The 72,089-nt window shown below is 38.7% G+C and overlaps 2 protein-coding genes across 6 annotated transcripts in view; both read right to left on the bottom strand.

The window, feature by feature from the left end:
- LOC133248771 (C-type lectin domain family 2 member D11-like) overlaps positions 1-600 on the bottom strand; it is a 10,036-nt gene extending 9,436 nt beyond the window's left edge. Inside the window, exons 1-2 of the mRNA XM_061419079.1 lie at positions 571-600; positions 319-430 (exon numbers count right to left, since the gene is read on the bottom strand). Of these exons, the coding sequence (XP_061275063.1) occupies positions 319-430; positions 571-600 (142 nt within the window). The remainder of the gene's footprint in view (positions 1-318; positions 431-570) is intronic.
- Positions 601-50,551: 49,951 nt separating this feature from the next.
- LOC133248147 (C-type lectin domain family 2 member B-like) lies at positions 50,552-71,793 on the bottom strand. 5 transcript variants are annotated; one of them, XM_061417928.1, is made up of 6 exons: positions 71,768-71,793; positions 68,592-68,662; positions 62,688-62,789; positions 56,744-56,907; positions 52,614-52,717; positions 50,552-50,691 (listed from the first exon to the last, which is right to left on the bottom strand). In XM_061417928.1, the coding sequence occupies exons 2-6, from the start codon at positions 68,644-68,646 to the stop codon at positions 50,583-50,585; spliced, it is 534 nt and encodes a 177-aa protein (XP_061273912.1). In that variant the 5' UTR covers positions 68,647-68,662; positions 71,768-71,793; the 3' UTR covers positions 50,552-50,582. The 5 variants fall into 5 exon arrangements, with proteins under 5 accessions (XP_061273912.1, XP_061273910.1, XP_061273911.1 ...); XM_061417926.1 differs by lacking the exon at positions 71,768-71,793 and adding an exon at positions 69,566-69,827; XM_061417927.1 differs by lacking the exon at positions 71,768-71,793 and adding an exon at positions 68,940-69,461.
- Between the last annotated feature and the right edge of the window lie 296 nt (positions 71,794-72,089).

Below are 72,089 nucleotides of genomic sequence, written 5' to 3'. Positions count from 1 at the left end.
CTTGTTCCTGCCATCTGGAGTGCTTTCTCCACATAGCCACATGGCTCCTTCATCTCCTTCAAGTGTGCTGAAAAGTCATCTTGTCAAGGAGGCTTACCCTGGACACTTATATTCATGTCAATCTGTTACCTTATATTAGAATATCTGCATCTTCCTGCTATTAATAGAATAGGAGTTCCCTGGGAATATTTTATGTTTTCTTTACTGATATACCTCAAACATATCACACACCCTGGCACATAATGGAGCTCAGTAAATACTTATTGACAATGTGAATATGCAAAGAATATGGTACAGTTTGGAGAACAGGGAACTCACCTGCCAGAAGAGCAGAAAGTGTCACCAAATATAGAGCTACAAGTATAAAAATAATCAGGATGCAGCAGCAAAACTTGGCAGGTGTAACAGGAGATATAATTGCTAGGCATTTCTTTCAGAGATCTTTATCTATAAATAGAAATGTCACAATCTCAATTTTATGGAAGCATTAAAAGAAAAACTTAAATTTATCACAGAATCAACATGTAAAATCCACTGTACCTCACCTCCCCTATTGCCAAAATCTCTCACCAAAGGTCCAAGTCCAGGAGAGATGGCCATGGCCTAAAAACGACCCAGAGATAAGAGAAACAGTATTTTTCCCCTGGAGAGTCTTCCAGTTATTCTAAGAAGAGCTAATAAGAGAGTAAGAGACAGACAGACTAGAAATCAGAATGAAAATGAAACATGCACACAATCCAGATTTACCTCCACAAATAACAAATTTGGTTAGAAGTTCTAAGAGGAACATTAAAAAACTAATCAATATAATTCATCACATTAACAGAACAAGAGAAGAGCAAGGATAAGACCATCGATATAGACATAAAAGGAGAAGGAAATGGCAACCCACTCTAGTATTCTTGCCTAGAGAATGCAGCGGACAGAGGAGCCTGGTGGGCTGCTGTCCGTAAGGTCGCCCAGAGTCAAACATGACTGAAGCAACTTAGCATGCACGCATGCATGCAGGCATAGACATAAAATGTGGAGAAACATGAGTCATCCCAAATAACAAAGCCCAGCAAATTATGAACTGAACTTTCACTTTTCATAGTAATAGTATAGCTAACATGATACTTAATGGTGAAAAAGTGAATGCCTTCCTCTAAAGGTCAGGAACAAGGCAAGGATGCCTGTTCTCACCAATCCAATTGAACATTTCCCTAGAGGTTCTATCAGTGCCAATAAAGGCAATAAAAGTAAATAAAAGACATATACAGATTAGGAAGAAGTGAAAGTGTTTCTAGACATGGTATTCACTCACCTCCCACTAGAAATAATTTGAAAATTATCTGCACATGAAAATACCTTCCCAAGAGACAAGTATTCCAGGCACACCCACTCCCTGCCTCATCCGAGCTCCTTGCACTCCAGCAATTCTGGCACATAATGCAGTCACAGACAGCTTCCACCCTGGGTTTCCTGTGGGCTCCTAGGAGCCAAGCTCCTGTCTCCCACTGCACCTTCCAATTCCAGCAGCTCCAGGTGGGGCTCCTGTGACACTTGCCTCCTGGTGAACTCCTGGGGACCAGGCCCCCCAAACCCTTCCCTCAGGACTCTGCAGTCCAGCACAGAGAGAGACCCTCTCCCTGTGGGAAAAGGAGAGTAAAACGGTGCTTGACTTCACTACAGATTCCAGGTCTACCTGCTCTAGCATCACATCAGTCTGACTCCTTCAGCCCTGGGTGACACCCTGCAGACTCACTAACCAAGGTCCCCTCTCCCCAGTGTCTGCCAGCTCCAGTGAGCCAAGTGACTACTGTGAAATTAGACTCCTGGCAGGCTCCTGGTAACCCAGGCCACCTTTCACCCTAGGGACTGTGGACTTGCGTGGCCATAGGCAGCTCCTATCACTCCTGCTGGCTCCCATGGATCAAGAAACCAACACAACCAGTCATTGTTGTTGTTTAGTTTCTAAACCTTGTCTGACTGTTTTGCGACCCCATGGACTGTAGCCTGCCAGGCTCCTCTGTCTGTAGGATTTGGTGCCTATGTCCACGGGATTTCCCAAGCAAGAATTCTGGAATGGTTTGCCATTTCCTTCTCCAGGGCATCTTCCCAACCCAGGGATCAAACCTATTTCTCCTGCTTGGCAGGGGGATTCTCTATACCACTGAGCCACCTGGAAAGCTCCAACTAGTCACTAGGGAAACATAAAATCCAGTGAGCTGCCACAAGATGTGTATCAGAGTGGCAAATACAATAACAAAACTGAATGATGGTGAAGAAATGATACAAATGGAATTCTCATAAACTGTTGAAAATGCAACAGTACAGCCACTTTGGAAAACAGCTTGGCAGTGAGGTGTGGCAAACATAACCTCATCACATGCCCTAGCAATGCCATCCCTAGGTATCTATGCAAGAGGAATGGAAATTTCCATTTACACAAAAACCTATACTTGAACATTTATGATAATTTATTTATTGTCACCAAAAACTGGCAACAATTCAAATATCCTTCAGCTGGGAAAAAGGTAAATAAAGACCACTTTGTACTAAGAAAAAGAAAAGCTTCACCCCATGCTTACAATTGCTCATTTATTATTTTGCTTTGACTCAGTAAATTTTACTGAGACTTTCTCTTCCCCAAAGACCTCAAAAACTCTGGATTACTTGAAAATGTAAAAAGGCACTAAAGAAAGCAGTGAGATGCTTCCCAACTCATGTGTGATCACTACCTCATGTTCCTAGAACACAAGGGAGAAGTGTGACTTTGGAAATGCCACCTGCTCTTCCACCTCACTCTCCCTTCCAAACAGTGTTCTGTTCCCCTCCTTGCCTTACTTAAAAATGAGAATCTTTTTCACAGAGTGTTTCCTATGGTGATAGTCCTTGTGAATAATGTCTCTCTTTATTAAGTCTACACTATTGATATACGGTATAATATAAATGAATTTCAAATGCATTATGCTGGTGAGAAAAGCCTGACTCTGTAGGCATTCTTATAATGCAAGAGTTTCAAAACAGAAAACAAATCATTGGTTGCCAAATGATGAGGAGAGAGGAAAGAAATATATACAGAGAGCATGTGTGTGTGTGTTAAGGGGTGTGGGGGGTACTCTTATTGTGCGGTAGCCACATGATTATATGTATTTGTCAAAACTCATAGAAATGTACACCAAAAGGTGAATTTTACTGAATGTTAATTATACTTTTAAGAAGTTCCTGCTAACTTTCTTTTAACTGCCACATTTCACTCATTGCACCTATATCTCCTAGAATGTTCAGGAGCCTCAGTTTAAATGCTAGGTGGGGGCGGGGGGAATATAGGAATGACTTCTTTAAATGCTATACAATGGCATTTGGATTTTGGCTCCATATGAAACTTTCCATCTTCATTCTTTCCGGTTCTGCATTAAAGCAAAATTGTCTTGAAATTCCGTATGTTATGACTTCTGAGAAATGGAAGATTTCCGGCCATAACAGTAAGCAAAGGATGCCACCGTAATCAGCAATCGCAGTCATCATAGAATGGTGAGCTGGTGAGCCCTGAGGGAACTCAGGAAGAGGAGAAATCCCTCCTTCTAGTAACCCTCAGACTGCAGCCACTCTCTATGCTGAGCCCTGAAGGAACTCAGGATATGAAAACACAGGATACTGACCCCAGATAGTTGAGGTGCATATCAAAGGAATGATTTCAGTGAGACCAGACTTCTGCATCTTCCCATACATAGAAAAGTGCTAAATTCCTTAACCTGGGATATCTGGTTTTTTACAAAAAAATCTTTTGATATTCAAAGGCTACATGCTGTTTGTTGCAACCTTTCTATACCACCTGGCTCCTCTCTTGCCTCCTTGGAGCAGTTCTCTCAGGGTTATTTGAGATGCTCTCTCCCTGGCTTAAGTTCTAAAAGTTCCCACTGAATAAAACATAACTCTCGTAACCAGGAAGGGTTAATTTTGACTCCATACAGGATCTGTTTCTTCGACTTTAACTCTCATTTCACTGCTTTTGTTATTACAGGCATACACACTGGCCTGCCTCAGGGAGCCCTGCCTGCCCCACTTCTGCCTGCCTCTTGGGCGAGGGTGCCTTAGTTTGGCTCACAGGGAGAGAGTCTGACTCCTCTCATCTGTGAAGGGCTATGACATTCCTGTTCTTTGTGTGGGAAATGGCACCCCTCCCCTTTTGATTACCAGCGTGACTGAGAAATTCATATTTGGCGGCCAGAACTGCAGAGAGCTGTTTCATCTTTGTTTATTGATATCACAGCAAATATTTCATGTCACACCACCCATGATTGATGTAAAGAAGTGAAACTAACACATCCCTCTGCATGAGGCTTGCTATTCTATGAGATACGGACAAAAATCAATTATTTTCTTTTTACTTTGATTCACCTCTCTCCACCTGATCCATAAAATAACCTGGAATCCAGACCCCAACATGATGGTTACTTCGAGATGTTAGTCAGCCATCTTCTTGGTCAGCCAGTTTTCTGAATAAAGTCATATTCCTTGCCTTAACACCTTGTCTCTCAGATTCATTAGCCTATTGTCAGGGGTGAGCAGAGTGAACTTGGGCTCGGTAATACTCTCAACTTTTAGGTTGTGAATACTTTTTTAAGTTTGCTGGTGCTGCCGCTAAGTTGCTTCAGTCGTGTCTGACTCTGTGCGACCCCGTAGACAGCAGCCCAACCAGGCTTCTCTGTCCCTGGGATTCTCAAGGCAAGAACACTGGAGTGGGTTGCCATTTCCTTCTCCAATGCATGACAGCAAAGAGTGAAAGTGAAGTCGTTCAGTTGTGTCCGACTCTTAGCATCCCCATGGACTGTAGCCCACCAGGCTCCTCCATCCATGGGATTTTCCAGGCAAGAGTACTGGAGTGGGGTGCCATTGCTTTCTCCATTTCCACAATTTTTTTCATTGTTAGAAGAGTAAGATGTGAATCTCCCCTTACCTCTCTCCAATGAATCTCCTATTTGCCCCTTACTTATATTTTAAAAGGGGCTTCTCTGGTAGCTCAGCTGGTAAAGAATTTGCCTGCAATGTAGGAGACCTGGGTTTGATCCCTGGGTTGGGAAGATCCCCTGGAGGAGGTCGTGGTATTCTTGCCTGGTGGGCTACAGTCCATGGGGTCACAAAGAGGCAGACGTGACTGAGTGACTAAGTACGGTATTCTAAAAGTCCTCCCTTTTTCTTCTTCTTTATTTCTCTATATCTTTCTCCTAACACCCTCCATTGTTCCATGTTTCATTTCTCTTTCTTGCTTACTTACTTCTGTTCTGTTTTTTTGTATGGAAATAAAATTTGCCACCCCAAAAATGTCTCTTCAGCATGTTGATTATTTCAACCTGGAAATCAGCAAAGCACCCAAAATCCAGGAATAATCTTTGATCTTCTCCCTATCTGTCTAAAAAAAATTAGAGGGGCTGTTTAAAAGAGAGCTATCACCAGAAATACCTGCAAAGAATATGGGCCTGAGTGTGGTGGGGGAGACTGGGCAGGGCCTAGAGATCAGAGTCCATCATGGCCCTAAAGATCTTTGTCTCTGCACAGCCGTGCAAACATTTATTCATCAAACTTTTGCTTTTCCATTTCTATTTCCTTTTCTCTGAAGTCCCAAATCACTACCCCCAACATCTTTTGTCTTTAGCTGAAGATGCTATTTAAGGTGAAGCTGTTGGCCATTTTGGTGAGTTACTCAGTTTTCCTGGGTCTGTCTCATGTATACATATGATTCAACTTGAGATGTGGAATTTCTTGCCGTATCAATAAACAAGGATGTCACAGCCGTCAGCAGTTTTGACCCTCCAAATGTGAAATTCTGAGCCTGGAGTGTGCTTAGGAAGGAGAATGATGGTTCCTACCTGGCAGTCATTAAGTGCAGTCACTCCCTGCCATAAGCACTAAGGACAAGTGCAGGAGACCAGCCCCAGACAGCTGAGGTGCATATCAAGGGAATGATTTCAGTGAGCCCAGACTCTTGCATCTTCTAGTACAAAGAAATCACTACATTCCTTAGCTTGGGATATCTGGTTTTCTTTAAATCACAATAATCTTTGGATGTTCAGATTACCTGTCCCTTGTTCCAAACTTCTACATAACCTGACTCCTCCCCCCTCTCCTCATAGCAGTTTTTATGGGGTTACATGAGACATTGTCTTTCAGGCTTGAAGCCCTAAAAATTCCCATAAATAAAAGTTAACTCTCAACACTAAGTTGCATGTATGTTTCAGTCTGTAAGCTGTTGTTTGATTTTTAATTGTTATCTGTCTCATGTCAACTTAATTCTTAAATCAGAAGAGCAGAGGAAAATGTCTTCCTCCTGTACACTCTCCTGTGGTGTGTCCTCTTCCTGTCTCTCTCTAAATTCATATGGCTTTTATATTACACTCTGAACACAATAACCTTCAAATTTCTAGTTTGAAAAAGTGGTATTAGAAATTATGTCACAGAAAAACAGAGAAGTGAATCATATTACAGGTCTACTGGTTTTAACTTTAATTTCAGGTACTAGAAAACTTAGTTAGTTTTCAGAAAGTTTAAATTAAAAAAAAAAGATTTCACATTTGCATTGGTCAAATAGCTTCAGCTACATAAGCACTTGGCTTAACTAGAAAAATATTAATGTTCCTTAAAAACTTTCTTTTTCATTAAACATGAACCCTGTGTCTCAATAACTTCAATATCCTGTTGTCCCAGATAAAAAATAAAATGCAGTGAGAGGTGATAAGGAAAGAAAAAGAAGAAAATGCATATTTTAGCAGAAATTAGATGTTCAGTAAAAGGAATTCTTTTTCTTGGACTAAAGTACAAACATGTATGAACTACGTTCTTTTTCTCATTAAACTTGCTATAAAATAAAAATGCTAAAGGATTGCTGATAGATGGATTTAGTCCTGCCCTGAACCTCCACATCTGTTTTTCAGTTACAAAAGAAAAGCAAAAAGCAATATATGGGAAACCACTGTAATTTAATGATTATTCAAGAAAGCAGATTTGCTTAACCACAAAACCAAGCAGACTTGTCTAGAACAGAATCATGTGATAGAAGCATGAGACACATCCCAAAACAATAAAACAGTGGCACAGTGAGACCCTAATCCTGTGCAGTGAGCTCAGTAAGTTAACGATTCTTGTGATATGCTCTCTGCACACATTAAAAAAAAAAAAAAAAAATGTGTGGACTTAGCTTGACCATCTAGGCAAAGGAAACTCTTGATCAACCTGGATTAGCTGATGATAGAAGCATGACATGTACTCAGCAAAGACAGAGGTCTTCTCCCCCACCTACTTTTCCTTTGATTATAAAGCTGTAGCCCAGTAAGTTCTGCAGTGCAGGAGGACACTGCCCACCCACTTGAAAGCCTCACAAGTGTTCTATTCTAATAAATCACTTCTTATCTATCACCAGGGCTTCCCTAGTGACTCAGATGGTAAAGAATCTGCCTGCAGTATGGAAAATCTGGGTTTGATCCCTGGGTTGGGAAGATACCCTGGAGAAGGAAATGGCTACCTACTCCAGTATTCTGGTCTGGAGAATTCCATGGACAGAGGAGCCTGGCAGACTACTGTCCACGGGTTCGCAAAGAGTCAGACACGACTGTGACTTTCACGTTTACTTATGGATCACTTTGCCTCTCACTGAATTCTTTCTGGGATCAAAGATAAAGAACTGTGGTACCGGAGCTCTTTGGAGCCCCTCTAATGACACCAAACAGTTTCACCAATAGTCCTAGTTTTTGCAGTTAACCTTTTTATTTTGTCAATAATTATTCATGGCTTTATTAAATAAAAGTCTCTTTAGAGAACAGTAAGAAATTAATTCTTGGCTAACATCAGGGGAGAATGACAGGAGGTTACAATTTTTTTTTTAATGCAGTGATATTGATAATAACATTAACCAGATAGGTACTATATTTCAACAAATACTTTTAATAATCAATCACTATGTTACATTAATACTCTGATGCTCTCATTAAATCAAAACTGTTTAACTAAAATGATTATATTTAAAAGATGTTCATATTTTTATATCACTACTGACAATATCTGGTAAGATATTATATAAACTACTTTGGTAATGTACTCTGAAAAGGATGATATAAAGCTTAGCCATTTAAGATCCACTATGATCAAAGGATCAGAGAATGAAAATAAGAGAGAGATATAATAACAGAAGTACACTATATATACTATATATACATAAATAACTATATATAAATAACAGAAGTACACTAGACTCCATGAGAAAGAGAAAGGGACATAAAGAGGGAAATAGAGGGAAAGACAAAGAAAATTATTTGGACACATAAATGAGCCTCAATAGATTTCAGCTGAAACACTTAATGATATTACTGAAAATCACATTTACCCTTAATTCAAAAAGGAAACTTTGCAGGGAAATTTGTGCCCAATGGAAAGAAAACATACTTTTGTATTTACTTAAAATTTTATTTTATCTTATTTTATTTTACCTTATTCAAATTCTTTTCCAATTTAGTTTGTTACATAATATTGAGCAGAGTACCCTGTGCTATACAGTAGGTATGGGCAACTTTTATTAGTATATGTATTACAAAATTATTAGTGTCTGTTTGCCATCACCTCTGAAATACAGTAATCTATTACTTAACATCATAATGTGAGTTTCCAGGATGCAAGTGGCCAGCAACCTGGAGAAAATACAAAGACTAATTAAAAACAAAAGCCAAAGACCATTTTTCTCTTAACCTCCTATAACATAATTCACTGTGCAGTAATATTTAAGTAACATACTAGTAGCAGAATAACTAATATAACAATTACACACCTTCCCTCTCACCCACCTCTAGTCCCTCAAAATATCTCTCCTTCTATGAAAGTTAACTGTGAAGTACTGATACTTCTGAAGCACAATTTCTCCTCTGTTGTCAGTGGTCAGTAGTATAAGAACTCCCTTCCACAACTACCATTTTGTTATGTCAAAGTTTATCAATTTTACCTTACCAGATCTCCACTGCTCCATGTTCACTCTATAGGTAGAGTCTGTCTCTAAGATTTTTAAAGACACCTCTGTCATTGTCATGTTTCAAAAAAGCATTTGGTGGTACCTTTTCTCAGTAGTTGCAAAGCAGGAAATGTGAATTGAAAGGAAATTCTGTTAACATTTCCTTCCAGTTCAGACTCTACCTGAACTGGATGGAGTTAGCACCCTCCAAGTTCAGACTCCGCCTCTCATTGCGAAAGAGGCTCTTGATGAAAGTGAAAGTGAACTTCCAACTCTGGAAGATAATGGAGAACAGAGGATCCTGGTATGCTACAGTCCTCGAGGTTACAAAGAGTTGGACGTGACTTAGCAACTGAATGGCATCATGTCACTATGTCACTGGGTGCAGATCTTCCAAAAATGTACATGTTTTTGTTGTTCAGTCACTCAGTCATGTCCAACTCTTTATGACCCCATGGACTGCAACACACCAGGGTTCCCTGTCCTTCACCATCTCCTGGAGCTTGCTCAAACTCATGTCTACTGAGTCAGTGATGTCATCCAACCATCTCATCCTCTGTCATCCCCTTCTCCTCCTGCCTTCAGTCTTTCCTAGCATCAAGGTCTTTTCCAATGACTCGACTCTTCACATCAGGTGGCCATGTTTAGAGTCATCTCTTGTGCTGTTGGAAATGTACATGAGGCAGGAGCTAAATGGACTTGGGGCTGTATAGCTGGATTTTGTCCCCTGTGGACAGGTATCCCAAGATAAAGAGGAGGAGGAGCTAAGCCCTGCCCAGAAATGAGATAGTACTTTTCTCATTCTCAAGGTCCAGAGGACCTTTCCAAGAACACACCTGCAGCAAGACTCTTTGTAGATCATAAAGGGAATAATGTCAACCTGTCCACAGGCCTCTTCACTAGAAGCCATCTTGGCTAGGAAATGTGGGCACACACCTGGGAGGACACTGATAATCACCAAATATGGACTCAGAACCAGCCAAAGCAAGACGTTTGGCCAAAGGAAACCCAGAAGAAAATCGCATAAAAGTGATTCGAACTACCACAAGGACCCGACGCTCTGGGCTTGCCAGTGTGTGCCTATGCACATGTACTCTTTTCCCTCCTAATAAATGTCTCACTTGTTTCACTAGTTTTGGTTTCTCTGTGGAAATTCATTTTCTGGAAATGAATCCTAATGGCCAGGACTCAGCACTTGGCCTGACTTCAATCTCTGGCCAGAAGCCAAAGTCCTGTTTCAAGTCCCTGCAGGTTGAGGCCACCTAAGTTCAGACATGTCTTCACAAAAACCTTTACCTTTCTCTGTTCATGAAAAGACAATAACAACAAGGAGACCTGAGAGGTAGCACAGCCTCAAGATAAAAGAAACTTATGTCCCTGAATTTCCACGTGGAAGAAAGCTGCATTCTAACTAGAACCTCCTATATTTCACAGCTACATGAGTGATAAGTAAACATACACTGTGCTATCAATGAAATTCAGGAGGTTATCTATTGTAGCAGCTGTGTAATGTATCTAGTAAGAGTGGCAGCCTCATTTTTTCCATATTTTTTGCATTACTAATCACTTCTTATCCAGTCACCAAATATCTGCAGATTGTTTACTACTATGGTAGGTGCTGAGAAACAAAAGCTCTGCAAATTCTGATGAAGAGGATGAAGCAGGTACCTGGGTCTTGTGTGGGAGAGGTCTGGATGGATTTTCCAGAATGGCTGAGGCAAGGTTAGTGTCCTCTCTGGTGCCTAGTCAAGACAGGGACATTTTAAAAGATTACGGTTTATAGTACCACTGAAAACCTGACAGAGCTAAGAGCAATGACAAATTGAAATTATAATAGAGTGATCATTATAATTAGAGTAATAGAGTAATTATAATAATCATTATAATGAAGTGTTCAGCATACAAAAATGGAGTTGGAAGGCGAGGGTCTGATTTCAGAATTTAAGAACTAGAACTTCTTTGTATCTTGGTATTGTACCACAAAAGGACAGAGCAACATCTGCCAATTCCTGTGACCTCAAGGTACCCTGAGAAATCTTATAGTCACCCTCAAGATCTCCCTCCCTCCCTTTCCTGTGTTCGTGCAACCAATCCTTAACACACTTCACTTCTCATCAACTGAAGTTTTAATGCTTGAGAAACAAGCTCTGTAATGAACCCATGGCTTCTCGCATTTAAAAAAATAAATAAACTTCCTCCTTTTTTTTTAAGTCTGTCAGTCACAACTCAGAGCTACATCTGTATCATCTGTATCTCCAAGCTGGGGCTCTAACAATCCAGCCAAAAAACGCCTCTTCTCAATCAGGTCTTTGTTTCTGAAATTTCAGTTAATAAAAGCAATACATTATGAAAAAGGTGACACACTCAACCTGCATGACACCAGGAAGAGAACCTTTTTTTTTTTTTTTTAAACACACTCTTATTCTGCCAGAGGGAGTTTTAGGCTCTTCAGACAAAGCTGAAAGACAAGTCTCCCCAAGAACCTGGGACCTTTGTGTTTCTGGAAATGAGCGGAGTTCAGGCAGTTCCAAAGGGATCTCAACTTTTCAATAATAACACAATCCTGGGAGTGAGGCAGACAGAGAAATAAAAAGGGGAAAGACCCTGGACCAGGTCACTAAGAACGCCTCCACCCTCTCTCAGCCTTTCAAAGCCCTTAATCCCTAGACCACCGAGCTTACCCTAAGGAATCTCCTCGTCACCCACTAAAGTTCTGCAAACTCCTATGAAGAGGGCGGCTTAGGCGCACCGTCATCTGGGGAGAAATCAAGTCAAATTTTTTCAAATCACCCAACCAGGCCAGATGTTCACCCCTTATTGGAACAGGCCTGGAGAGTTTGCAACCTGTTTGAGACCAAGAAGGCAGTTTCTTCATTCTCTTCTCCTCTGGGTGGTAGCGGTTCTTCTTTCACTATGAATTTGCTCTGGACCAGAGGTGGCCAATGGAGAAGGAAATGGCAACCCACTCCATTTTCTTGTCTGGAGACTCCTGTGGACAGAGGAGCCTGGTGGGCTGCTGTCCATAGCTCACACAGAGTCAGACACGACTGAAGCGACTTAGCAGGCGTGCATGCATTGGAGAAGGAAATGGTAACCCACTCCAGTATTCTCGCCTGGAGAATCCCAGGGATGGAGGAGCCTGGTGGGCTTCCGTCTATGGGGTCGCACAGAGTCTAACACAACTGAAGCGATTTAGCAGCAGCAGCAGAGGTGGCCAAACAGGGGGATGCGGCGTCTCAGGGCTGCTACCACTGCCCTCTCCCGGCAGCTTCAGCTTCTCTGTGGGGCGACCACATCCCTCTCCATTTGCAGCCGTCTCCCACATCCAGGTCCCAACCATCTGCCAAGTTCTAAGGAAAACACCGGATGCAGGGTCTGGAAAATAAGCCCATACCGGATGGTACCCCAGATGGTACTATATAACCCTCCCTCCCCATCCTCCATCTTCTGCGCTCCGCCCTAGATGTTACGCCCCACTTCCCGTGTTTCATTTCTCAGGATGTTGAGGCAGAAAAGGAAGTCAGAACACTTGTAAACAGGATGCCTGCGGTTGAAGGGTCTTTGGCTCCTTTCCAACCTGCCAAACGCCTGATGGGGACCTGGTGGACTAACAGTGGATCTAAGAGGACAGCCCTCTGCTCAGGCTGTCTGCCACGCTGGGTCCCTTCCTAGCAGAGCAGGAGAACGTCTGCATAAATCTCCACAGCCTGCGAGTCTCCCTGGCCTAGCAGAGATGGGGACAAGGCTCTGTCTCTCTGAGGTTCAACCTGTGGTAACCAAGACCCCTGAGGACAGAAACCCTGCTGTGTGTAGCCACCCACACACAAACCTACTCTAAAAGGTGTTGATTTGTGGTTTGTTAGCACCACTGTTCTCAGGAGATCATACACAGATCAAAACCCCAGGCTATTACGTTCTGAGGCTACAAAATGAGGAAAGGTTATAAAGGCCAAAAACTACAAGGTTATATAAATTGTCAGGAATTAGGACTAGAGTTGGGAAGAAATAAGAGTGCTTGTTTAAACAGGAGTTGTTTTGGGGTTCAGGATGGTTACACATTTGCAGGTGTAGGAGGGAGGCGCTTTGAAACTATGTTTGTACCTGGCAGTGCTTGCAGATACTGTTTTGAAAATGTCTGGTGATGGTCTTGAGTTTGATATAATTCAGAAAGTTTAAGTTCTCAGTGATGCATCTGCAAGTTCTCAGATGCAAGAATGCATCTGAAACTACCTCCACCTAAGGCCATCTGGCTCCATTTTGTATGTGTGAACCATAGTTACTCCATTTTTATTTTTGAAAGATCTTAAATATATCATCAGGCTTCCCTGGTGGCTCTGTGATGAAGAACCTGCCTGACAATGCAAGAGAGACAAGTTCAATCCCCAGTCCAGGAAGATCCTTTGGTGAAGAAAATGGTAGTCCAGTCCAGTATTCTTGCTGGGGAAATCCCATGGACAGAGGAGCCTGGTGGGCCACAGTCCATGGGGTCACAAAAGAGTTGGACAGGACTTAGTGACTAAGCAACAGCAGCAGCAAATATATCATCACCTGTCTACATCACCCGTTTTTTGGACTTTTGTGAGGTGATAAGATTTCAACCCTGAGGATCAGCTATAGTGAGATTGGTCCAGTTGGAACAGAGTTTACAAACAGAGTCTTAAAACAAGACAGTAACAGCAGAAATCAGTCTTTGATGAACAAAAATTTCTTTCCTGGTGAATTATTTTGATCCTTGAAATGATTTAGAAGTTTCACCAAGTGGTGACAATAAAAAGCAGATGACTCTTTAGAAAACAGTTTGTCAGTTTCTTATGAAATTAATATACTTGCCAGATGATCCAACAGTCTCACTTCTTGGCAGTTACAGAAACGAGTTGAAAACTGATGTTTATGCAAACTTACACGGGTGTGTCTATAGCAGCTGTATTTTTGATTGCCAAAACTTGGAGGCAACCAAGATGCCTGTTAATATATAAATGGCTAAACACACTGTAGACTCGTCAAACAATGGCATAATGTTCAGGGGACTTTAAGAAAAGTTCTCAAGTGAAGAAAAGACATAAAAAGAACCTTTTATGCAGGTTATTAAGTGAAAGAAGGCAATCTAATAAAGCTGCATACTGTAAAATTGCAACAATTTGACATTTAGATAAAGGCAAAACTATGGAGATGTTGAAAAGACATGTCTGAAGGGCCAAGGTGGAGAGATTGGGAGGGATGAATGGGGGAGGCCAGGGGATTTTTAAGACAATGAAACTATACTCTGTGATTCTATAATGATGGATTTAAAACTATTAGGTGGTGTTTTGGGGGATTCTCAAGAGCTCTAGTTCTTTATGTCTCAGCACAGAAAGAATCCAGTGAGAGGCAACGTGATAGATAAGAAGTGATTTATTAGAATAGGAAGTTTGTGAGGCTAACAAGTGGGTGGATGAGACGGTGCTGTGCCTGAGAACTTAGTGGGCTATAGTTTTATATTAATAATCAAAGGAAAAATACCACTTTTTTCCTCATTCTTGAGTAGATGTCAAGCTTCCATAGTCAGCTCTGCCTTCACGTCAGGCTGGGGAGTTTTCTTCTCCCTATGTAGTTAAGCCAGGACAGTCATGGCACTATGGAAAAATTATTTCAAGTCTCAGGACCATGAGGGTTTTTCACTTTGAATGTCACCTTTCCATTTTATTGTTTTTTTATATGTGCAGAGAGGTTGTCCTAGGGGGTCATTAACTTACTGAGCTCACTAGGTGGGATGTGGGTCTCATGCCATCGTTGTTCTATTGTTTTAGGAGATGTCTCATGCTTCTGTTTTGCAAGGTTTTGTTGCTAAGCAACCCTACTTGGTTTTGTAGTAAAGCAAAACTGCTTTCTTAAGCAGTCATTAATTTACAGGGGTTTCCTGTTCTCATACTTTTTTACTTACAGTGTGCAGTGGGATTAACCATTTAATTACCTACTTTGTCCCCTTACCCTATCCCTATCAAATTCATGTCATTATGAAAGTGAAAGTGTTAGTTGCTCAGTCGTGTCTGACTTTTTGTGACCCCATGGACAGTAGCCCACCAGGCTTCTCTGTCAAGGAATTCTCCTGGCAAGAATATTGGAGTGGATAGCCATTCCCTTCTCCAGAGGATCTTCCTGACCCAGGATTGAACCCCAGCCTCCTGCTTCGCAGGTGGATTCTTTACTGTCTGGGCCAACAAGAAAGCCCAATCTTGCCATAGAATATAGAACATAAAGATTAAACCCTAATGGCACCCCACTCCAGTACTCTTGCCTGGAAAATTCCATGGACGGGGAGCCTGGTAGGCTGCAGTCCATGGGGTTGCTAAGAGTTGGGCACGACTGAGCAACTTCATTTTCACTTTTCACTTTCATGCATTGGAGAAGGAAATGGCAACCCACTCCAGTGTTCTTGCCTGGAGAATCCCAGGGACGGGGAGTCTGGTGGGCTGCCATCTATGGGGTCGCACAGAGTCGGACTCGACTGAAGTGACTTAGCAGCAGCAGCAGCAGTAGTCTATGGACTTCAGTTCATAATATTGTAGCAAAATTTTTTCATCAGCTGTAACCAATAAAACAAGCTAATACAATGTGTTTAAAATAAGGAAAGCTGTGAGGAAGAATTACCTGTGGGAACTCTGCATTTCTGCTAAAATTTTCCCAAACCTAAAACTGCCTTTTTTTTCCCCCCATAAACCTAAAATGGAGTCTATTAACTTAAAAGAGCAGTTGACTCTTGGTCAGCATTATCATTGTTTTTAGCTCAGTGACCTAGGAACTGCTCTCATCCTTAAACTAGAACTAGAAGTTAAAGATGCGACATATATGGAGCTCTAGTGTGTTCTGTGTGACATGAGTTAAGGGTCAAAGATTATTTGCTGTCAGAATCCTTTAGACTTAAAGTGTAAGTCTGAAAAGGGCACCTTAGAAACCACTGGAGACAATGCTGAACAAATTAAAGCACTAAACCATCAAGAGAAAAAGAAAAAGAGGCTGAAATCTCTACTTTTGCTTTGCTATGACCACAGTAACCTTTGAAACAGAATTTTTATCCATCCAACTACCCTTGCTGAAGGGTAAATATAATTGGGACTTCCCTGGTGGTTTAGTGGTTAAGAATTCAGCTACCAGTGGAAGGAAAGCAGGTTGAGTCCCTGCTCAGGGAACTAAAATCCCACATGCTGTGGGGCAACTAAACCCTCAGGCTGCAACTAGAGAATAGCCATGCCACAAAAAAAGACCCTGCATGCTGCAACTAAGACCCACTTAGCAACTAAACTACCACCACCATAGAGCTTCTCCATCTTCAGCTGCAAATAATCTGATGGTGATATCCATCTATAGAGTTGGGCTGCCCAGGTGGCACTTTATAAAGTGCCACCTGCCACTGCAGGAATTGTGGGTTCAATCTGTGAGTGGGGAAGATCTCCTGGAGAAGGTATCTCTTGACTTAGGCTAACACCTGTTTAGAGCTTAAACAAGGGGCTTCCTTGGTAGCTGAACTGGTGAAGACTTTGCATGCAATGCATGAGACCCTAGTTCGATTTCTGGGTCAGAAAGATCTCCTGGAGAAGGGATAGGCTACCCACTCCATTATCCATGGGCTTCCTTGGTGGCTCAGACAGTGAAGAATCCTCTTTCAATGCAGGATACCTGGGTTATATCCCTGGGTTGGGAAGATCCCTGAAGGAGGCCATGGCAACCCACTCCAGTGTTCTTGCCTGGAGAATCCTCACGGACAGAAGAGCCTGGCGGGCTGCAGTCCATAGCATCACAAAAGAGTCAGACATGACTGAATGACTAAGCACAAAGTGTGCACAAAGTGTACACAAAGTTAGGGAAATATCAAGGCGATCTAGGTCACCATATATATATACATCAGTCTTGTTCAGAGGTACCCTGGCACAATAAGCAACACAGTAAATATTGTTTTCATCCACTCTAACTTAGACAGACTACCCACCCAGGAGCAGAGCTGCTGTTTGTGATACAATGGCCAGCCTTGAGCAAAATTTTTTATTTTAGCTTTTTTTCTCTCTGCAGAACTTGGTTTTGTAGGTATTACAGGAGCAAAATGTGGTGTGGTAGGTTGCAAAAGGAGCCTGGGTTTTGAGGTGGGAAACAAATGGTCAGTCTTGCTCCTTCAGTTCAGTTCAGTTCAGTCTCTCAGTCATGTCCGACTCTGTGTGACCCCATGAATCGCAGGCCTCCCTGTCCATCACCAACTCCCGGAGTTCACACAGACTCACGTGCATCAAGTCAGTGATGCCATCCAACCATCTCATCCTCTGTCGTCCCCTTCTCCTCCTGCCACCAGTCCCTCCCAGCATCAAAGTCTTTTCCAGTGAGTCAACTCTTCACATGAGGTGGCCAAAGTACTGGAGTTTCAGCTTCAGCATCATACCTTCCAAAGAAATCCCAGGGCTGATCTCCTTCAGAATGGACTGATTGGATCTCCTTGCAGTCCAAGGGACTCTCAAAAGTCTTCTCCAACATCACAGTTCAAAAGCATCAATTCTTCGGTGCTCAGCTTTCTTAACAGTCCAACTCTCACATCCATACATGACCACAGGAAAAACCATAGCCTTGATTAGCTGGACCTTGGTTGGCAAAGTAATGTCTCTGCTTTTGAATATGCTATCTAGGTTGGTCATAACTTTCCTTCCAAGGAGTAAATGTCTTTTAATTTCATGACTGCATTCACCATCTGCAGTGATTTTGGAGCCCCCAAAAATAAAGCCTGACACTGTTTAAACTGTTTCCCCATCTATTTCCCATGAATTGATGGGACCAGATGCCATGATCTTCATTTTCTGAATGTTGAGCTTTAAGCCAACTTTTTCACTCTCCACTTTCACTTTCATCAAGAGGCTTTTTAATTCCTCTTCACTTTCTGCCATAAGGGTGGTGTCATCTGCATATCTGAGGTTACTGATATTTCTCCCGGCAATCTTGATTCCAGCTTGTGTTTCTTCCAGTCCAGCATTTCTCATGATGTACTCTGCATATAAGTTAAATAAACAGGGTGACAATATACAGCCTTGACGTACTCCTTTTCCTATTTGGAACCAGTCTGTTGTTCCATGTCCAGTTCTAACTGTTGCTTCCTGACCTGCATACAAATTTCTCAAGAGGCAAATTAGGTGGTCTAGTATTCCCATCTCTTTCAGAATTTTCCATAGTTTATTGTGATCCACACAGTCAAAGGCTTTGGCATAGTCAATAAAGCAGAAATAGATGTTTTTCTAGAACTCTCTTGCTTTTTCCATGATCCAGTGGATGTTGGCAATTTGATCTCTGGTTCCTCTGCCTTTTCTAAAACCAGCTTGAACATCAGGAAGTTCACAGTTCACATATTGCTGAAGCCTGGCTTGGACAATTTTGAGCATTACTTTTCTTGCTCCTTACTCATCCATAAATTCAAAAAAATCCAATGCCTGGATAAGGCAGATATTAATGTATCAAATGAAATAATGTGGATTGAAGCATTTGCCAATAACTTGAGCTTTCTGATTTCAGTATACAGAAGTCTTAAGGATATAAAACAGAAAGGTCAGCAGCGCCCCATTAGTAAATGAACTCAGATTTAAAAAAAAAAAATTAAACAACAGAAAGCAACCCCAAAACAAAAACCAACCAGCCAACCAGACAACAACAAAACCCCACAAAGCAAAAAATACTTGGGTTTTGGGGGCAGCTACGCAAGTTTCACTCTAGCAATCAATACTCCATTTCTTTATGTGCGTGCATGCATGGGTGCTCAGTTGTGTCCTACTCTTTGCGACCCCATGGACTATAGCCTGCCTGTCTCTGCTATCCATGGGGATTCTCCAAGGAACAAGAATGGAGCGGGTTGCCATGCCCTTCTCCAAGGCATCTTTCCAAACCAAAAATCCAACTCACATCTCTTATGTCTCCTGAATTGGCAGGCAGATTCTTTACCATTGGCATCACCTGGGAAGCCCTAGACATAGGGAGAAACTTATGTCCTTGAATTTCCATGTGGAAAAAAGCTGCATTCTAACCAGGAACTCCTATATTCCACAGCTATGTAAGAGATAAGTAAATATATTCTGTTCTATCAATGAAATTTAGGAGATTATTTATTGTAGCACCTGTGTTACATACCTAGTTATAGTGGCAACCACATGTTTTCATGGTTTTTTTGCATGCCTAATAATTTCTTATCCAATCACCAAACAGCTGCAGAATGTTCACTTCTGCTGTAGGTGCTGAGAAACAAAAGCTCTGCAAATTTTGATGAAGAGGGTGAAGCAGGCACCTGGGATGGCCCAGAAAGGCAGGTGTCTTCTCTGGTGTCTAGTCAAGAGATGGATGTTTTAAAAGATCATCAATTATAGTACCATGGAAACCCTGACAGAGTTAAGAGTAATGACAAATTGAAATTATAATGGAGTAATCACAGTTCAGCAAATAAAAATGGAGTTGGGAGGCCACAGAGGCCTCTGATTTCAGAACTCAAGAACCAGAACTTTCTTTGCATTGTACCACACCCAAGAACAGACACACATCTTCTTTTGTCAGCTCCTTTGGCCTTGTCGACTAAAAAGATGCACAATGGAAGAGTTGTGAGTTAAGTTTTATTAGGGGCAAAATGAGGACTGCAGCCTGGGAGACAGCACCTCAGATAGCTCTGAAAAGCTGCTCCAAAGCAGCAGTGAGGGGAGGTGAATATATAAGATTTTGGTGAGTCCAATGCAATCAAGTGCTTACTTTATAAAAGATTTTCCACTAGTCCGGAGGAGCTGTCACCATGAAAGGATTTAGTGCTTTTGAGGATATTTGGAGATGCAAAGGTTGGGATCATGAAATCAGTTCCTGAAAATATCTAACTTTCTAAAGATTTGTTCCACCAGTTTCCGTGGAACACAGAGTACCTCACTCTCCACCCTCAATTTCCTTCAGGGGGTGTCGAAGTCAGCAGCTGCACTAGCACTGCTGCTGCTAAGTCACTTCACTCGTGTCCAGCTCTGTGCCACCCCACAGACAGCAGCCCACCTCCTCTGTCCCTGGGATTCTCTAGGCAAGAACACTGGAGCAGGTTGCCATTTCCTTCTCCAATGCATGAAAGTGAAAAGTGAAAGTGAAGTCGCTCAGTTGTGCCTGACTTAGCGACCCCATGGACTGCAGCTTACCAGGCTCCTCCATCCATGAGATTTTCCAGGCAAGAGTACTGGAGTGGGGTGTCATTGCCTTCTCCGTAGCACAGGCAGATGGAAAATGCCCTTGTTGTTGTTGCTCAGGCTCTGGCAAATGCTCTTGGCAATTGCAGTTGACAGCCTAAAAGTACCCCTTCCCCCACTGCAATCTTTTGGTCTCAGGGTCCTGCCTCCTCCACCTTGTGGTTATACAACGAATTCTGCCTTAACAAGCACCCTCACTTCTCAACAGCTCCAATTACAATTTTGGACAAACGAAATGAGTACTAACCATGATTTCTTGCGCTTTTGTCTTTAATAAACTTCCCCATTTTTAGCCTGGCAGATCACAATTTGAGAAGTTCCTGAGTCTGTATCTGCAGGGTGAAGCTCTAACAGTTCCCACAATAAATGCCTCGTTATCTCAGACAGGTCTTTCTTTCTGAAATGTCAGTTAATAAGAGCACTAAGTCATGAAAATGGTGACACACTTAACCTGTATGACCTCAAGAAGGGAACTTCTTTTTAAAACATACTTATTCTGCCAGAGAAAGCTTGAGGACATTCTAATTAAGTTTAAAGACAAGTCTCCCCAAGAACATTGGGTGTTTGTGTTCTTGGAAAGGAGGGGGATTCAGGCCAGTCCCAGAGGAATCTCTAGTTTCCAATTAAGATGCCATTCCTAGGGGGCAGGGCAGACTGAGAAAAAAGTGGGGCAAGATCCTGAACCAGCTCACTAGGAACACCTGTCACCCTCTCCCAGCTTTTCCAACCCCTTAATCCCCAGACTGATGCTGAAGCTGAAGCTCCAACACTTTGGCAACCTGATGCAAAGAACTGACTCACTGGAAAAGACCCTGATACTGAGAAAGATTGAAGGCAGGAGGAGAAGGGGATGACAGAGGATGAGATGGTTGGATGGCACAATCAACTCTATGAACATGAGTTTGAGCAAGCTCCAGGATTTGGTGATGGATAGATAGGGAAGCCTGAAGATCTCTTTTGTATAGTTCTTCTGTGTATTGTTGCCACCCCTTCTTAATATCATCTGCTTCTGTTAAGTCCATACCATTTCTGTCCTTTATTGTGCCCATCCTTGCATGAAATGTTCCTTGGTATCTCTAATTTTCTTGAAGAGATCTCTAGACTTTCCTATTCTATTGTTTTCCTTTATTTCTTTGCATTGATCACTGAGGAAGGCTTCTTATCTCTCCTTGCTGTTGTTTGGAACGCTGCATTCAAATGCATATAGCTTTCCTTTTTTCCTTTGCACTTTCTTTCTCTTCTTTTCTCAGCTATTTGTAAGGCCTCCTCAGACAAACACTTTGCCCTTTTGTATTTCTTTTTCTTGGGGATGGTCTTGATCACTCCCTCCTGTACAATGTCATGAACCTCTGCCCATAGTTTTTCAGGCACTCTGTCTATCAGATTTAATCCCTTGAATCTATTTGTCACTTCCATTCTATAATCATAAGGGATTTGATTTAGGTCATATCTGAATGGTCTAGTGGTTTTCCCTACTTTTTTCAATTTAAGTCTGAATTTGGCAATAAGGAGTTCATGATCTGAGCCACAATCAGCTCCCAGTCTTGTTTCTGCTGACTGTATAGAGCTTCTCCATCTTTGGCTGCAAAGAATATAATCAATCTGATTTCAGTGTTGACCATACTGTGATGTCCATGTGTAGAGTCATCTCTTGTGTTGAAAGAGGGTGTTTGCTATGACCAGCGCATTCTCTTGGCAAAACTCTGTTAGCCTTTTTTTGTTAAGAAAACTTTCCACATTTCAGCAGCAAAAAAAAGTGTTAGTCTCTCAGGCATGTGCAATTCTTTGTGACCCCATGGACTGCAGCCTGCCAATCTCCTCTGTCCATGGAATTCTCCAGGTGAGAATTCTGGAGTGGGTTCCATTCTCTTCTCCGGGGGATCTTTCAACACAAGGATTGAACCCCAGTCTCCTGCATTGCAGGCTGATTCTTTACCATAGCTCCCTCTGAACACAGAGAAGACCTGCTCTCTCACCAAATGTGGATGATGATACCAAGCCCTGGTAGAACTCTGGGCAGGACGATGGGTCTCAGCTTAGCAGGCCCTCTACCCTGCTAAAGCCACATTGGCAGTGGTGACAAAACTCAGAGTCTTAACTTCTATCCTCCTGGGAAGAGTTCACAAATTCTCAGTCCCACTTGCTTCCCATAAGCCCAGCTGTGTCATCCCTACACATGTTGATTGAGTGTATGTGTGGGTTAAGTACTGGTCCAGAGAAGCCTTGACCAACAACAGAACTGGAGTCCCAGCCCACAGTCCCAAAATCCGACAGCAAGAACAACAAAAACCATATAATTTAATTAAAACGTGAGAGGAAATGAATATACATTTTTTTTAAATTTTATTTTATTTTTAAACTTTACAATATTGTATTAGTTTTGCCAAATATCAAAATGAATCTGCCACAGGTATACCTGTGTTCCCCATCCTGAACCCTCCTCCCTCCCTCCCCATACCCTCCTTCTGGGTCGTCCCAGTGCACCAGCCCCAAGCATCCAGTATCATGCATCGAGACAGTTAGCAGGAACATGAAAAGATGTTTTATATCACTAATCATCAGAGACAAAAATCAAAGCTATAATGTTAGACTGGACATTATAAAAAAGACAAGTTTTGGCAAGAATGTGTATAAAAGGGAACCCTTGTGCACTGCTGGTAAAAATTTAAATTGGTAAGCCACTATGGAAAACATTATGGAATTTCCTGAAAAAATGCAAATCAAAACCACTATGAGGTACCATTTCACACCAGTCAGAATGGCTGCAATCCAAAAGTCTACAAATAATAAATGCTGGAGAGGGTGTGGAGAAAAGGAAACCCTCTTACATTGTTGGTGGGAATGCAAACTAGTACAGCCACTGTGGAGAACAGTGTGGAGATTCCTTAAAAAACTGGAAATAGAACTGCCTTATGATCCAGCAATCCCACTGCTGGGCATACACACTGAGGAAACCAGAAGGGAAAGAGACACGTATACCCCAATGTTCATCGCAGCACTGTTTATAATAGCCAGGACATGGAAGCAACCTAGATGCCCATCAGCAGATGAATGGATAAGAAAGCTGTGGTACATATACACAATGGAGTATTACTCAGCCATTAAAAAGAATACATTTGAATCAGTTCTAATGAGGTGGATGAAACTGGAGCCTATTATACAGAGTGAAGTAAGCCAGAAGGAAAAACATCAATACAGTATACTAACGCATATATATGGAATTTAGATGGTAACAATAACCCGGTGTAGGAGACAGCAAAAGGAGACACTGATGTATAGAACAGTCTTATGGACTCTGTGGGAGAGGGAGAGGGTGGGAAGATTTGGGAGAATGACATTGAAACATGTAAAATATCATGTAAGAAACGAGTTGCCAGTCCAGGTTCGATGCACGATACTGGATGCTTGGGGCTAGTGCACTGGGACGACCCAGAGGGATGGTATGGGGAGGGAGAGGGAGAAGGGTTCAGGATGGGGAACACATGTATACCTGTGGTGGATTCATTTTGATATTTGGCAAAACTAATACAATTATGTAAAGTTTAAAAATAAAATAAAATTAAAAAAAAAATTTTAAATAGAACTATCATATGACCAAGCAAGTTCCTCAACATCTTATAGCTCCTTCCACACACCATTATAATTTTACTTTATTATTGTATACTATTTCACTTTATGGACATATCAATTTTGCTTAGCAGCACTTCTATTGATTTATATTATGTTTTTTGTAGTTATAAATTCTATAAATTTAAGTCTTTAATGAATATGAATAAATCTTACAAATAAATGAATAAGTATATAAATAAATACATTTTAAAAGGTTAAGGTGTTTAATGTTACATCTTTAGAAAAAGCTGAGCAGACTGTTCATTCTTTCTGATGCCTCCTGTGAACCTGTCAAGCACTTGTGCTTCCAAATTGTCCAGCCAAGGAAGCAAAGGAAATAGACAGAATGCATCTTGCATTCTTCCTGTCCCCTGTCCCCTTCAGTCAAAGTTTGCTTTGTAAGGAATTAATTTCTTATGACAGTCAGGGTTCTACAGGAAAACAGAACTAACAGAATGTGTGGAAGATTTACTTTGAAGAATTGGTTCATTTGATTATGTTGTTGTTTAGCCACTATGTTGTGTCTGACTCTTTGAGACCCCATGGACTGTAGCCTGCCAGTCTCTTCCGTCCATGGGATTTCACAGGCAAGAATACCGGAAGGGGTAGCCATTTCCTTCCTCAGGGGATTGTCCCAACCCAGGGATGCAACTCAGGTCTCCTGCATTGCAGGCAGCTCTTTACCACTGAGCCATCAGGGAAGCCCCTAAACATATAATATTTATACATATATGGAAAATTAATATATACAAGATTGCATAAAATTACACTAAGAAACTAACAAGGAAGACAAATATCACATGATATCACTTGCATGTAGCATCTAAAAAACAAAAAAAGGCTACAAATGAACTTATAAAACAGAAATAGTGTCACAGATATTGAAAACAAGTTGAAACGAGGGGATAAGGAGTCAAAGAGAAATGGAGGTACATAGAGAGGATATAAGTTACTATTTTCTACTTTTGTATACTCATGAGTACAGTGTAGTTAATGCTGTAAAAATTTAAAACATTTTGTTTATCAAACTCAATCATATATTCTGAGATTGGGTATCATATGGCTAATGGGTAGAAGTAACTATTTGTGATTTAATTAGAGTGGAAGCAGGAATTTAAAATCCAATAAAGGGTAAACAAAAGATTGATATATAAAATACCAAAACCAAAATATTGGTTTATGGGGATAACATTTATTTAGCACACTGTAACTTATAAACACGGAGAATTAAAGTATACAAAGCATTTTTTCAGTGTTTCTAATGTTTTAAAATATAGACTCTACAATAAATATTATGGTTAGTAAACTTTTTTGGGGGGGGCTGCTTGGATCTTACTGGCAGCATGAGGAATCTTCTATATGGGTTGTGGTATGTGGAATCCTGTTTGTTTTTTTTTTTCCTTGCCAGCTTCTATGATGCCTTTTTTTTTTTTCCCCTGCTTTTTGTGGTAAGATTTTGTTCTTTTAATTGGAGTAAAATCTTGCATGCATCAACCAAAGATTTCACATGCTGTACAGCCGATTAACTTTGTTATAGAGCATGTGGAATTTTTAGTTGCTGCAAGTGGGAACTTTTGGCTCAAACAAGCCTGGGGAATGTTATAGTTTAAGCATGCAGGATCTAGTTCCCTGATCAGGGATTGAACCCAGGCCTCCTGCATTGGGAGCAGAGTCTTAGCCACTGGACAATCAGGTAAGTCCCTAGTCTTGGGAGTTTTAAAAATTTCCCTATATATGTGTCTTTTTAAAACAAAAAATTTAATGAATGAGTTAATCTTTGGTTGCACTGGGTCTTCTTTGTCTTGCAGTTTCTCTAGTTGCAGAGAGTGGCGACTACTCTTCACTGCAGTGCATGGGCTTCTCATTGTAGTGGCTTCTCATGCTGCGGAGGACAGATTCTTGGGTACTTGGGCTACAATAATTGCTGCTCATGGACTCTGTAATTCAGGCTCAGGATTGTGGCACATGGGCTTAGCTGTTCCGTGGCATGTGAAATCTTCCTGGACCAGCGATCGAACCCATGTTCCTTGAATTTGCAGGCAGATGCTTATCCACCGTGCCACCAGGGAAGTCCAAAACAATTTTCCCTATACATTTGTAACTGATGGTAAGAGAATTTCAACTGTGTTAACCAACTAATAACATCAGTGATTAAACTCATTTTGCATGGCTTCAGTTATCATACTTATTTTTATGGTCCCATGTGTGCAAAGAAAGTACTGTTTGTATATAGGAAGAGGCATTTATTCACATTGACTGGGTTCAAAACATAAATATCAACTCATATTATATAACGCTTATTTAATTTAGAATCATGCTCTTCCAAATCCCTGTATCGTTCAAGTATAGCTTGTCTCCTTGCCGTTAACAATGCTATAAATGAATATTGGTGATATTTTTGGAAGAGCAAGCAATAAAGCAGCAACTGTGCATAATTTATAATGCATCTCTTTGAGATGGTGTGTGAAATTCCCTAAAAAGGACTTGAAGAATTTAAGGACATGGAAACATTATTTGTTTGCTGCAAATCCATTTTCTATCTGTATAACTCCTGGCACTGCTAACTCCAAGGTCATTCAGGTAGCCACATGTTGCATCTCCTGTGATGGCAAACCTAAAACCAAGCACAAAAATATTAAAAAAGCATAGGCTGGACATCTACATTCATTCCTCCTATGTATGCTTCAGCACCCCCACTGCAGTTACTGCTAATGTGAACAAGAGAAAAGTGAAAATCTGTTGTTCATAAGTCTTCTGAGTAAATATATATCATTTCTGTAGTTAGTTCCTTTTATATTCTCAAAGTCTCTGCTGGAGTATCAGAAGATTATCACTATCCATCCCAAATCTAGTTATGTTGTTGACTAGGTATTTAACTAGTGCTTGCTGTGGTAGCCAAGTAAACTGTTGCCATGGGTGGTGATAAATGAAAATTTCACATATGGAGATATAGGGAAGTCATTCTGGTTTATACATGAATTAAATTTTATGCTATTTAAAACAACCTATTTGTGGCCTATCAAGCATATTTTATACTTCTGCTTTAATTATTAAAGAAAAACAAAAATAAATAAAAGCAAAAATAAACAAATGGGACCTAATTAAACTTAAAAGCTTCTGCACATCAAAGGAAACTATTAGCAAGGTGAAAAGGCAGCCTTCAGAATGGGAGAAAATAATAGCAAATGAAGCAACCGACAAACAACTAATCTCAAAAATATACAAGCAACTCCTACAGCTCAACTCCAAAAAAATAAATGACCCAATCAAAAAATGGGCCAAAGATCTAAATAGACATTTCTCCAAAGAAGACATACAGATGGCTAACAAACACATGAAAAGATGCTCAACATCACTCATTATCAGAGAAATGCAAATCAAAACCACTATGAGATACCATTTCACACCAGTCAGAATGGCTGCGATCCAAAAGTCTACAAATAATAAATGCTGGAGAGGGTGTGGAGAAAAGGGAACCCTCTTACACTGTTGGTGGGAATGCAAACTAGTACAGCCACTATGGAGAACAGTGTGGAGATTCCTTAAAAAACTGGAAATAGAACTGCCTTATGATCCAGCAATCCCACTGCTGGGCATACACACTGAGGAAACCAGAAGGGAAAGAGACACGTGTACCCCAATGTTCATCGCAGCACTGTTTATAATAGCCAGGACATGGAAGCAACCTAGATGTCCGTCAGCAGATGAATGGATAAGAAAGCAGTGGTACATATACACAATGGAGTATTACTCAGCCATTAAAAAGAATACATTTGAATCAGTTCTAATGAGGTGGATGAAACTGGAGCCTATTATACAGAGTGAAGTAAGCCAGAAGGAAAAACACCAATACAGTATACTAACGCATATATATGGAATTTAGAAGGATGGTAACGATAACCCTGTATACGAGACAGCAAAAGAGACACTGATGTATAGAACAGTCTTATGGACTCTGTGGGAGAGGGAGAGGGTGGGAAGATTTGGGAGAATGGCATTGAAACATGTGAAATGTCATGTATGAAACGAGATGCCAGTCCAGGTTCAATGCACGATGCTAGATGCTTGGGACTGGTGCACTGGGACGACCCAGAGGGATGGTATGGGGAGGGAGGAGGGAGGAGGGTTCAGGATGGATTTTCTTTTAAAAAAAATAAAATAAAATAAAGAAAAAAAAAAGAAAAACATACATTGACCAGAAGTAAAAATGTCCATGTTAGAAATAAAGATTAAATGTCCCGCTTCTTGAGACATCAATGCTGGTCTTCTTTGGTGATAAGACTCCCTTCCCAGGTGCTAGGGCCATACTGATCCACTGTGTATGTGCTGGTCTATTCTTTTTTTTTTTTTTTTCCTAGGGGAAACCTCAAAGAAAGGCAACCCTGACTTGTTTAATGTTCTCTGTTCTGACAAGATGTAAAACTGAGCTAGAAAATCTGTTTCTCTGGAGCAGTTTCTCCGAGTAATCTAGGAAATGGTCTAGTTTAGTCCTCAACTTGGTTGAAGACTAAAAAACATTTTCTATTATTATTATTGATAATTTATTGATCTATTATTGATTATTTTCATTGCCAGTGGCCTTGAGTGAAGAATATTTTCAGTGCTCTACTGACCTGTTTCATACATGTGTGAAAATAAAGTGTTTACTTACTAGTAAATTATTAAAAGGGCTTAGTTTTGATTGAGGGAAGTGACTGCACCCTTATATTCTATCTGCTCCAATGTAATGATTACATTCAAAACATCCCCACTGAAGCACTCACAATCCAAGGAATGTTACTAAGTTCCTCCCAGAGATAATTTACAGAGGATTCCCACTGGTTCCCTGACAACCTTCCTTTTAAGAATGAATGTAGCAAATGAAAGAGTGGACTGAGGGTCTGTGGATATCAATTCTTAGTGGCTTTCTAAGACTGCAGGACTCTCGTGTGCCTCAGCTGTTCTCTCTGCCTTTTAAGTAGGCAATTAGCACAGTTTAAGTCAGTGGGTGAAAGTGGAAGAACTACATCCAATGTTATCGTCATGAAAAAGGTTTCAACTGAAATCATATTAAAGTTTTTCCAAAGGTGCAACTAATAAATGGAAGAGCATACAAAGGATTTCTATTTCTTAATTCATAACTTTTCCATGATATTAAATTTATTTTCTCATAAACACAATTCATACCCAAAACCACACGTGAATACAGTAGAAGAAAGTCTATAAACTTACGAGGCATTATATTTAGAGTTGTCTGTCCATTTCCAAACATGATGTGATGATTCTCTACTAAGGCCAATCCAATGGTCAGAATGGCCTTTGTATCTTATCAGGAAGTTCTATTATAAAACACAGAAAGCGAAAACACATGTCTCCTTCATTTTACCGTTGAGTCCTCTTCCCCTTAGGCGTCTCTCTTTAAATGGCAGCCTAAATAATTGATAAGTTTAGAATCTGGTGGGAGACTAGTCCCCAGTTCTCAGCTTAAGTCACTCAAACATCTCTGATCCTAAATTATATTAAAGTGACCACATATCTCAGTTTTACTGAGAAAGTCCCAGGTTATAACTCTGGCACCAACATATTATTAATATCGTCATTTTCACTCCCCAAAATGTCCTGATTTGGATGATAAATTACATGATTACCATATTTCTTTGTACAATGGGAACAATACTTTTAACTAAAGGTTAACTATGAGGATACAAGAGAGAATGTGTCCAAATTGTCTCACAGGGTTCCAGGCAGAGAACATACCCAAGAAATATCAGGCACCAATATGCACTCCAAGTCCCCAAGTCTGCCTGGAATGGGATCCTTCCTCTTCTTTCAGCTGTCACCCTATGCAGCCTATAGCCTTCTCAGGGGCTAAATATTTAACAAAGAACATGATCCAAAAATATTTCTTACCAGCTCATCCTTAGTTTCAAACTGAGCAAGGACAGCTTCCAATGAAGTACAGAATGTCTGACTGAATGTCCAGTTCCTTGTGTCTTCCGAAAAATAAAAACATTTACTTCCAAATCCTATCCATCCTTTTGAGCAGGGAACATACAGAACATGTGAGTCCAGCTCTCTCCTTCTCACTAGTAGTTGGACAAACACAGTGAATATAATAAATTTTCTCATCCCTTTCATCTATTTTTCCACTTACCACCCTGAGGTCAGCCTTTTTTTCTTTACATATGTATGTATACACACATATATACACACATATGCATAAATCTTGCATAGTATATATGTGTGAAAGTCACTCAGTCATGTCTGAATATGCAGTCCATGGAATTCTCCAGGCCAGTGGATCTTCCCAACCCAGGGACTGAAGCCAGGTCTCCCGCACTGCAGGCAGAGTCTTTACCGTCTGAGCCACCAGGGAAATTCCAAAATGAGGGATTTGAAGAAAAACATGATAGAATATCAACTAGACTCTTGTACTTTTAGGACTTTTGGAAATAGCATTTTGTTTTTCTTCACATCCGAGCAGGAGCTACTTTCAATTGGTAGACAGATTTTTAGAAATGACTTCAATGCCCAAATGTGTTTGCTTTTCCCAATACATTGCTTTCCATTATATGTATTTTAGTACCATTCATTACATAATTTTCCTCATCATCATATTTTGCTTCCAGAAAGACATCTCAAATGCCTGGCTATGTAATAAATACCCTCTATGGATGCTGCCCAATTCTCAGTTATGTGCAGAACTGCTGAGCTATAATGCATTGCCAACTAGTATTACTAATGCCTTTTAGGATGCTGCTAGCCATAACGGTTTATAAAGCGCCAACTGCTAGTCAATATTTGGAAATTTGTTTGCATTTCACTGCTTCCCCAAACAACAGTCTTTTCTAAGATCATTTTCTTCTTTTGGTTTCTTGGAAAATGCAGTATTGAGATATGTGATCACTTCCTGAGTGCGAGCTAGTGGTAGTTGCTTTCCCTAAATGATTTTATTAGATCGAGAATTGCCTTGGAACAAAATGTACTACAGAAACTAATATATGAATAAATGCATATATATTTTATATGGTGAACTTTTACCCAAGGTCAGTCTTGAAGTATGTATTGTACATTCAATTGTTGCCTCCTGGAGTCATCACTAACAGTCTTATCTCAGGTACAAAAGCCATCAGTCCACTGATCTTCAAGCAGAGAATCTGTGTACCTCACTTCCCAGGGGTCCATGGACACTAACTGTTATAAAGAAATCAATTTCTGTAGCATTTAATTTCTGTAGTACTCTTTCCAAGCATCATACAGATTTTCCCTTTCCCCACAGCCTCTTTATATCTGTCCTTCTTCTCTTGACAAAAGAAAGGCAAATTCCTTACCTTTCCTAGATTTTACTATGGTACATTTTTTAAGGGTAAAAAATCTTCTAGTAGACAAAATATAGCATAGTTCAAATACTGATTTTAGTACCAAAAATACGATGTAGGGTTTCCAGAAGTTTTTTGTTTTATGTGAATTTCTGTCAAATATGTGTAAAAATATACGGGCCCTGATTAGATACTCTGTAACCAGCAATATTTCAGAGTATAGGCTATGGGAAGCATAGATGTTTTTGCTTCATAATCTCGCTTTTCCTTCCTTAGCCAACCTGATAGGAAATACTGTTGACTCAACTTTCAGAATAGACAGATTCCGATACCCTGTCCCACCTCCACTGTTATCACCAGGGCCAAGCCACTGTCCTATCTGGTGTGGATTTCTACAACTTTGTCCTAGTAGCTGTTCCTATGTCTAACTTTTCTTCTAACAATCTGTTCCCAATGTAATAGTCAAAATGATTATTCTACAATGAAATTCAGATCATGACATTCCTCTCCTACAATTTTTCTCATCTAGTTCCTCCCCATTGCACTCAGAACAAAATCCAAAATCTTTAACTGACTTATAATGCTGTGACTCCCAGCCCATTACTCTTCCTCATTCTCACCTTGCTTCAGCTGAAGAAGCTTCCTTGCTGTTCCTCAAACCTATCAGGAGATTCCTTCTTTCATTCTGCTTGTTCCCACCATCTGGAATGCTTTCCTCACATAGCCAATGGCTCCTTCATCTCCCTCAATAGTTTGCTGAAAAGTCATCCTCTCAAGGAGGCTTGCCTATACACTTGTACTCCTTGAGTGAACGAGTGAAAGTCGCTCAGTCATGTCCGACTCTTTGCGACCCCAATAACTATACAGTCAATGGAATTCTCCAGGTCAGAATACTGGAGTGGGTAGCAGTTCCCTTCTCCAGGGGATCTTCCCAACCCAGGGATTGAACCCAGTCTCCCACATTGCAGGCAGATTATTTACAAGCTGAGCGACAAGGAAGCCCAAGAATACTGGAGTGGGTAGCCTATCCCTTTTCTAGCAGATCTTCCCAACCCAGGAATTGAACTGGGGTCTCCTGCATTGCAGGTGAATTCTTCACCACCTCTAACAGGAAAGCCCCTTGTACTCCTTACCCTGTTACTTTTTATTATAGTATTTGTGTCTTCCTGATAGAATAGAAGTTCACTGGCATGGGGATTTGTGTGTGTGTGTGTGTGTGTGTGTGTGTGCGTGCATGTTTTGTTCATGGTATACCATACCTCAAGCACTTCACACAGTGCCTGGTTCATAATGGAGCTCAATAAACATTTATTGACTATATAAAAGTGCAAAGAGAAGGAAATGGCAAGCCACTCCAGTGTTCTTGCCTCGAGAATCCCAGGGACAGGGGAGCCTGGTGGGCTGCCGTCTATGGGGTCGCACAGAGTCGGACACGACTGAAGCGACTTAGCAGCAAAAGTGCAAAGAACATTGTAAAGTTTAGAGAACACCCAACTTACCTGGGAAAAGAGGATAAAATAGCATTAGATTTGCAGCTAGGGATGCAATGAAGATGAAACGATAAAACTTGGCAGAAGTTACAAAAGATATAATTGGTAGGCATATCCTTTGGAGTATTTGTCCCGATTGGCTCAGCAGGTAAAGAATTCCGAGTAATTTACCTATAAATGCAAATGTCAGAATCTCAATCTCATGGACATACTAGGGAGAAAAACTTGACTTGATTTAACACAGAATAAACCTGTAAAGTAAGCTGTACCTCACCTCTCCTATTGTCAACCTTCTTCACAAGAGATCAAAGTCCACAAATGATGGCCATGACCCAAAGGGGACGAGAGTAAGAGAAATTGAGTTTTTTCCCCTAGAGAATCTTCCAGTAATTGGAAGAACAGATAGGGAAATAGTAAGAAACAAAAAGAGTAGAAATCAGGATGAAAAAAAGTCCAGATTTACCTCCTTAAATGAGAAATCTGGTTAGAAGTACTGAGAAGAGCATTAGAAAATTAATCAATGCAATTCATCGTATTAACAGAATAAGAGAAGAGAAAGGATATGATCATCTCAATAAGTATAGACAAAATATGTGAAAAACATAATATTCACCAAGATAACAAATTCCAACAAATTAGGAATTGAAGGACATAAACCGATACTTGTCATTTGCAGAAATAGTACAGCTAACAAGATATTTAATGGTGAAAAAGTGAACCCCTTCCACCAAAGGCCAGGAACAAGGAAAGGATGTCTGCTCTCACCAATCCAATTTAACATTTTACTAGAGGGTCTATCAATACCAATGAGGCAAGAAAAGTACATAAAAAGCATAAAGATTAGAAAGAAGTGAAAGTGTTTCTAGAAGTCACATCCACTCACCTCTCAGTAGAAATATCAATTTGAAAATTATCTGCACATGAAAATACTTTCCCCAGAGCCAAGGATTCCAGGCACACCTACTCCCTGCCTCATCCCAGCTCCTTGTACTCCACCAATTCCAGGCAGATAATGCAGCCTTAAAGTGATTACCTCCAATGTGGGAGACCTGGGTTTGATCCCTGGGTCGGGAAGATCCCCTGGAGAAGGAAATGGTAACCCACTCCAGTATTCTTGCCTGGAGAATCCCATGGACAGAGAAGCCTGGTAGTCTACAGTCCACGGGGTCGCAAAGAATCAGACATAACTGAGTGACTTCACTGAATGCAGCCTCAGAGAGCTTCCACCCAGAGCTTCCTGTGGGCTCCTAGGAGCCCAGGCTCCTGTCTCCCCTCTGCACCTGCCAACTCCAGCAGTTCCAGGTGGGGCTCATGTGACACTTGGCTCCTGATGAACTCTTCGGGATCAGCCTCCCAAAACCCTTCCCTCAGGACTAGGCAGTCCAGAAAAGAGAGAGACCCATTCCTCTTGGGAAAAGGGGAGTAAAACAGCACCTGACTTCACTACACATCCCAGATCTGCCTTCCCCAGCATCACATCAGGCTTGATTCTGCAGGCTTATGTGACTCCCTGCAGGCTCCCACAAACCCAGGACCCCTCACCCCAGTGCTTGCCAGCCCCAGAGACCCAAGAGACACCAGCCTCCTGGCAGGCTCCTGGGAACCCAGACCTCCTTTCACCTCAAGGACTTCTGGCAAAGATATGGGCCTGAATGTGGTGGGGAACAGTGGGCAGGCCCTGGAGATCAGACCCTCAGACTTAGCTTTGTGTCTATCATTTCTGTGTGGCCCTGCAAATGTTTATTCACCAAACTTCCCCTTTTTTCATGTCCATGTCAATGACCTTCTGCCCCTTTGCAACCCAAGCCGCCACCCCCAGCATCTTTTGTCTTTAGCTGGAGATGGTATTTCATGTGAAGTTTTTGGCCATTTTGACCAGTTACTCAGTTTTCCTGAATCTGTCCCATGTATATTTGTTAGCCAACTTTTCTTTGATTTTCTCTTGTTACCTATGTCAAATCAACTGAATTCTTAAACCAACCAGAAAAGCAAAGGAAAATTTCTTCTCATCTCCTATGGTTTGTCTCTTCTTGTCTCCCTCTAAATTCGAATGCCTTATATTATACTCTGAACAAATAACCAATTTTCTAATTTGAAAAATAGTGTTAGGGATTATCTCACAGAAGAACAGAGAAATGAACCATAGTACTGGTCTATTGGGTTTTTTTTTTAATTTAATTTAATTTTTTAAAAATTTAATTTAGTTTTTAAACTTTACATAATTGTATTAGCTTTGCCAAATATCAAAATGAATCCACCACAGGTATACATGTGTTCCCCATCCTGAACCCTCCTCCCTCCTCCCTCCCCATACCATCCCTCTGGGTCGTCCCTGTGCACTAGCCCCAAGCATCCAGTGTCGTGCATCGAATCTGGACTGGCATCTCGTTTCATACATGATATTTTACATGTTTCAATGCCATTCTCCCAAATCTTCCCACCCTCTCCCTTTCCCACAGAGTCCATAAGACTGTTCTATACATCAGTGTCTCTTTTGCTGTCTCGTACACAGGGTTATTGTTACCATCTTTCTAAATTCCATATATATGCGTTAGTATACTGTATTGGTGTTTTTCCTTCTGGCTTACTTCACTCTGTATAATAGGCTCCAGTTTCATCCACCTCATTAGAACTGATTCAAATGTATTCTTTTTAATGGCTGAGTAATACTCCATTGTGTATATGTACCACAGCTTTCTTATCCATTCATCTGCTGATGGGCATCTAGGTTGCTTCCATGTCCTGGCTATTATAAACAGTGCTGCGATGAACATTGGGGTACACGTGTCTCTTTCCCTTCTGGTTTCCTCAGTGTGTATGCCCAGCAGTGGGATTGCTGGATCATAAGGCAGTTCTATTTCCAGTTTTTTAAGGAATCTCCACACTGTTCTCCATAGTGGCTGTACTAGTTTGCATTCCCACCAACAATGTAAGAGGGTTCTCGTTTCTCCACACCCTCTCCAGCATTTATTATTTGTAGACTTTTGGATCGCAGCCATTCTGACTGGTGTGAAATGGTACCTCATAGTGGTTTTGATTTGCATTTCTCTGATAATGAGTGATGTTGAGCATCTTTTCATGTGTTTGTTAGCCATCTGTATGTCTTCTTTGGAGAAATGTCTATTTAGTTCTTTGGCCCATTTTTTGATTGGGTCATTTATTTTTCTGGAGTTGAGCTGTAGGAGTTGCTTGTATATTTTTGAGATTAGTTGTTTGTCGGTTGCTTCATTTGCTATTATTTTCTCCCATTCTGAAGGCTGTCTTTTCACCTTGCTAATAGTTTCCTTTGATGTGCAGAAGCTTTTAAGGTTAATTAGGTCCCATTTGTTTATTTTTGCTTTTATTTCCAATATTCTGGGAGGTGGGTCATAGAGGATCCTGCTGTGATGTATGTCAGAGAGTGTTTTGCCTATGTTCTCCTCTAGGAGTTTTATAGTTTCTGGTCTTACGTTTAGATCTTTAATCCATTTTGAGTTTATTTTTGTGTATGATGTTAGAAAGTGTTCTAGTTTCATTCTTTTACAAGTGGTCTATTGGTTTTAACTTTAGTTTTATGTTCTAGAAAACTTAGTTAACTTACAGAAACAGTTTAAATTTAAAAAAATAATAATAATAGCTTTCACACTTGCACTGCTCAAATAGTTTCAGCTACATAAGCCCTTGGCTTAGCTAGTAAACATTAAAGCTCTTTAAGAATTTTCTTTTTGATTAAGCGTGAACCCTGTGTTTCAGGAAATTCAATATCGTCTTGTCCTTGATAAAAAAGTAAAATTCAGAGAAAGGGAGAAGGAAAGAAAGATGGAAATTCATGTTTTTACCAGAAAATAGATGTTCAGTAAAAGGTATTCTTTCTGCTGGGCTGAAGTACAAACATGCATGAGATATACTCTTTATCTTTCTCATCAAATTTCTTATAAACTAAAAATGTTAAAGCATTTTCTGGTGGATGGCTTTAGCATCCTATTCCCAAACCCACACATTTGTTTTCCAAATTATAAAGTAGGATCTGCATATCAATATTCCCAGTTTGGGGGCAACTTTTATTTTAGTCAATAATTATTCATGGTTTTAATAAACAAAAGTCTCTTTAGGGAACAGGAGAAGGAAATGGCAACCCACTCCAGTGTTCTTGCCTGAAGAATCCCAGGGATGGGGGAGCCTGGTGGGTTGCTGTCTATGAGGTCGCTCAGAGTCAGACACAACTGAAGCGACTTAGCAGCAGCAAGAAATTAATTCTCAGCTAATATCAACTGGGGAGAGTAGAAGGAGGTTATAATTATTTTTTGTAATGCAGGGATGTTGAAATAACAACATTAACTATATTAACTAATTTATTAACTATATTAATCTAGTATTAACTAGATACTATATTTCAACAAATGCTTTTAATAATAAATCACTATGTTGAATTAATACTGATGCTCTCACTAAATCAAAACTGTTATACTTATGGCTGATTCATGCTGATTTTTGGCAGAAATCAACACAATATTATAAGGCAATTATCCTTCAGTTAAAAATAAATTAATTAAAAAAAAACTGTTTAACTAAAATGGTTAGGTTTAAAAGATGCTCATATTTTTTATGTTCACTACTGAAAATCTCTGGTAAGACACATTATATAAACTACTTTGGTATTGTACTCTAAATAGGATGACATAAAGCTTGGCCATATAAGTTCCACTATAATCAAATGAATAGAGAATGAAAGACAGAGAGAACACAAAAGTAAAGCAGACCCCGTGAGACATAAAGAGGAAGACAGACAGAGAGGGAGAGACAAGAGAAAATTATCTGGACACAAAATAGGCCTCAATTGATTTTAGCTGAAACATTTAATGATTTCACTGAAAAATCACATTTACCCTTTACTCCAAAAGGAAACTTTGCAGGGCATTTTTGTGACCAAGGGAAGGAAAGTATACTTTGGTATTTACTTAGAATTTTTTTGAAGAAAATTGACTTTTATTCCTATTTCTTTCAGAAAAAGTGACAGTATCATTCAAGGCCCAGGTGAAAAGTAACTTCACAATTATGCCATCACCAACTCCCTAAGTTTCATTAAATATCTTCTCACTCTAATCACATCAAGTTATAGTAACTCATTTGTCTGTCCCTGAGATGATGAAGCCCTGAAATCAGGGTCTAAATGTAATTTGTCTTTGTAGCTCTATGTCTAACAAATAGCAGGCTCTAAACATGTGATTAAGGCAATGGCACCCTCCTCCAGTACTCTTGCCTGGAAAATCCCATGGATGGAGGAGCCTGGAAGGCTTCAGTCCATGGGGTCGTTGAGGGTCGGACACGACTGAGCAACTTCACTTTCACTTTTCACTTTCATGCAGTGGAGAAGGAAACGGCAACCCACTCCAGCGTGATTGCCTTGAGAATCCAAGGGACGGGGGAGTCTGGTGGGCTGCCGTCTATGGGGTCGCACAGAGTCAGACACGACTGAAGCGACTTAGCAGCAGCAGCAGCAGCAGCAAACATGCGATTACTAGATTCAATCACACTACAGCAAAGGTGCCATAGTTAGTTTTTTAAAGCATATATATGTATTTATTCTTTTAAAAATTCTTTTCTCATTTAGGTTGTTACATAATATTGAACACAGCTCCCTGTGCTATACAGTAGGTTTGGGCAACTTTTACTAGTATATGTATTACCAAATGTTGGTGTCTGTTTATCATTACTCTGAGATATAATCGTCTGTTATTTAATATCATAATGTGACTTGCCAGAGTGCAAATTGCCAGCAACCTGGAGAAAATATAAAGACTAATAAAATAAACCCAAAGAGCATTTTTCTATTAACCTCCTGTAATGTAATTCGTGTGAAATATTTAAGTAACATAAACAGCAGCGTAATAACTGATATAACACTTACCTGTCCTCTCAGCCACCTCTAGACTTTCAAACCATCTCTCCTTCTAGAGAGGTGAACTGTGAGGTACTGATATTCCTCAAGTGCAATTTCTATCCTGTCGGTAGTCAGTGGAATAAGAATTATTCCCCTCCCCAGCTCCCATTTTACTTTGTCAAAGTTTATCAATTTTCACTTACCAGATCGCCCCTCTTCCATGTTTTCTCTGGAGATAGAGTCTCTCTGAAACATTTTCAAAGTCTCTGTCACAGTAATGTCTCTATTTAATCAAAAGCATATGGCAGTGTTTCATAAGTAGTTGCAAAAACAGGAAGTGAGAAGTGAAAGCAGTAAACTCACATCCAGTAAGTGAGCTGCAACAAGTTAAGTCAAGTTTACAAGAGTTTTAGATGTATAAAATGCAAAGTGCTTTTAACTTAGACAATCTACTCCACAATCTTCTTTCCCTGTCAAAATGTCAAAATAACACGGACCAGTTTTATTTTCTTGCCTGAATCAAAAAGGTTAAATAAAACGTGCAGAAAAAAATTCCTTTCCATCACTGGGCACCAATCAATGAAGGGCAGTGATCCTTTGGTGAGACCTGGAATTGCTTCGGTTTACTTCACAGACATAGATTTGTTAGTCAGTCAGTCAGTTCAGTTGCTCAGTCATGTTGACTCTTTGCGACCCCATGAACTGCAGCACACCAGGCCTCCCTGTCCATCACTAACTCCCAGAGTTTACCCAAACTCATGTCCATTGAGTAGGTGATGCCATCTAACCATCTCATCCTCTGTCGTCCCCTTCTTCTGCCTTAAATCTTTCCCAACATCAGGGTCTTTTCAGAAGAGTCAGCTCTTCACATCAGGTGGCCAAAATATTGGAGTTTCAGCTTCAACATCAGTCCTTCCAATGAACACCCAGGACTGATCTCCTTTAGGATGGACTGGTTGGATCTCCTTGCAATCCAAGGGACTCTCAAGAGCCTTCTCCAACACCACAGTTCAAAAGCATCAATTCTTCTGCACTCAGTTTTCGTTATAAGTCCAACTCTCACATCCATACTTGACTACTGGAAAAACCATAGCCTTGACTAGACAGACGTTTGTTGACAAAGTAATGTCTCTGCTTTTGAATATGCTGTCTAGGTTGGTCATAACTTTCCTTCCAAGGAGTAAGCGTCTTTTAATTTCATGGCTGCAATCCCCATCTGCAGTGATTTTGGAGCCCTGAAAAATAAAGTCAGCTACTGTTTCCACTATTTGCCATGAAGTGATGAGACCGGATGCCGTGATCTGAATGTTGAGCTTAAAAAAGGTTACCATATCTGGGAAAAAAAAAAAAAAAGTTACCATATCTAGTTGAATTCACAGAATCACTGAATAAAATAGCTGAGATTTGTACACAAATTTGTTTCTCTGCTAAAGTCCTATTTAATCTAATGTTATACTGCCTCCCAGTGGTATAAATGTATATTCACAGGCACCTGTAAATCAATAGGTATTTCCATTCTTAGGCCTTTGGAAATACCGAAGATCTATTTACTTGTTTACTAGCAATTTTCCTGCATACCAAGGATGCTGTTTTTTTATTATTTACATCTCTTTGAATCTGTATAATTTTATGCTTAAGACACACAACAAGCAGTTAATTATATGAAATTTAACATATATAGTGATTATATTGTCTAAGTCATTGTATCCTAAAAGTTATTAAACTATTAGTATTATTCATTTTACTTTACTAGTAAAATGAATGACTCTCACAGAGTCTATATTACTTGGCAGCATCACACAGCTATCATTGGCCAACCAATACTCACATTCTCTTGTTCATTCTCAAAGCCCATCTTTGTAACCATGAATTACGCTTCTACCATAGTTTTCCCTAATTAGAATTTTTGTCAAGGCTTTAATCTTGCACTGCACGTTTACAGCTTTTCCAACATAATATCTTCTGCATGACCACAAGCATCAGATCTTTTGAAATCCATCCTTGAGTAATACCCTGTTCAGGTACTCATTTGTGTAAACACAACAAATAAATATCTGATCATTGTCTACCATCTATAACTGTACACTTTTTCACAAGACATAAACAAGAATTTGTGTTCAAATATGCGTTGATTTTGCTACTCCTCTCCTGACATTGGTGGTAAAAAACAGTGGTGAAAGAATTCTTCTCTAGGTGCTTTAAGGTCTAAATCCAAACCACACCTTTAGAAGTGAAGTAAAGTGAAAGTCACTCTATCGTGTCCGACTCTTCGCAGCCCCATGGACTATATAGTCCATGGAATTCTCTAGGCCAGAATACTGTAGTGGGTTGGCTTTCCCTTCTCCAGGGGTCTTCCCAACCCAGGGATTGAATCCAGGTCTCCTGCATTGCAGGAGGATTCTTTACCAGCTGAGCCACAAGGAAGTCTTAAACTGCTATGCAATAGAATAGTCATTAATCACATTTGAGTATTAAAATTTAAATCAATTATAATTAAATAAAAATTTAAAATCTAGCCACATTTCAAGGGCTCACAGCTCCATGTGGCTAGTGGCTACAATTGTGGTTGCACTGATATGGAATATTTCCACCACTGTGGAAAGTTGATTCAAAAGTGCTGATCTAGAATAAAAATCATAGTTTTCTTCCAGATGTTGAACAAAAGGAACTCCAGCTAACTTGCTTTTAAACACTGAACCATATGTAGCTCAATACATTTTATAGTAATTAGAAACATTAGCCTTCTTCAGTATGTGTGCTTGTAAAATGTATAGATGTTAAGATCCAAGTGAAGAAAGACTGTACAATGAATCTGTGGGATTAATATTTTTCATAGTTTTATTTCACCATCTTTTTGATGTCCAAAGACTCTGTAGTATTGTGTGTGTGTGTGTTAGTCGCTCAGTCCTGTCCAACTCTGCAATCCCATGGACTGTTAAGATCCAAGTGAAGCAACACTGTACAATGAATTTGTAGGATTAGGAATTTTCAGAATTTTCTTTCATGATCTTTTTGATATCCAAAGATTCTGTAGTATTTCCCCTTTTTTATTTCTAATATTACTTATTTGTATCTTCTCTCCATTTTCCTCAGTTCGCTTGAGGTTTATCAATTGTATTTATTTCTGCTGAAGAACCAGCTTTGTTTTCTAGAGGCTTATCAACTTTATTGATCTTTTTCAAGGTGCCAGCTTTTGATTGCATTGATTGTCTCTATTAATTTCTACTGTTCAATTTCATTTCTTTTCACTTTGCATTTTCCCTTCTTTTTCTAGTTTACTATGGTTAAAGCTTAGATACTTGTTTTTAGATATTTATTCTTTTTGAATATGTGCATTCAATGTAGTAAACTTTCTTCTAAACACTTATTTTACTCTATGTCACAAATTCTTAAGTTACATTTTCATTTAGTTAAAAATATTTTAAAATTTTTCTTGAAATATCCTCTTTGACTCATGTATTGTTTAGAAATATGTTGTTAAATCTCCTGTATTTAGGATTTTCTAGTTATATTTCTATGTAGCCTTCTGATTCTAGTTTAATTCCACTATGGCCTGAGCACATACATTATATGATTTCTATTCTTTTAATTTTTTAAGCTATAATTTTTCAGAATGTGGTCTAGTATGGCAAATATTCAAAATAACCTCAAGACAAATGTATATTCTGCTGTCATTAAATAAAGTAGCTTATAAATGTCAATTATTTTGTGTACAGTTGATCGATGGTGCTGTTAGTACAACTGTGTTGTGATTTTCTGCCAGATGGGTCTGCCCATTTCTGACAGAGGATTACAGAAGTCTTCAGCCATAATAGTGAATTCACCTGTCTCTCCTAGCAGTTCTATCAGGCTCTACCTTACATTTTGACACTGTTGTTAGGTTCACATACAAAACAATTGTCTTCTTGGAGAATTGTTTTATGATTATGTAATGTCCTTCTTTCTCCCTGATAAGTTTGATTGTTTAGAAGTTGCTCTGCATGAAATTATTTTCAAGTGCTTCATAGGGTTTTGGTTTAATGTTAATACCCCCAAACTACTATCAACTCAATGTTACAATAAAACATTAAAAAAATGAAATTAATATAGTGTAGCTACTCCAGCTTTCTTTTGATTAGTATTCACAAGGAATATCTTTCTCCATTGGTTTCCTTTTTCCTTTTTTGACTACGTATATCTTCATCTTTAAAATGGATTTTTTATAGAAAATACAAAATTGGATCTTGTTTTTGTTTCACTCTGACAATTTATTTTAGCTGGTATATTTAAACCATTGACATGAAGATGATTATTTAAACAGATGAATTAATATCTGCCATGTTTGTTAATGTTTTCTATTTGTTGCTATTGTTCTTTGTTTCCATTTTATCTTCTATTTTTTAAGTCTTAGGTAGTTTTAATTGGGCAGCTTAGATTATTGCATTTTCTCTCCTATCTTGTATCCATTGCACTTCTTTCTTTTTAAAAAAATATTTTTAGTGATTGCCCTGAAGCTTGTAATACAAAATTACAACTAGCTCAAATATGCTTTCAATTAATACTGTAAACCTCAAAAGAATAGTGCAATATCTTATAATAACAAAAGAATCCTAATTATACTCTTGTCCCTTACATTGTTACTGTCATTCATTCCACTTATGCATAAACTACAAGAATCTAATACAGTCATTATTTTGAAACTAGCTGTTACCAGTGAGATCAATTAAGAATAGGAAAAATACATTTAAAATTTTCTTTTATTCCTCAAAGTAGATTCTAGTTTCTGACCTGTATCACTTTCCTTACCTCTTTCTGCAGCTGCTGCTGCTGCTAAGTCACTTCAGTTTGTGGGACCCCATAGACAGCAGCCCACCAGGCTCCCCCGTCCCTGGGATTCTCCAGGCAAGAACACTGGGAGTGTGTTGCCATTTCCTTCTCCAATGCATGAAAGTGAAAAGTGAAAGTGAAGTTGCTCAGTCATCTCCGACTCCTAGCGACCCCACGGACTGCAGGCTACAGGCTCTTCCATCCATGGGATTTTCCAGGCAAGAGTACTGGAGTGGGGTGCCATTGCCTTCTCCTACCTCTTTCTAGTCCTTCCTTATTTTAACATACTTATAAGGAAGGTCTCCTGGCTACAAATTCCCTGAAGGTTTCTTTTTCTGGAAAAAATCTTTATTTTCCCCTTCACTTTGAAGGTGATTTCATAGAATATAGAATTCTAGGTTGGTAATTTTTTTTCTCTCAACAATTTGAACATTTCACTCCACTCTGCTTATATACCTGGCTTCTTAGATAACAAAAGGTGGCAAAGTAATTTTTTTTCTTCTTGCTTCTTTTCAAATTTTTTCTCAATTTTTGTTTGATTTTCTGCAGTTTGACTATGATATACCCAGATGTATTTGAGGGAGGTGTGTGTGCGTGTGCGGATTTACGCTGCTTGGTTTTCTCCGAGCTTCCTAGATCTGTGCTTTATTGTTTGATATTAATTTGAGGTAAATTCTCAGTCCATTTCTTAAAATATTGCTTCTACTTCTTACTTCTCCTTTTGGTGTCCCCATTACATGTTACACTTTTAGTAGTTATCCCACAGTTCTTGGATATTGTTTTGGGTTTTCTTTTCTGTTTTTTCAGTTGTTTTGTTTTAACTTTTCAGTTTTGGATGTTTCTGTTGCTATGACCTAAACTCAGAGATTCTCTCCTCAGCCATGTCTAATCTATTAATGAGATCATCAGACACTGTATTTTTGTAAGTGTTTTTGATTCTCTGACATTGCTTTTTTTCCTTTCTTATAATTTCTATGTTCTCCTTACACTACATATTTATTCTTCATGGTGTCTATATTTTGCATTGGAGTCATTAGCATGTCAGTCAGAGTTTTTAAAAAGTTTCCAGTGTGATAATTCTAATATTTCTGCCATATCTAAGTTCTGATACTTTTCAAACTGTGCTTAACTTTTTGATTTTGTTTTCTGTGCTTAATCATGTGTGACCCTCTGCAGTGCCATGGGCTATAGCCTACCAGGCTCCTCTACCCATGGAATTTTTCAGGCAAGAATATTGGGGCAGGGTGCCATTGCCTACCTCAGGGGATCTTCCCCACCCAGGGATTGAACCTGCATCTCTTGCATCTCCTGCATTGGCAGGGGGCTTCTTTACTACTAGCACCATCTGAGTGAATGAAAACTGTGTTGTAATAGATATATTTGATCTTTACCTCTGATTCCTGGCAAGGAGCTTCAAAAATCATTATAATTTTGTCCATTTCTTGAGTCATAGAAGAAGTAACTTTGTTATGCTGGTGATCACTCATTGTGAAGGTTCTGTATAGTTTCAAGGGAGTGTCTGGTCACCAGAAAAAACCATCACCATGTGATTCAGTTCAGTTCAGTTCAGTTCAGTCGCTCAGTTGTGTCCGACTCTGCGACCCCATGAATCACAGCACACCATGTGATTAGAGGGTAGCAAATTCCTGCATTCCCCCTGTCCACAGACACACCAGCTGTGCATGCCTACACCCGACTCCAATGTACCAAAGACACTGAGACCTAAATTTATAGAGGAACATTGCCCACATTCCAGATTGGCGATTAGTTGATGCACTTCCAAGAAATATCCAAATAAAACTACAAGGGCTCTGAAAACTGAACTGGAACCAGAGTTCACAGAAGGCCTGAACCTATCCAGAGTGATTGTCTGCACAAACCAAATATTTGGATGGGCTCCACACGTTTAAACAAAGAGTCTCCTAACAAAATGTTTATTAAAAATGTCCAGAAGACAATTCAAAATTATTCAGCATACAAATAGCCATGAGAATTTGGACTTGCATGGAGAAAGACAATCAACAGAAGCTGTGCTGATGTGACACAGATGTTGGAATTATCTAGCAAATATTTTAAGCAGATTTATAAAGATACTCAAAATACCAAAGGAATGAAGAAATAAATGCAGTCATTTAACAAGAATTAGAAATCATCTTTTTCCTCCTCTGAATTGCCTTCTATCTAAATTGATTGCTACTTTTATCAAGGATAAAGAAAATTTTCCATCCTAAATTATGATACCTCAATTTTCTCCAACAGGTAAAAGTCACTTTTTTCACTTAGTAAATCATCAAACAAAATCTTAATACATGACTTTTAATTTCAATCTCACACACACACATTTCTCTTTCTATATGGCATCTAATGTAAGATATTTTATTTGAATGTTCTCCTAAATTTTTATCTGGAATTGTTCACTTTTTTAAATTAGTAAATATCTTTTACTTCCTTTTAATGTTTTCCCTCCTGTGAGCTTCCATGATAAGTTTTATACTTTATTTCACAATAATAATATGCTGCATCTGTGTAACACTTTACAGTATGTATTTTTCCCAGTGAAATTAATCATTCCATTGTCAGTCATAAATTTTACCTGTTTCCATTCTCTTACCTCTTTCTCTTAATAGTTCCCTTTCATTACCTGTGAGAACAAGAATTTCCATATCTGCTTATTCTTAAACAAATTATAAACACATTTACAATTTATAAATTATAGCACTCTTTCAAGGTCTCTCATCCTTGAAAACTCTGTAACTGTGAACCACTTTCCCTGTGTAGACACTAGAGTCTTATCAGCAGCATTATTTTATCACCTCAGTCCTCACCCTCATTCCTTACAGCCCAAATTCTTACCTCATTTTACAATCCACACAGTTGGAAAACATCTTTCTCTACCACATTTATATCAGGCATTTTACTTCCAGCTCTTATTAGAGAACTAAGACTACAGTCAACCGTTTGTGGCCGGAACTTCCTAAGTAACTTAAAATGTCAAGCTAAACTAATTTGGATAGTGAAAGATTCACACAGTGAACCACACATTTTTAGTCAGAAGGCCACTTGCCACAAACACACACAGAAGATTGGGCTTTGTATGAATGTTTAAAAAGACAATGAAGCTATTTCATGAATAGTACTTTAATTGCAAGACAATAGATTTCAAACTAATCACCATGATAAGTCCAGTTACGACACGTGAGCTTGCAAATATATTACCCAGTTATTAACTATATTCCCTGCACGGCATGTTTGATACTTAAAACTCATTTATTTTGTAACTGGAGGTTTTGGTTCTCACTCTTCCTCACCTATTTCTTTCCCTCTGCTCCCCCCACTCCTTCCTGGCAAACACATATTTGTTATTTGCATCTATAACTATATATACACAGTATAAAAATTTTGAACTGCTATATTGTACATTCGAAGTTAATTTTGTAAATCTACTATTCTTTAGTAAGGAAGAAAAGGAAATGGTGCTCAAGAGGACATGGGAGTTATTTACTGAAGCAAGGTCACTGGATACAGCAATAAAGATAGGAGTGACGTGGTGAGGGCTGCTTTTATTCACTTTTGTTGAGTGATAGACAAAACTAGATTTGACTGCACTTAAATGCTGAGAGAATGTATTTTCTTTAAAATACATTTCCTGAAAGAAGCAGTGGACATTCTAGGTTATGCTTGTATCTGAAAAAGATGAAACATAGAAATGAAAAGAAGCTGATATTGATAATGTTGCCAAAACCCTGCCTGTGTTCTCTGTTGCCGAATAGAAACATAGAGACAGGTTTTGCCTGAAGTAGAAAAGAGTAACTTTTATTGTGCTGCCAGGCAAAGGAGGCCAACAGAGGGCTAATGCACTCAAGACTGTGTGACCCACCCAGGAGTGGGATAGTGAGGAGTTTTATAGTGTTCAAGGAGCAATGTGTCACCAACTCATAGACAATTCTTGGCATCAAGGTGAGGTTTCAAGCATCATCAATTTTCCGGTTTCAACCAGTCTAGAGTCTATGTTCTCATGGTCAGCAGTTTTCATTTGGAGCTGGTCTGCTTCTTGTAAAAATAACTTAGCAGCGTGTGTCATGCCTTCACGTATTTCAGAGAAATAGGAGTTCAGTGATTCTGCTCTGTGGTTGAATTACAATCTAAATTGTTACCAGTTCCCCAGCCCAATAGCTAGTCTTTGTTTCTACATCTTCACGTTTCTCTCTTCAACGAGGGGTGCTGGGAAAACTCCATGTAAAAGAGTGAAACTAGAACACTTCCTAACACCACACACAAAAATAAACTCAAAATGGATGAAAGACCTAAATGTAAGACAAAAAACTATAAAACTCTTAGAGGAAAACATGGATAGAACATTCTTCAACATAAATCACAGCAAGATCCTCTATGACCCACCTCCCAGAGTAATGGAAATAAAAACAAAAACTAAACAAATGGGACCTAATTAAACTTAAAAGCTTTGCCACAACAAAGGAAAGTATAAGCAAGGTGGAAAGACAGCCCTCATGAAACAACTGACAAAAAATGAATTAATCATGGATTCTTGAGTCAGTCTTCTACTTTAAAAACAAGGATGCAGGGGTTTGTACATTTCAGAAATACAATGTGTTAATGCTACTGCTGCCATAACAAAGTGCCATGCACTGCATGATTTAAAACACCAGGAACTGATTGTCTCAGTACTACAGCCTGAAAGGCCCAATATCAATATGTCCTCTGGGTCATGCTCTCTCAGACTGCTCTAGGAGACAGTCCTTTCTTGCCACTTCCTGCTTCTGGTAATGGCTGGCCATGCCTAGCGCTCTTTGACTTATAGGTATATCACTTCAATCACAGGGCTGTCTTTTCCCTTTGTCTTCACTTTGTTAAGAGTTTTGTCTGACTCCAAATTTCCTCTTCTTATAATACCACTGGTGCTAAAGAGCTTGAGGCCTATAGTGATGTCTTCACTATTACATTCAGCCCAGCCCTAATTTCCAAATAAGGTCACAGTCTGAGGTCCTGAGCATTAGAATGTCAACACAACATTTTAGGCTCATAGTTCAACCTCATAAGATATAGGAAGAGGAAATTTCTTGAGTCTACACACAATATACATAACTCCAATGGTAAAGCGTCTGCCTACAATGTGGGAGACCCTGGTTCCATCCCTGGGTTGGGAAGATCCCCTGGAAAAGGAAATGGCAACCCACTCCATTATTCTTGCCTTGAAAATCCCATGGACCGATGAGCCTGGTAGGCCTTTATAGTCCAAGGGATCACAAAGAGTCAGACACAACTGAAGGACTTCACTTTCACTTTTCAGAAGTTTACAAAAATTAATTCTATCCCATGGGATAGATTGTGTAGTTTTTCATATTAAATATTCATAGATATTACATAAATTAAGTTACCCTCAACTGCAAAGATCCTGTGTAATTATTGATTACTGGATATTTGGTCTTTTAAAGGTTCCCCCTGGGTGTGAGATCCAGGGCAAACATGTATGGTAGGGTCTTTCCTTAAACAAACACTTTGCATAAAGTTCTGTGCATCACAGAACTCATAAGCCCATGAAGAGCATTATTATCTAGCAAAAAATCTTCAGAACAGTGGGAAAAGGGAATTGGTTATATATTGGCTTATCCAGTGAGGGTGCATTCAGTTTGTTTATGGTGTTCAGATGTTATTTCTTCCTGTTCAGGGCATGTGTGCTCAGTTGCTCAGTTGTGTCTGACTCTTTGCAACCCTGTGGACTGGAGCACACCAAGTTCCTCTGTCCATGGGATTCTCCAGTCAAGAATACAGGAGTGAGTTGCTATTTCCTTCTCCAGAAGATCTTCCTGACCCAGGGTTTGAATCCGTGTCTCCTGCAACTCTTGGATTGGCAGGTGGATTCTTTTTCCACTGAGCCACCTGGGAAGCCCCTTTCCTGTTAAGAGCCAGGGATAATATCAGACTTCGTTACTGTCAAATGTGTCCTTTCTAATTTTATTTCTCCTATCAGGAGAAAATGAGATTTTTTTCCATTGAAACAATATAAATCTTCTAGAGGCTGCAGCTCCCTAGTAGCAGCATTCAACATTGGTGACATCACTATGTCATGATGTCCATGAGTACTCTTTTCTAGCAGCTTTTTCAAAGGCTGCTACTGCTCTTCGTTGAAAATCACAAGTGCATATCTAAAAAAAAAATATGCAGAAAATGCGATCAGGAATGAATTTTCAAGACATATGAAATTTATCATTCATAATTTTATAGCATAATTGTAAAGCAGCACATTTTTCAATCATGTCATCACTGAATTACTCAAACTATAATCCCTGCTTTCCTAAGGAAAATTTTAGGGTAATCACACTCTAGAGTGTTAAAAAATAAATATCAAAATGAATATACCTAAAATAAACAGGATATCACATCATGACCAAATTGAATTTTATCTAGGATTGTAAAGCAGTCTCTTAACATTAGAAAATTTAAAATGTCATTCATTACATTTAAAGATAAAGGAATAGAAACCATGACAACATTGAAACAGATGCAGCAAACAAAAGTATACAAGAAAATGAAGTCTCTTCCTACAAAAAAAAAAAATCTCTTAGCAAATAGAAATAGAAAAGAACCAACCTAACTTTTAAGAAAAAGATATAAAAAACTAGATACAACACAACTAATGTTAACATATCAGAAGCATTTTCTTTAAAATGTGGAACAATTTTTTACCATCAATATTGTCCTGGAAATTCCACCTATTTTAATTATACAAAAAATAACTAATTTTTACAATATAGGAAAAATAAAATTGTTACTACTAGATGCTGTGTTTTCTAGTATTTAAATGAACCCACAAATTATTAGAAAATTATGAATTGTCAGAAAGCATGTTGAACAGAACAAGAATACCTAAAAGAGTTACCTTGCTAATAAAAACAACTGTTTTAAAAGATAATAAAAGTATATAATTGCAAAAGCAATAGATATATATAATAGAAACACATATAATAAATACTATGCAGGAACTGTTTTGAAAATTATGTTATATAAGACAAAAATCAATACAAGAAATATGTTTTAAATGAATAAGAAAATAATATATAAATACAACACTCCCAAAATTAACCTAAAGATTCTGTGAAATTGCATGATTCTTTTAAAATTGATACAGATAAGCAAAGATCCAGACCATTTAAAAAGTAGAAAACTAATACGAAAATTGCTTTCACAATCATCCAACTGTGTCATCAGGCTATAATATTAAAGCAGTGAAATGTTGAATTTTCAACAAAAGGAAAGGGAAAAAGTTGATAAATATTAAAACCATCTTACTCTTGGATGTTAAGTCCACTGTTGGAAACTGATTCAGTGCACTTTTTTCCTGCAAATCCATTTCCTCTCTGTGTAGCATCTAGCTGTTGCAACGCCATCTTCATTAAGGTAAAAACATATTTCATTCCCTTTCATATTAGTCCTACAATAAAGGAATCAAACACTATGCATTAGGGAGTCCTGTGACTTCTCTCTTGGTCAATGACACCTTTTTAAAAAATATTATGTCTAGAGCTGTGAAAAAGTATGTTTCTATACAGTCCTTTCTTGCTAGGGTTAAGATGTCTGTACCAAATTGGACCAAAGGAGTCTCCCTTCCAAGAATCTGTATTTGTTAAACTAAGTTACATGTTATAGGTAGAGTTGTCAATTTGTAAAAACCAATGGTTCTTAACCCTGGGGTGAGTTTGCCTTCCACCAGCCCTTGCAAGGGACACTTGGAAATATCTGAAGACGTTTTTGGTTGCCTCAAGAGGAGTGGGGCAGGGGGAATTGCTACTGTCTCATGAGTAGAGGCCAGAGATGTTGCCAACATCCTATTGTGCACAAGAAAGTGCTCCCTCCACACAGGAAAGAATAATGTGGTCCAAGATGTCCACTTGTTTCTGCTATTGAGAAATTCTAGCATAGACTAATGGAGAAGGAAATGGCAACCCACTCCAATATTCTTGCCTGGAGAATCTCAGGGACAGAGGAGCCTAGTGGGCTGCCGTCTATGGGGTTGCACAGAGTCGGACACGACTGAAGCGACTTAGCAGCAGCAGCATAGACTAAATGCCTAAGTGGCTGGCAGTCACAATTTGGGGTGTTTATACTGGGTCATATATGCAGTGAACTCAAATTTTTAGGTCCAATTCTCCATGTTGTAAAATAGAAGGTATGAAGCCCAGGTTAAATTGCAACCATCAGTGCAAATAAAAGCACTTAAAATAAACAAATTTACCTTGAACTGTGAAACTTGTCAGCAAACAGATAGCATGAAGCTTGTGAAAGAGATATAAGATTAGAGAAAATAGGGTAAAATCATGAAAAAAGTCTACTTTTACTGTGTATGTGAATCTCAGGTCTTTACCTTCAAAGTAACCAACTAAGAAGTCTTTTCCCTTGTATCTTTTTTTTTTTCATTTTTAAATTGAAATATAATTGCTTTGCAATGCTGTGTTATTTTTTGCTTTATAGCATCATGAATCAACTATATGTATACGTATATTCCCTCCCTCTTTAGCCACCCTCCCACCTCCAATTCTATCCATCGAGGTCATCACAGAGGACTGAGCTAAGCTCTCTATGTTATACAGCAGCTTCCCACTAGCTATCTGTTTTACACATGGTTGTGTATATATAGGCCCACTGTGGCTCAGAGGGTAACGCGTAATGCTTCTCTCCCAATTTGTCCCACCCTTTTCTTCCACTGCTATGTTCACAAGTCCATTGTCTATGTCTGTGCCCCTATTCCTGCCCTGCAGATAGATTCATCAGGACCATTTGTCTAGATTCCATATATATGTGTTAACATACAATATTTGTTTTTCTCTTATATCTTGATTTCCAACCTCTCTGGTTGACTCTTGAAACCAGTATTAATACATGATACACTAATCCTTAGTCCACTTTTCCAACATGAAGACAAATCAAGGACTGTACAGAAATATACTAATGTACAGGTTCTAGAAGGCTGCACTGTGTGTGTGCACTTAGCCACTCAGTTGTGTCCGACTCTGCAACCCTATGGACTGTAGCCCACTAGGCTCCTCTGTCCATGGGAGTTCTCCAGTCAAGAATACTGGATTGGGTTGCCATTCCCTCTTCCAGGGAATCTTCCCAACCCAGGGATCAAACCCAGGTCTCCTGCATTGCAGGCAAATTCTTTACCAACTGAGCTGCCAGGAAAGCCCAAGAACACTGGAGTGGGTAGCTTATCTCTTCTCCAGGGGAACTTTCCAACCCAGGAATTGAACCTGAGTCACCTGCATTGCAGGTGAATTCTTTTTCAGCTGAGCTACCAGAGAAGCCCAGAAAGCTGTACTATCTACACTTAAATAATCCCAGAAAAAAGACACTCACCCTTTGTCATGTATGTTTTCATCCACCCATTGTCCTGTTAGATCTTCTGTCATGTCTCTCCAAATCCAGTGATCAGAAGTGCACTTGAATCGCTTAAGAAAATGCTTTAGAGGCAAAATAAAATTAGTAATTTTATTTGGCAGTTTTCACTACAACTTACTGTGTCCCTCTTGCTTTGCAGGTTGTGAGGAAAAAGGTGACAAAGCTTCAAATCCTAGTTTCACTGGAAAATAGCTATGTGATTGTGAAAAAGTATTTTACCTTCTGACTCTCAATTTTCTCATTTATGAAACAAAGAGAGAAATTTGTCAGAGAAATTTTCTTTAAGACACTTTCGATTCCAAATTGATAAATATTCAATATAAATATGTTGAAACTCTATTCCTCCAAGATTTTTAGTCTGTGAACTCCTAGAAAGCTAGACTTTTCAACGGAGTTCTTACATAGACTTCCTAATCATCAGATATGTATTATAATGTTTTTTTCACTTCCCAGTAAATACTAGTATATTGAATTTAATGTAATATTTTACTTCAACATTTCTTTCAACTATCATGTTTGCACACCCATACACACACATCTTTCATGTATCCAGTTCCTTTAGAAGAACCTAATTCCCAAATTTCAATTTTTTTTTTACCAAATATTTACATTTCTAAAGACGTCATTTGGGGGGAAATTTTTATTTTTTTCTGATATTTCTCCTTATTCATTTGATGTTGAAAATTTTTCCTACCTTAGAGCCTTTCATGCCATAAAATTATGCTCTACACAGAAAGTCACTGAGTCTACCTGCCCCCAAAATAGTTGCAAAACCATAAACTTGACTTTGTATCACTCTACGTTTCAGTTTTATATAAATGCAAAGGAATTATGACAGATCACAACACTGTGGTCCATTCCTACCTGGTAACAGTGATGCCAATAACCTTGGCATTTTAATATACCATCTTCTATAGCATTTCATGAATTTATTTGAAAAAAAAATCCAATTTGCTGAGCCAAGCTATGGGTTTACAAAGGAATCTATTAAGAAAACAGTGTCCCTGGATTCACAGAGTTTCCTGTAGAGTGAGCAAATCCATGCAAACTTAGAAAACATTCTACTAAATGGGAAGATTATGAGTATAATAAATACAGAGTGAAATTTTAGTTTATAGAAGAAGTGTCCCAGTCTTTACAGGAGACCATCACACAGGATGCACTGTAAGAGGCATATCTGGAAAGAGTAAAAGATTCCATGACAAATACAGAATCCAGGGAGAAAAGGACAATTCATGTTCTAGGCTTAGGAAAGAGCTTGTTTTAAGGCAGAAAAAACAAGCAAGACAGGATGTATGTATTGGAAAACAACAGGATATATTGCACTGAATAGCTGGAAAAATTGGATGAAGATGTGGAGCTGAGCTTTTGATGACAGGGAACTGGGAAGTGACAAGGTACAGGGAAGTGTCCTATGAAAAATATTGAACATTATTTGCTTAATAAAGAGTAGCTCATGGAGCTGCTTGTTAAAAAGACAAGGTAATTCTAAATAGGTGCAAATAAATAGGGGAAAATTTTCATGAAGCAAGCTTCATCTCATTTTAACTAAGAAAATACTTTGCAATTTAAATAAACATTTGTAATATTTTAATTAAACTATTTAAAAATGGCCTTTTAAAATTCTTTTATACATTACTTTCATTACTTCTTCACAGATACCATATGCAATAACAACCTCATTCTGTTTGTCACTTGTTATTTTTTTTTTTTTCATCTTACTGCCAAGTTAGCCTTTTTTCCACAAAAGGAACTGTAAGGACTGTTTAAGGATTTCTCAGAATGTTCATATCAAGAGTCTTGTTAAATTCAGCAGTGAAACCATTTGCTACAGAAGTTCTTTGTATTAAATTAAGCCTGCATCTTACTTTTTGACTTGGTATATCTACTCTTAACATATCTAGTTTTTCACATTTTATTCAGGTTTCTCTGTCTTTTCTTGCTTCCAAAATGGTTTAGTTTCCTTACACTGATTTATAAATTGCCCCAGCCTAGTTTGTATCTCGGAGAAGGCAATGGCACCCCACTCCAGTACTCTTGCCTGGAAAATCCCATGGATGGAGGAGCCTGGTAGGCTGCAGTCCATGGGGTCGCTATGAGTCGGACAGGACTGAAGCGACTTAGCCGCAGCAGCAGCAGCAGTTTGTAGCTACTTAAACTTGAACCAATCAGGTAGATTGCATAACTATACATTGTTTACCCTGAAAGTAATACACAGTTCTTTTAACAATGTTGACCACTTTTAAATGTTTAAATGTCATTTAAAAATGACCACCTTTAAATGACCACTTTTAACAATGTTGACCACTTTTAACAATGTTGACCACTTTGTTGACCACCAACAAAACACCACAATTTTAAAGAAGTTAATTACCTTTTAAATTAACCTTTTACTTTAAAAGAAACGAAACAAAAGTAAAAAATATACTTGCCACGTAAGTCACCCAGGGAAAGAACAGATTTCATAAGTGCAGAGGTACAAGGTCTCCTGCTTGTTAAAGCTCTTGGAGAGTCTCTTTATTTATTGCATGTTTCCATCAATGTTTTTTGAACAAAGATTTATTAACCTTTTAATTTGTACCTGCCTATGAGAAACCTGTAGCAACAGTTAGAACTGGACATGGAACAACAGACTGGTTCCAAATAGGAAAAGGAGTACGTAAAGGCTGTATATTGTCACCCTGCTTATTTAACTCATATGCAGAGTACATCATGAGAAACGCTGGACTGGAAGAAACACAAGCTGGAATCAAGATTGCTGGGAGAAATATCAATAACTTCAGATATTCAGATGACACCACCCTTATGGCAGAAAGTGAAGAGGAACTAAAAAGCCTCTTGATGAAAGTGAAAGAGGAGAGTGAAAAAGTTGGCTTAAAGCTCAACATTCAGAAAACGAAGATCATGCATCTGGTCCCATCACTTCATGGGAAACAGATGGGGAAACAGTGGAAACAGTGTCAGACTTTATTTTTCTGGGCTCCAAAATCACTGCAGATGGTGACTGCAGCCATGAAATTAAAAGACGCTTACTCCTTGGAAGGAAAGTTATGACCAACCTAGATAGCATATTCAAAAGCAGAGACATTACTTTGCCAACAAAGTTTCGTCTAGTCAAGGCTATGGTTTTTCCTGTGGTCATGTACGGATGTGAGAGCTGGACTGTGAAGAAAGCTGGGCGCCAAAGAATTGATGCTTTTGAACTGTGGTGTTGGAGAAGACTCTTGAGAGTCCCTTGGACTGCAAGGAGATCCAACCAGTCCATTCTGAAGGAGATCAGCCCTGGGATTTCTTTGGAAGGAATGATGCTAAAGCTGAAACTCCAGTACTTTGGCCACCTCATGCAAAGAGTTGACTCATTGGAAAAGACTCTGATGCTGGGAGGGGTTGGGGGCAGGAGGAGAAGGGGACGACAGAGGATGAGATGGCTGGATGGCATCACTGACTCGATGGACGTGAGTCTCAGTGAACTCTGAGAGTTGGTGATGGACAGGGAGGCTTGGCGTGCTGCTATTCATGGGGTGGCAAAGAGTCGGACACGACTGAGCGACTGAACTGACTGAACTGATATGCTACAGCAATGGATATAATTTCAGATAAAATATGGTGGTGATCTGGCCACTGGAAACTCATAACTTCAGCCTACAGGGAAACTTTCAATTACACCTATTGCAATGTTGATAGTGAGCACTCTGACAGAAGGCTGCCATGATATCTCAGAGAAACACGGGGAAGCAAGATTGAGTAGCTAGAGGAAATTTTCACCAAGGAAGTGAAATGGAGAATGCCATCCTTCCTCTTCGATGGTTTTAAAAGTTTTCCAAATAGTGTTAAGCTCTTCTATTCATATTCCTTAAAATGGAAAAGCTAGCTACCAAGTCTAGAACTTGATCAGAGTCTTAAACTATCCAAACAAAATATCACTAGCTTTTTCAATTGTATCTTCTATGGCATGTTCTAAACTTCTGCGACATTTTGCATATATAAACAGGCATGTTTGAAATGCTTTGAAGACCATAACGGAATTTGAATACTTCCAGTACCTCTAATTAATGCAATTGATAAGGAATGCATATTAAATTACTTACTTTTTCTTTTGTAGTGGCAATCATAACTAGGCTAGCATTTTGAGACAAACAGTCGTATCTGCTTGAATTCCAATCTTTTTCTTCTTCAGAAAAATAATAGCATTTATCTTGGAAGCCAATCCAATTATCTGGGCAGAAATATTGAGCACCCCTATCTTCTTTAGCTAGGGCGGAGATAAATACGTATTTTAAGAATCAGATGAAATAATATGTCACTGTGTTTTGAGATCATTGAAGAAGGACGGGATTGTGACAAAAAAGATGATGCTCATGGCCAGAATTGCATGTCTATCCCATAACAAGTTGAAAACAGACTTCATGTTAGGTTAAACGAGAACCGTCCAGAATGTGACAGGACACTCACGTTGGTCTCAACTCCAAATTCAGTGATTCATAGGCCTTCCTAGAGCAGTTAATGTGATTTCACACATGTTAAGTCACTTTTGTCATTTCCAGGTAAATAAAATATAACAAAATCAGGTGGTACTAAAAATACTGATTTATTTTAGACTGTTATAAATCTAGGACAGATTTTAATCTCTAAAAAAGCAATGAAAATAATAAAACACTATATAACTAACAAGACATGTACTCGTTTCCAGTTGTAACTAGACACCACCATCATTGTGTGGTTCTAGGTTAATCAACAGAAAGAACTCATGTGAAATTTAGAAGATGAAAATAAAGCAGAATTCATTGTAGTTGGAGGCATTGTGCATAGGAAGTTCACAAGCCTTTTCATGAGTTTCCTTTTGTAGTCGCTGCAGTTAGATGTTTCTAGACTTTCCTCACCTGGGGGTTCTCCAAACATACTAGTGCTTTAAGCCAAAATCATTAGTGACTATTTCCTCTTTAGCCTTCCACATCATCTCTTCACAGTTCCTTCCAGTTGTGTCATGCATAGTTCTTATATTAAAGTCTTTTCTATGGTAACTAGTTTTATCGTGGTGATCATTTTGAAATATATAGAAATGGTAGAAATAAAATAAAATAAAGTTGTATTCTTGTAATATTTATGCCATCAACTTTTCTGAACACTCCCAGACAATCAGTTTTTGGTATCAAAAGTGGTTCTAAGGGAACAGAACCTTAAGGATGAGATATGCTATTGGTTTTCCAATGTGATCTGCATTAAAGGCATTTACCCAGTCACCAGTTGTAAATGGGATGCTGGTGATCTATGGTGCATAGAGGTAAAACTATTAGTTAATTATCACTCCTAAACACCTCATACCAGGTACCTGTAGATGGTAAACATTTTAGCGCCCTTCTCTTAAATGTTGATAAAACAACGGTCCAAACGTCTAAGTGAAAGTGAAAGTTGCTCAGTTGTGTCGGACTCTTTGCGATCCTGTGGTCTATACAGGCCATGGATTTCTCTAGGCCAGAATACTGGAGTGGGTAGCCATTCCCTTCTCCAGGGAAATCTTCCCAGTCCACGGATCGAACCCAGGTCTCCCGCATTGTGGGTGGATTTTTAACCAGCTGAGCCATAAGGGAAGATCAAGAATTTTGCAGTGGTTAGCCTATCCCTTCCCCAGCGGATTTTCCTGATCCAGGAATTCAACTGGGGCCTCTTGGATTGCAGGCAGATTCTTAACCAACTGAGCTATCAGGGAAGCCCATGTCTAAATGTCTAAGAATAATAACATTTGAACACCATAAGTAACAAAATTGAGTTGACATATAGGAGAGCTAAAAGCAGTAACTACAGAATATGCATTCCCAAAAAAGCACGCAAAACATTTACTAAAGTGTGGGACAATAAAGTTTTAACTACAGATTTTAAAAGGTTGAAAACATTAACAGTGTGCCACCTGACTGTAGTGGAATTGAGCCATATACCAATAAAAAAATTTTTTTTTTAATCACCAAAGGCTGTAAATTAAGAAACTCAATGCTAAATAGTTCATGAATCAAAGGGAAAAAAAAAAGAAAGAAATCTTGGGAAATAAAATGTGTTTTAAATGAAAGGTAATTACATATCTTTTTATATATGTGATATATATCGTATTAAAAATTATGGATATAACTAAGCTTGTGGGTCTTTCTCTTTTGTTTTTGGCCATGCCATTTGGCTTGTGGGAGCTTAGTTCCCTGACAAGGGATAGAACCCAGACTCTCAGCAATGAAAGCAAGGCATCCTAACCACTGAACCACACAGTACATTTCCTTTAATCTTAGAGGAAAATTTATTGGTTTAAATTTATGTTTTTTTTTTAATTAGCTCTCTCAAACAATTAGAGTGATAAATTAAAAGTAAAAAGTAGAAAGACTCCATTAAAAAAATAAGACCAGAAAACAATTGAATAGAAACTAATATAAAGCTAAAAAGTCAAGAAACTCATTGTTGGCTTTTTGAATAATCTAGAATAGACAGAACATTAGCTGAAAAAAGAAAAACACCTTTTTAAAGGGAAGTAGACAAATTAGCAATACTAGGAATAAAAGAGAAATTTCTGAACAACACAGAAAAACTGACAAAGGAAAGGTAAATGTGAATAAATACTCTATGTAGTGAAGAAATTAAACTTTTAATGAAAAAAATCCCACACAAAGAAATCTCCCAGTCCAGGTGGCTTCAGATGTGAACACATCTAATTATTTAGGTAAGACGTAGCAATGTCACCCAATCTTTTTCAGAAAATAGAGTGGGAAGGAATCTTTAACAGCTCAGTTTTAGAGGCTAGCATAATCTTGGTGGCTCAGATGGTAAAGAATCTGCCTGCAGTGTGGGAGACCTGGGTTTGATCCCTGTTTTGGGAAAATCCCCTGGAGAAGGGAATGGCAACCCACTCCAGTATTCTGGCCTGGAGAAGCCCAGGGACAGAGTAGCCTGGTGGGCTACAGTCCATGAGGTTGGAAAGAATCTGACATGACTGAGCACTTAACACTTTCACATAATTTCAATATTGCTGACAACACTATTATCAAATGGGAAATTATAGTTCAGCCTTGCATGAGCATATGCACATATTATTATAAACAAAATATTAGCCAGGTTAACTCAAGAATGTTACAAAGGTTAATATTTTATGATCAAATTGAGTTTACTCCAGATAGGAAGGTTTACTTTAACATTTTGTAAAACTCTGTGTAACTCAACACATTAACAGAAAGAAGAGACAAACTAAGCATTTCTCAATAGTACTTGATAACATTCTATGTCCTTTTAGAATAAAACTCTTTGGCTATCTAGGAATTATTTAATTAGGAATAATCAAATAATCTTTATTTGATTAAGAATATCCATAAATAATCATTCTTAGTAGAGAAATATTTAAAACTTTATTATGTATATTAAGAATGAGATAAAGATGCAAGTTCTCACTAGTTCTCAACCTTTTATTGGAAGTATTAGCCAGTGAAATGAGGCAATATAAATATATAAAAAGATATAAGTATTTCAATACAATAAATAAAATCACTATTATTTGCAGATAATCTGAATGCTTACATAAACATACAAATGAAAATGAAGATAAAATATTAAAATTAATAGTTAACTATTAACACTAACAAAATCTAAAGAAAAATTAATTATGTTTTCTGATCACAGTGAAATTAAAATAGAAATAAAGAACAGAGAGATAATTGGAAATCCCTAAAGTATGTAGAGATGAAAGAATACACTATTAAATAACACATGGGTCAAAAAGGAAATACAGAGAATTTTAAAAGCAATTTGAATTAAACAAACATGAAAACACAACTCTTCAAAATTGATGGGAAGAAGCAAAAGCAGTCCTTAGAAAAAAATAAATAGCACTGAATTCATACGTTAGAAAACAAGAAAGTTTTAAAATCATCAATCTACATTCCTTTCTTAGGAAACTAGGAAAAGAGGTGAAAATTAAACCCAAGAAAAACAGAGCAGAAATAATAAGAATCACAGAGCAAAAAAACAATTAAACTGAAAACAGGGAATTAATAGAGAAAGTCAACAAAAGCAAAAAGCCCTTTCTTTGCAAAGAACAATAAAATCAGTCAGCCTCTAGCCAAGTTAACTTAGAAAATAAAGGAGAGATAAATTAATCATATCAGAAATAGAAGAGACAACATCACTACACATGCCACAAAAGATAATAAAGGAATACTATGAACAAGTTAATGCCCACAAGCTTAATGACTTATGTAAAATGGACCGATTCCTTGAAAGATGCAATCTTCCAAAACTCACAAAAGAAGAAATAAACAATGTAAATAGGCTCATATCTATTAAAGAAACTGAATTAATAATCAGTAATGTCCTAAAACACAGTAAGCAACAGGCTCAGATGTGTCCACTACCGAACAACTGAGGAAGAAAACAGCAATTGACGACAACCTCTTTTAAAGTATAAAATCAGAGGGAATGCATCTTAACTCATTACATGAGGCCAGCATTATCTTAACCACAAAACCAAAGACATTCAAAAAGAAAACTATAGACAATATCTCTCATGGGAATAGGTCCAAAAATTCTTATCAAAATATTGGTAAGACAAATCTAACAGTGTACAAAGAGAATTATACACTATGAAAAAGTAGGATTTATCCCAGGTCTGCAAAGATGATTCAACATTTGAAAATCCATTAATATAATCCATCTTATCAATAGGCTAAAAAAGAAAAATCACACGATCATACCAATATGTGCATCTGAAAAATTTAACACTCATTCACAGCAAAAATTCTCAGTAAAGTAGGAATAGAGGGGAGCTATGCCAATCTGATAGACAATTTACCAAACAAACAAACAAAACTACCCTACAGCTAATTTCTTATTTAATAGTGAAAAATTGCAGGTTTTCCCCTCTAGAATCAGGGTAAGGATACCCCTTCACAAAATATTGCAGTTAAATGAGCAGTAACTGTGAAAAGAATTTTCTAAAGGAAAACAATCCTGAATATTCATTGGAGGGACTGATGCTGTGGCTGAAGCACCAATACTTTGGCCACCTGATGCAAAGAACTGACTCATTGGAAATGACCCTGATGCAGGGAAAGGTTGAAGGCAGGAAGAGATGGGGACAACAGAGGATGAAGTTGGTTGGATGGCATCACCGACTCAATGGACATGAGTTTGAGCAAGCTCCGGGAGATGATAAAGGACAGGGAAGCCTGGCGTGCTGTAATCCATGGGGTCGCAAAGAGTTGGACATAACTGAGTGACTGAGCACCAAAATGTGAAAAGGAGCTTAACAGTATTGGTCATCAAGAGAATGTCGATTAAAGTTGCAATAGGTACCAACAAACATACCAACACACACTCATTGGAATGGCTAAAATGGGACTTCCCTGGTGATCCAGTGGTTAAGAATCCACCTACCAATGCAGGGAATACGGGTTTGATCCCTGACCCAGAAAAATTCCACATGCCTCGAGGCAAGTAAGCCTGTGTACCACAACTACTGAGTCCGTAGTTTGTCACAAGAGAAGCCACCACAATGAGAAGCTCCCACATGCAACCAGAGAGTAGCTCCTGCTCACTGCAACTAGAGAAAACCAACATACAGCAATGAAGACCCCGCACAGCCAACAAATAAATGAATAAAATTAAAAAAAAAAAAAAGAAAGAAAGAATGACTAAACTGGGTAAAGCTGACAACAAATCATTGACAAAATTCTTGAGCAACAGACATTTGCATACTCTTTCTGTTGGCCTATCTGTGGTATTATCTACAAAAACTGACCTATGCATCAGTTCAGTTCAGTCGCTCAGACTATCAGGGTGAAAGATTTTGTCGTAATCATCTTTACATCTCCCTGTGCCTTAATGTAGATTGCATAATTCATAAACATTCATTCATTGATACCCACTATATATATCATGGATAATGGGAAGGGAGTGAGAATAATGAGAAAAGATAATGACTGAGGCAGAAAGGAAAAGTATCATACAGTAGGAAGCTCTGAAAACAAAAAATAAAATTGAAGAAATAAAAGGATGTAATTTACTCACCTGAAAAATATATACTTGTTAAAACAACATTAATAACTACAGATATTGCTAATGCAGAAATAAGTCCCATTGTACACCACTTGCACTGTGTGTCTTTAACATCTGAAACAAAACAAAACAAAACACCACTTAGATTAAGAAACAGGTAAAAGAAAGACCTAATTTGCATTCAAAACCATACCTGACAAACTTCTTTACGCCAATATTTCACAAGGAGATGACACAAAACGTACTTTCTCTGTTTGTCATATGGGAAAAAAAAGAAACATAATTTTTCCTTTTGGCTGAAATTTCTCAGGAGAACCTTTTATCAAATCCAGATGTTACTATGAACTTTACTGCCACAGCCCAAGGGATAAAACATATGACTTTTCTGGTAGGGTTTCCTCAAGTCTGAAGCCACCTCCAGACCTTCAACAACCTTCTATGGTGAAATATTAGCACATCCTAACAATTCTTGAATATTTCTAAGAAAATCTACTTTATAACTAATAAAAAGTTTAATTTTAAAGGATAGACAGTATAGTATATTTGAAAGACCACGGAATAATCAATAATAATAATAATAATCAGTAATAATTATCAATAAACAATCAAAAAATTTAGAATTGAGATTTTCACCACTAACAAAGGAACTTGGATGAGTCACTTTGTTTTCTAGTTCTGTATGTCCTGATCTACAAATTCAGTAGAACAGAACAAATCTTTGTGAGGAATTGTTTTTCTTTTGTTAGTGGTCATTTAGGAAAAAATAAAATTGGTATGCAAGTTTCTTGAAATGAAACTTTTTATTATTTCATGTGATTATAAAATATTTATCCTTAATGTAAAATTTCATGAAATGTAAAAAATTATAGCAGATACTTTAAGATGGACAATAAAATTATTGACAAAATTGATTCTCCTTGTCTTTTTTTACTTAGTGAAGAACTAGTTGCTTTTTTTGTTGGATAAATTTTTTCCTTAGTGGATATATAAAAGAAATAATTATTTTCAATCATGAATTTTTTTTTTTTTTTGGCTGTACCATGTGGCACATGGGATCTTAGTTCCTTGGCCAGGGATTGAATCTGAACCCCCTGCCTTGGGAGCCTGGAATCTAAACCACTGAACTGCCAGGGAAGTCCTCCTAAGAAATTAAATTTAAAATAAATCTAAATTTACCCTCTTTAGAAATAGCCAGTGTTATCATTTGTGTTAAGATCCCTCCACACATAGATCTTTCAAATCCATTTTTACATATATAACCTCCCTCCCAAATACTGGTAATTTTAAACGAGTATGATCATCATTTGCCCACTGTTTTATATTCTAATATTTTCAGTTAACATTTTGTTGTTCTGCCTATCTGTAACAAATTGTTAAAATGGCCCCCAAAGAATCATGCCTTTCTATGTCCACCGCCCCTTTGGTACACAATCATGCTATTTCTCCTACCACGAGGTATATACTGCATTTCCCAACACTTGAATATGAATTGGTCTTGTGTCTCCCTTTGACCAATAGAATGTGGTACAAGTGACACTCTGGGACTTCAGAACATAGACCTTAAGAGACTTCGACCATTAACATCTCTCTTTTTTAAAGTTAAAGGATATATTATGTACTATGTTTTCAGATCTGGCTTATAACAGGAATTAAATAAAAGAAAGTGAAAGTCGTTCAGTTGTGTCTGACTATTTGTGACCCCATGGACTGTATAGTCCATGGAATTCTCCAGGTCAGAATACTGGAGTGGGTAGCCTTTCCCTTCTCCAGGGGATCTTCTCAACCCGGGTATCGAACCCAGGTCTCCTGCATTGCAGGCAGATTCTTTACCAGCTGAGCCATAAGAGAAGCCCAAGAATACCAGAGTGAGTATTTGACTATCCCCTCTCCAGCAGGTGGGGAAGATCTGCTGGAGAAGGGATAGTCAAAACTTTTATTAACTTTCCTGTGTTAGCTCTCCCATATTTCCATATTTTAATTACCATATGAGTAGGAGTTGAAGGTTAATTATTGCTCTATTAAGCAGAATTATTTTAAAATCATTTTCCTATTCATTGTTTCAAGGAAGTCTTCAGCTATTTGCCATCCTTTTCTCCAGAATGATTATTGAAATTAGTGACTCCTTCATTTAAAAAAAAAGAAAAGAAAATTCTAGTTTATTAAAGGGAATATTTTGAGAATCATAAAGGGCTTTAAAAAGAGGAAGTACTTATAAGCCACAAGAAGATGGTGCACATCCTGCTAATATGAGAAATGCTCCAGGTACTAGTGATATAAGTCATTTATAACTCAAAGTTGGCAAAATACTAAATCATTCAACTTTGTGGAGCATATGGAGATATCCTACCTGCAGAAAAACCAGTCTCAACAAAGATGCATGTCATGAGTGTGGCAAACAGAGTGGCTTTTGTTATATTAGCACAGAAATAGCAGAACTAGAACCAAAGGGGTTATGAATGTTGATATAAATACCTCCCTGATGGCTCAGTGGTAAAGAATCTGCCTGCCAATGCAGGAGACTCAGGTTTGATCCCTGGGTGGGGAAGATCCCCTGGAGAAGGAAATATTAAATAGCAACCCACTCCAGTATTCTTATCTGGAAAATCCCCCAAGATTTCTTGACTAAAGAACAAAGTAATCAGTGAAAAGAGATAAGTAAAAACCCTCAACCTCAAATTCAATGTCTTACAAAATTTGGGAAAGTTCATATAACCCTGTAGGAAAATCACCAAGATTAAATATATTGTCAGCTCAGTGATGTAGGAACTTGGAGTGATATTTAGTTTGATTTAAAGCTCTAAAGAATTGGAAATTTATTTCACTTCTGAATATGCAGGTGCATACTTTAATCTGCTACACAATTATTCTCTATTTAATCTGCCTACTCCCTAAGCCTTAAAATCTAGTTTTGCACACTCAGTATAGTTAGTTTTCATCTTTAAAATTCCTTGTTTCTACTATTTTACTCAATCCTCAATACCTGCAACTTGCAAAAATATCCAAAAAACAAAAGCAACAGAAAATGTTGGTCTCTCAGTATGAAGTTGGTATTGAAAGATGAATTTCAAAGAAGTTGGTCATAGTGTGTACAATGAATGTATGTTCAGTCACTTTAGTCGTGTCTGGCTCTTTGCAATCCCATGGACTGTAGCCCGAAGGCTCCTCTGTTCACGGGAGCCTGCATTGGCAGGCAGATTCTTTACCACTGCATCCTCTGGGAAGCCTGTAACACCGGTAGACTAAAACAAAATTAAATGGCAAATTTTAAAACTCACCACCATCACTAAGTCACAGATTGCTTTCTTTAATGCACGTTAGCTTCATTTCCTCAACTCTGTTTCTACCTATTTAAGGACTCCTGTTCAAAAAACTTTGAAAGACTGTCCTGGGGATTCTCCAGACAAGCATATTGGAGTGGGTTGCCATGCCCTCCTCCAGGGGAATCTTTCTGACCCAGTGTCGAACCCACATCTCCTGAGTCTCCTGCATTGCAGGCAGATTCTTTATTGCTGAGTCACTGGGGAATCCCAGTGTGTACAATGAAGGAATGAAAAAAAAAAAAAGTAGTCCAGGGCAGCTTAATAAAAATATATTTTATTAACAATGTAACTAAAATAGTTCTACATTCATCGCTGTTATAAATAGCTAAATGTTCCAATTATTTTTCCCATAGAGAAGCTTTACTGGCAACTAATTTCTCTGTTTCTGACTCTGATCTTCTCCAAGGAGATATGAGAAAAGATCCAGGGTGACCAATGAATTTAAAACCAGATAAAATCCCCTTTTTCCGAGTTTACAGCTATAGAAAAAAATCACAAAATACCAATATGCAGAAAGAATAAGAGAAAATAAAATGTTTAAAAATATTAAGCGTTTAGAAATGAATTACATGACACTAAGTTATTACTATTTCAATGGTGTTTAAAATGTCAAAATACATATACATGATATAGATATTATATATACCACATAAAATTTAATTTATATATTTATGTGATACATATAAATTTATAGATAAAATATATAAATTTATACTGTTTATTGATATATAAGGCAAAAACTAACACTGGTCTTATGAGTGGGTAGAAAACACTCTTAAAACTTTATTTTAGATATTTTCATGTTATCTAATATTTGATACCATTGTCCCTAACCTTCTTTGATCTAACTTTAGAATTATTAAATTGTGAAAAAAATGAGGAATAAAGCATTTATACATGCTAATATGAACTGCAACAATATTTTTGACTGTTGCATAATGCTGGTGTATATGTTTTTGTGTTCAGTTGTGTCTGACTCTTTGTGAGCTCCTGAACTGTAGCCCTCCAGGCTCGTGGAATTTTCCAGGCAAAAATATTGGAGTGGGTTGCCATTTCCTCCTCCACGGGATCTGGCTGACCCAGAAACTGAACCCAAGTCTCTCGCATCTCCTGCATTGGCAGGCAGATTCTTTACCACTGCATCCTCTGGGAAGCCCATAACACTGGTAGACTAAAACAAAAATAAATGGCAAATTTTAAAACTCACCACCATCACTAAGTCACAGATTGCTTTCTTTAATGCATGTTAGCTTCATTTCCTCAACTCTGCTTCTACCTATTTAAGGACTCCTGTTCAAAAAACTTTGAAAGATTGTCCTGTTACTAATAGATTTAGAATTTGGATCTTACCTACTCTGAACTTTCTATTTAAAACACCCAATGTTACCAAATTGTTTTCTTTTCTTTTTTTTTTAGGCTGGAACTTCTTTTTTTAAAATATTTTTTTAAATTTTTATTTTATTTTTAAACTTTACATAATTGTATTAGTTTTGCCAAATATCAAAATGAATCTGCCACAGGTATACATGTGTTCCCCATCCTGAACCCTCCTCCCTCCTCCCTCCCCATACCCTCCTTCTGGGTCGTCCCAGTGTACCAGCCCCAAGCATCCAGTATCGTGCATCGAACCTGGACTGGTGACTCATTTCATACATGATATTATACATGTTTCAATGCCATTCTCCCAAATCTCCCCACTTCTCCCTCTCCCACAGAGTCCATAAGACTGATCTATACATCAGTATCTCTTTTGCTGTCTCGTATACAGGGTTATTGTTACCATCTTTCTAAATTCCATATATATACGTTAGTATACTGTATGGGTGTTTTTCTTTCTGGCTTACTTCACTCTGTATAACAGGTTCCAGTTTCATCCATCTCATTAGAACAGATTGAAATGGATTCTTTTTAATGGCTGAGTAATACTCCATTGTGTATATGTACCACAGCTTTCTTATCCATTCATCTGCTGATGGGCATCTAGGTTGCTTCCATGTCCTGGCTATTATAAATAGTTTTCTAAGTTTTGTGTTGTTGTTTTAGTACATTTTCTTTCCTTCTCCATTTAAAAATTGCCAGAGACATCTCAAAATATTAGGGTACCAGCAATTGCTTAGATAAGAATAGAAGAAGGAGATAATCACCCTGCTATTAAGTACCTCTAAAGAGTAGTTTATTTTGACTCTACTCATGGCCCATAAACAATCTTTTAAAATATTACAAATATTTGCCAATTATTTCATATCACATATGTATTCTAGACATTGAATGGGTATGGTTCATATTTAACCTCTCTTGAAGTACAGATTTAACTGAATATTTAGTAAAAGTGAAACCTAATCTTGAACAATTTTACAGTATGGATAATCTTCCTCCATGATCAATTAAGATAAAGTGAATCTGAATTACAAGGACAAAATAATCAATTACCGATTTTAATTTAACAGAAAAAAGGGATTTTTTTTCTTTTTTTTTTTTTTCCTTGATGGAAAAAACTACAAAACCCTATTCAGGCCTTTCAAAATTTTTGTTTTGAAGTTATGATTCATAATTTCAATAAATAGCTTTCATTTTGAACAACTGAAAATGTTCTTACCTCGCTTCTTTTCATCAGCTTCTTGTTTGCTCGCATCTTTGTAAGCTGACTGCATACTTGATGACTCCTTTCTTCAAAGTTTTAATTTTAATGTAAAAAACAAAAACAAAAACAACGTTTTTACAACACAGCTCCAAACTAGAGTTAAGCTACTTTGAAGTAAAACACAGTTTATTTAAGTAGATGTCTCAAAAGGAAAGAAATCATGTGATGAAGACTGAGTCATACTATTATCTATATAGTTTGCTCCCTGGAAAACAAACACAAAACAATTACTGGAAAGGAAGGAAGTTATGGTAAATAGTGAAGAGAAATGCATATATTCTTTACATAACAAAGAATCATCACCTGATCCACAAAGAAAAAACCTTCAAAAGGCACTTAAATTCTCAAGAAAGTGACACATAACTAGTGACACACGACTCTCTTTGATTCATTAAAAGGCAAGTTTTAGGACGTTATGGTTTCATTATCAAGTGTTAAGAAAGGCCATCTCAAAGGTGATGAAATTAAAGAGAAGAGAGGTATGCTTTAAAATGGCTACTGAAACTGAAATAAAAGCAGTTTCTGTTTCAAACAGAAACATCCTGAGCTGAAGTGTACAAAAGCGTGTGTGTGCATATTCGCATGCGTGCACACTCACACACACGGAAAAAGAGAAAAAGAAAGTTTAAAAAGTACTCAGAATGTTACATGAATATTCAAGATGATAATGTTATTATGCTAGTGTTATTGATGCCAAAAATCTTGACTCTCTGTATGCTACTGCTACTGCTGCTAAGTCACTTCAGTCGTGTCCGACTCTGCACGACTCCAGAGACTGCAGCCCACCAGGCTCCCCCGTCCCTGGGATTCTTCAGGCAAGAGCACTGGAGTGGGTTTCCATTTCCTTCTCCAATGCATGAAAGTGAAAAGTGGAAGTGAATTCGCTCAGTCGTATCCGATTCTTAGCAACCCCATGGACTGCAGCTTACCAGGCTCCTCCATCCGTGGGATTTTCCAGGCAAGAGTACTGCAGTGGGGTGCCATTGCCCTCTCCGGACTCTCTGTATGCTGCTGCTAAGTCGCTTCAGTCATGTCCGACTCTGTGCAACCCCACAGACGGCAGCCCACCAGGCTCCCCCGTCCCTGGGATTCTCCAGGCAAGAATACTGGAGTGGGTTGCCATTTCCTTCTCCAATGCATGAAAGTGAAAAGTGAAAGCGAAGTTGCTCAGTCATGTCCGACTCTGTGCAACCCCACAGACGGCAGCCCACCAGGCTCCTCCGTCCATGGGATTTTCCAGGCAAGAGTACTGGAGTGGGGTGCCATTGCCTTCTCTGTATACTGATGTGCAAAAAATTACAGAGACAGAGTTTTGGAGAAACAGAAAAGAGCTTTATTCTTTGGCAGGCAAAATGCAAAACTCAGGAGGCTAGCGCCTCAAAAACTGCTCTGCCTCTGGGAAATAGGGAGAGGTTTTGTATCCTAAGGAAGGTCTTCCTTTTTTTTTTCTTTTGCAAAATTTCAAAACAGCCAGAGCTGGCATCAGGCAACTGGATATCTGGGGCTTGTCTTTTCAGAAGTTATCGCCTATGGCCTTCTTTCTGAAATGAAAAATGTTACAAGAGGAAAAGAATGCCAGATACAGAGTATAATTCATACAGAGTCAGAGAGTAATTGACTTTGTTTACCTTTGGGAAGGCCAAGTACAGCTACAAGTGTTTGTTAGCAGTAACAGCTAAAGAGTAATCAAGATTGCTTTAACTCTCTCAGGCCTGTTTCTGTCATTTCCCCACCTGTTCATTGTTTCCTTATTTTTCTTATCAGAAAAGTCTTATTTTTGTTTAAGAAAAGGCTCACTTCCATTTTTGCTGCAATATTATCAGGGCTCTTGTTTCCTTTTCACATCTTTCCCCATCAGCACTTTGACGTGATTTCCTGTTTCCCCTCAATACATCTAAATATAGTTGACTCTTGGTATTTGTGGGGAATTTGGCCCAGATCCTCCTCTCCCTGCTATGGATGCCACAGATACCAGAATCTGAGCACACTCAGGTTCCTTACAGTCTGCTCTCCCACGTGCCCTGTTTACCCTGAGTTCCCCATCCATGATTGACTCCCCAGTGTAAAAGCTGCTAATATGAAGGGTCAAATGTATTTACATTAAGAAGAATACTAGGGCTTCCCTAGTGGCTCACTGGTAAAGAATCTGCCTGCCAATCCTGGTGGCTCAGTGGTAAAGAATTGGTCTGAAAGAGACCTGGGTTTGATCCCTGGGTTGGGAAGACCTCCTGGAGGAAGGCATGACAACCCACTCAAGTATTCTTGCCTGGAGAATCCCTGAACAGAGGAGCCTGGCAGACTGTAGTCCATAGGGTCGCACAGAGTTGGACACGACTGAAGCGACTAAGCAGCAGCAGCCAATGTGGAAGACGTAGTTTGATCCCAGATCTGGGAAGATCCCACACACAGGGGAGCAACTAAGCCTGAGCACCACAGTTACTGAACCTGTGCTCTAGAGCCCGGGATCCATAACTAATGAAGCCTGAGTGCCCTAGAACCCATACGGGCAACAAGAGAAGCCACCACAATGAAAAGCCTGCACACAGAAACTAGAGAGAGGTCCCCACTCGCTGTAACTAGAGAAAAGCTGGCGCAGCAACAAAAACACAGCACAACCAAAATAAATAAATAAAATGTATTAAAAAATTAAAGAGGAGGCAGAAGACTAAAGAAAAGCAGCTGGTGTCCCAGTGACTGCTTTGCGATCAACACTACATTTGTCTGACAGGGACACCGAGGCAGGGGAAGGAAATTAGAACAGAATGGAAAGTAGAGTAAGAAAGTGTGATGAAAATAAGAAGTAAAGGCTTAAACTCTTCCAGGTGGTCTCAAAGATATTCTGCTGGTCAATTCTGTCACCATCTGAAGTGAAATTATGCAAGGTAAAATGCAGAAGGAAGGACAGATAAAACTGTTTTTTCCATGGTCTTTGCATGGGTTGGAAAAAAATTTCCAGACATGAGACTGAATGAGAGAAGAATAGAGTTCATTAGGATGGTAGACACTCTTGGAACAGCCGTCCAGTTCAAGGAAGAGCTGACACTTTCCTGGGCTAGTAGCCAATTTTTATAGCCTCAAGACAAACAAAATTCCTGTGGAAGGAAGTTATTAGGTGACTGGTTAGTATTTACCTAATATGATATCAGGGAGCTGGCCAGTTTAGATTAGGGGGGTTCATGGCAACAGTTGCTATGGAGCTCAGTAAGTTCTGGAGATGACTTTGGTGTGGGTTCCTTGTCCGTGGCCTTCGTACAAGTCCTCTCACTTGTGACCTTGGTATAGGATTCCACAGTTTCCATTTGGGGACAGAAAGAAGACAGAAAGTTTGAGGGAAGATGAACATATTCTACTTATGCCATCACCAAATCATTCTATCCATAGGACTATTAGGAACGCATACAAGAAAATACAGACACACTTTGTATTTTAGTGCTTTTTGAATACTGCATTTTT

Source organism: Bos javanicus, chromosome 5, assembly GCF_032452875.1.
Source record: "Bos javanicus breed banteng chromosome 5, ARS-OSU_banteng_1.0, whole genome shotgun sequence".
Lineage (NCBI taxonomy): Eukaryota > Metazoa > Chordata > Mammalia > Artiodactyla > Bovidae > Bos > Bos javanicus.
Note: the sequence above shows the minus strand (reverse complement) of the source record. Positions and strands in the feature narration are given on the sequence as shown.

What these genes read in the sequence shown, in the direction of transcription:
- LOC133248147 (XM_061417928.1), bottom strand. Translation starts at nt 68,646, where the DNA reads ATGCAGTCAGCTTACAAAGATGCGAGCAAACAAGAAGCTGATGAAAAG. An exon ending in AGCTGATGAAAAGAAGCGAG is followed by an intron (nt 62,790 to 68,591) that starts GTAAGAACATTT and finishes GTTTTGTTTCAG; the next exon opens with ATGTTAAAGACACACAGTGC. An exon ending in TTGCCACTACAAAAGAAAAA is followed by an intron (nt 52,718 to 56,743) that starts GTAAGTAATTTA and finishes TTGCCTCTAAAG; the next exon opens with CATTTTCTTAAGCGATTCAA.